Source organism: Diadema antillarum, unplaced genomic scaffold, assembly GCF_040938485.1.
Source record: "Diadema antillarum isolate AM-2024a unplaced genomic scaffold, OU_Dant_1.0 seq00001740_RagTag, whole genome shotgun sequence".
In the NCBI taxonomy this organism is placed as follows: Eukaryota; Metazoa; Echinodermata; class Echinoidea; order Diadematoida; family Diadematidae; genus Diadema; species Diadema antillarum.
In genome coordinates, this window is record NW_027272423.1 from 345740 (window position 1) to 417828 (window position 72089).

Consider the following 72089-nt stretch of genomic DNA (forward strand, 5'->3'; position numbering starts at 1 on the left):
ACAGGGGCAGAACTATTCAAAATATCATACATACGTTTGCCTTTTTGAAACTGCCATCTCTTCTCAAAATCTATCTATTTAAGGCTGTGTTTATCAACTTTTCCCAGTTTAAACGACTTTCGAAAGCCCTTTCTCGATAGCCCTTTCCATAGCCCTTTCCATAGCCCTTTCGAAAGCCCTTTCCATAGCCCTTTCGAAAGCCCTGTCCACTCCCTGTACTATTAATGTGCCGCTTGTTTTCGTCGGCTGCGTTTATCAACTTTCTATAGCCCTTTCCATAGCCCTTTCCATAGCCCTTTCGAGAGCCCTTTCCAAAGCATTGACTGCCTGTACTATTAATATGCCGCTTGTTTGTGTGAGGCAGCTCCAGTTTAGCACATACTTCAAATATTTCCGAGTGGCGGCATGAGACATGGGATCAAAGGGAGTGCGATTGTTGTTACTCTATTTCTCAAACCTTGTTGGTGAGAGAAACACCTCACAAATTTCGGGATTTCGAAAAGGCTTTCCTAAAGGGCTTTCAAAACAGCTTTGCGTTTATCAACTCGTGAAAATTCCTTGAAAGCTGTTTCGATAACCTGTTTCTGCCGAGAAAGGAGAGTTGATAAACGCACCCTTTCGTAAAAGGCTTTCCTAAAGGGCTTTCAAAACAGCTTTGCGTTTATCAACTCGTAAAAATTCCTTGAAAGCTGTTTGGATAACCTGTTTCTGCCGAGAAAAGGAATTGATAAACACAGCCATAGACGCGTGAACATTCCATTTGTTGATGTGCGAGTGTTTGTCTGCGAGACTATTCTTGCTATTTGTTTTTCTTGCTTGATGAGAATATCCTTTACTCCTTGGCTAAAATTTGTCCACACACTTGAACAAAAATCAAAATAAGGTTATATCAGAGCATTCGCTTATAGCTTAGCGCTCTCAACAGTCAAATACTTTCTAACTCTACGGAAGAACGCTAGCCTGGAAGCAATTTTGGCAGATACATTGGCAATATGTTCATTCCATGTAAAGTGTTGATCCAACCAAACACCAAGATATTTTACCTTCTTCACATGTTCTATCAACACATGTTCTATCAACACATTTTCAAGTTGATTATTATAAAACGCATTTTTTTGTTTTGTTTGTTTTGTTTTGTTTGTTTTGTTTTTTTGTTTTGTTTTGTTTTTTTTGGTGATTTCGGTGGTCGAGTCTACAGTATGTTATCTTATCACCGTTGATGTGTTAAAACCCTTACGCGATCATCGCTTTTTGCCCGTGATCGAGAAAGATGCGAATGTGCATATTGATTAAGGGAATGTATGAATCGTGTCTCTTTTTGATCTGTTGTTGATACATGCATACACCATAAGATTCTCTCCAGTGAATTTTTTAATGAAAAAAAAAAGATAATTGAGTGTCAATATTTGTTAACCATTATATTGTTAGACAATCATAGAGGTAAACAAGAAGAAGACATAATTGAAACGTGATGAAAAAAAAATGATGCTGAGATCTCTCAGAAATTGTTAAAATGTTCATTTACGGATTTGAAAAAAAAGAGACTGTTCAGCAGAGACAATAGATATTTGATTATTGTACATCCAATAGGAGAGAGAAAAAAAGGAAAGAAAAATACTTTCGACAAAGAAAAAAATGTTTTGGGGTTTTGTTAAACGAGTTTGTTGGATTGGACAAAAGTTTATTGTTTTTAATGATACAAATCAGTTCCTATGATACTACCTGTATAAGGACATAATTATATAGCGTTTTGTATAGTTGAGTTTTCAAATGTAGTAACTCAAGACGGAGTAATTTTGTGTGTATGTGTGTGTGGTCTGTAACAAGAAACAGCCAAAAGTGGGAAAACACCACCAAACCATTTTATCGTAAAACTTATAGCTAGTTTGTAATCACAAAATTGAAATTAAAGAATATCTTTCAGATTGGTTCAATGTGCAAAATAACTATGTCATGATCACAGAAATGTGCGATCTAAATCGGTTTAGTAAAGTCAGGGTTATCACTATATGCAGTGAAAAGAGTATCTATCTTAAGCGAGGTCATAACATGCGCCACATGTTGGTTAATGTTTGTTGTTGTTGTTTTTTTTCCACAATGCTTATCATTTATGCCTGAGCACTTGTTCTGAATTTTCAAAAGTGCATATAACGAATTCTATACATGTATATGGATAATTCTAATGTACACTTCTTGGAAGTGCTTCTATTGGGTCCAAGATTAGAAATATGGTGGCTGGGTCTAAGTACACCACATCTACTGGGATTCCGTCATCAACGAGCCTGGTTAGGACTTCGAGGTGTTCGAGAAGATTTGTTAGGCAAGATTTTCGTTTCCTGAACCCATGTTGTGACCTGTGGATCAGATTTTGCTGTTCGAGATGTTGTGTGATACGATATTTGATAATGCTTTCCAAGACTTTGCTAATTACAGAGGTAAGACTTATAGGTCTGTAGTTTCCTGGATGTGACCTTGATGCCTTTTTGAAGATGGGTATGATGTGGGCAACCCTCAAGTCTTCAGGAACTACTCCTTCTTCGAGGGACTTGTTGCAGATCCAGGCAATCGGTTCACTCAGTTTGTCTGCTAGAGATTTCAGTATACAAGGGTGAATACCATCTGGTCCCGCAGATTTTGGTGGGTCAAACTCCTGTAATCTTCTCTTTACATCCTCCTCTGTAACCTCCAGGTCTACTAGTTTATCATTATCAGATCCCTTGTATATTTGTTCAGGCTGAGGTGTTTCATCTCTTTCCACAGTAAACACTGATGCAAAGAACTTGTTGAGGGTGTTGGCGGTTTCCTGTCATGGTGGGATAGTGTAGCCTGATTTGTTTTTCAGAGGGCCAATGGAATCTTGTACCTTTTGTTTTGATCTCACATAGGCATAAAAACTTTTGGAGTCCTCTTTTATGTTTTCGGCAAGTTTTCTTTCAAAGTCACGTTTGGCTTTCCTCACTTCATATTTGGCTTCCTTTTGGCACTTCCTGTAGTGTTCTTTGCTCTTAGTAGTTTTAGCCTGTTTGTACTTTCTGCAAGCTCTCTGTTTGCGGCGCACAGCGTTCTGAGCTCTTCTTGTTAGCCAGATCGCTTTTTTCCCTCTTGGTTTCCTGCTTAGTAGGTACGTTCCTCTGTATGAGGAGTTGAATTTCCTCTCTTAAGGATGTCCATGCTTGTTCGGCTGCGCAGTCTCTGAATTCCTCATTCCATTTCTTCTTGGATAGATTGGCTTTGATTTTGTCGAAGTTGGCTTTCTTATAATCTCTCTTTGGCACTGATTCCTCAGGCACAATTAGGTAATTCAGGTCACATCTCAACATACAGTGGTCACTGGATCCCAATTGCGCCTGTACTAACACTTCGTCAATCATGTCGGGGTTAGAGGTGATGACCAGGTCAAGTAGAGAATCTTCTCTCGTGGGTCCTGTCACATGTTGTGTCCACAAGTTGTCCTGTATAACATCGAGAAAGGCATCTGCTCTACCAGACCTGGCTTGTGTGGTTTCCCAATTGATTTCTCTGTAGTTGAGATCACCAATAATCATGACATCCTTTTGCTCATCGCCTAGCTTCAGGAGTATTCTGTTTAGGCAGTCATTTTGATCATCTGTATTGCTGGGGCTTCTGTAGACAATACCTAGTAGGAGGTTGAGTTCAGTTCCTTGACACGAGATGTCACACCATAACGCATCTTCGTATTCAGCCAGTACTGGATCACAATCACGTGGGTGTACCTCTATATTGTCTCTTGTGTACATAATTACACCTCCATGAGCCTTGCTGGTTCTGTCACGGCGAGTAACTTGGTATCCTGGGATGTGTACTTCGGCGTTGCTTACATCACTGTTGAGCCATGTCTCAACTATACCTATTACATCTGGCGCCTCTTCATCAACATAGCACTGTAAATCATCTATTTTGTTGACTAGACTTTGTGCATTGGTAAATGCACATTTGAGTTTATTGCTTTTACTTGAGTGATTATCCTTCCATGACTTAGTTGGCAGTGTTGCTGATTGGTTGTTGCTGTCTCTAAATGCTTTAGAACCGTCATTCTGAGCCCATCTTACTTGTACATCTTCACTGCGGTCCACTGGTTGGTGATTTTTCCATTCCAGTTCCTTGGCCACTGAGACTAAAAAGGTTTCCATCCTGAAACTGTGCAGTAAGGCTACTTGTCCCCTCACGTTCTGTCTGTTGCATAAACACATGTGACTGGTGCATTGGTGCTGTATTTACATCGTGCATTGTGCCAATGGGGGATGTAGTGGTAGTTATTTCTCCATCAAAGGGGGAGGTCTGGTCTTGACTATTTTCCCCCTCACAATTTTCAAGTTTTTTTCCCCTTGCTCTTTGCGATGCCTCAATTCTTGCCTCAGGTCTGCATCTCTCTTTCTCTGTTCATAGGTGAGGTCTGGTTTGAGGTAGACGTCTTTGTACACCGGGTCATCATGTAGGTTCTTGGCGTTGAATAGCGCCTGTTTCTTTGCCGCTTTGGTTTTCATCTGGACTTTCAGAAAATTTCCTTTATCGGTTGAGATTTTATCCGCTCTATCAATGTCGTTTGGATTCACCTTGAGCTTGGCTTGAAACAGGTCCTTCACTGCTTTCAATGTTGTACGTGGGGTGCTGGTGTTCGTGACTTCAGGTAGGTTGCTTATTACAACGTTGAGCTGTGTTTTTTCTTGTTTCAAAACTTCTCTGACTGTTCTGTGCAAGTCTTGTCTTTCGGCGGCAGGGGTAGCATTTCCACTGTTTGTTTCGATAACTTTCAGTCTGTCTTTGATCTGTTTGACTCCAGCTTCGAGGTTATTATGTCGTTTACGCAGATCAACCATTTCTTCAAGTAGTGCTTTGGCATACCTTTTACATGTCATGCAATGCCATGGTATAATAAATTATCATGTGAGCCTTGCATGCCATATTTATTCAGTATTGCAAACAGATCGTCGGAGAGGCCCCCACAGGACAGGTGGTAGTTTGACAAATATATATCACATACAACTGCATCTGGACTACTCTGACCTGGCTTGCAGTCAATAACTTGGTCACACTTGCCACATGTTACAGACTCTTCATCATCATGATCATCCACCTTGTTATCAAATTCTTGGGGAATTACCCCGATACAAGGGAACGATTAAAAAGGTGAGTAAGCGATTTACTCTCAAGAGGTGAAGCCAGTTTAAGAAGGCGGGCACTGATACCGTCTAAGACGGTTGACTTGTCAATCCGAATTGATTGTAACTCCTTCATAACAACATTCTCTTCTACATTCACAAAAGTGAAGGTACCTGGAGTGGCCGAGTGATAATTATCCCAGACGCGACTCTTGTTTCTATACAAAAGAGTTTGGCTACTAATTCACTACCGATTGACACACACACACACAGACACACACACACACACACACACACATGAGTAAATGTATCAGCCAGTTTCAATATATCTGTTTCACAACAACCATTTCGACTTATACTGGACGGTACACTCAATTTTAGCTGCGCGAAGAAAACGGAACGCACGCACTAAAATTGCGCTATTTTAAAACGGAGATTCATAATCAACGAGACGGTCACGACATTCAAAACTGCAGTATTTATGGCATATTTGAGGTAAGAATTAGGCGGATTTGTGTTATATTTTTTAGAATAAACAAGCTACAGATCCTTAGGGTGACGATACGTGGTACCCCAACCCTACATCACACACAGTCTAGTCATCACTTGCACAGTACAGTACAGTCTGAGTGACAGTGCCAACCATGCAGTCACACAGTGACTGAAAATTTTCTGCAGTCCAGGCATGCCTGCAAATCTATCATGAATTGCAGAGGAACCAGAAAATCAAGGTGAGCTGAAAATATGAGTAGAAATTTTGAGTGGAGATGAGCACTAGATCTAGTATACACTAGTTAGTCTAGTAGTAGATCATCTAACGCTAGGTCTACATTCACTTCAATTACCTTAGATGTTACTGTTGTGTTACACAAAATACCATTTAGGCCAAGTAAAAAAAGAAAGTAGTTTCTCGTCCGGGTTTTTTGAGCAAGGCGATGAGGGAGGTCCTTACTATTTGATATCTTACTATTTTTTCGAGGATTGTCAAAATGAAAGTAATATGTGTTTCTCGTCCGGTAATTCTGAGAAAGGTAACGAGAGAGGGCTTTACTATTTTCTATATCCAATTTATGAAATGAAATATCACTCTGGTAGCTGTGCTTTGAGAGACCAGGTCCCAAGTGTATGTCTTGCCTGCACTCTGTGCATTTTCAACCAAATAGATATACATGTATCGTCGCTATGTATACCATACTTGAAATGAAACTTCATGAATGCAGAAATACATTTGCTTTTTCTGTCCACTACAGATGTCAAGGGAAAATGACCATCTTAATACTGGTATTTAGTGTTGTAATGGCATTTCTGATACCAGTGTACTTGCAATTCTGATGTATTGTGCTATTAATTGAAACAGGTATAAAACATTCTATCAACAAATGTACGACTGAAATAAATTCCATGATATTCAAAACACTGCTTTATCATTGTGTTTGTGACTTTTTGTGTCCACACAGCTGGTATATTGTATCTGCATCTCTTCACAGTACAATTGTAGCACATTCAACTGGAAACTGGCTGGTACAATTGCAGATGGATGTCAAAATGATACTGATATGGCATTATAGCATTAAACATTTAAAGATGTTTCTTCATATTCTAAAAAGACATTTGATAATCACTCATCATTTGGATGATGAATTGATTGTATCACACTACAGGTGATACGACTCACGGCCGTGTCCGTGAATTTACATCGTAAAGAAAAGTATCCCGCAGAAATACGAGACAAACCAGAATCCGTGGAAAAGTTATTTATTTTGTAGATACACCCATTTAATAATTCTACATTTGCTGGAAAAGCGCATTCATTTTCTCTTCAAAATAGAACAATACATCGCCGTCAGATGCAACGTTAACAGAGCAGTGTTTGAGCCTCTACACATTCGAATGTGTTCTTGCGTGCGTGCAGACAGCTGATAGACCAGGGGGATGGGGACCCTGGCAGCTAGCTACAGACACGCATATACGCGGCCGGCACGGCCACTGCACTGGCACCGACCTTCCGACACTGCACACACGTGCACATAGTCACAATGACATGAAAATGTAAACTCGATACAATCCTCACAAGCATTTGTACAGTACAATTCATCCCTTTAAAATATGAGAAACGGGGAAAAATACGAACAATGCGCGAAATATAAGTGGAATACTAGTATCAGCGATCATTCGCAAAAGATGTTGCCGCTATCGCGTTCACGACGTACCGAGTGCGCTGTAACAGCCCAGGCCCGCGCCCGCGCGCCCATCCAACTACAGTTCGACTGCTTTGTGGGTCATTCCTTCTTGCCGAGCTCGCAGTGTGAAATGCATGCGTTATTACATACGCACTACTACGGAAGCTACAGCTGTACTCAGCCAAGATAGAGGACGCGTACACATCACGATTGGTAGGTGAATTGTCGATTTTGTGTTTTCGGCGGCCGAAAAAATAGTAAATATCAAAAAAGTCGATGCGGCAACTGAAAATCGATGCGGGCGGAGAGCGGGCTTAGACGAGAATTATGAATTTCTTGGTATTTTCAGCGCCATTTTGAAAATAGTAAATAGTAAAAAAATCGATGCGGCGGCCAAAATCGATGCGCGCGAGGACGAGAAACTGGTTTCTTTTTTTACTTGGCCTTATCCCTAGATAGAGTAGAAGCGACAAGACCGAGTCTAGGTCTAACGTTAGGTCCTAGATCTTATAGATCTAGACTAACCAGAAAGTAGAAGAACTTTATAACCTGGTGGTGGTAACAATTCTCCTCACTATGGTCATGTGACATGTGCAGTTACTGCTTTTTTTTTCCATGGGGAAAACAGCAGACTCCTGGCCGTCTGCAGTTACTGCTTTTTTCCGTGGGGAAACTACCCAGAAACAAGGGTTAGCCACCGCAGTAACTACATTTGCCTAAATAACATTTAAAAAATAACAACAGACTTACAAAAGAGATAAAACGGTCTCAGAATACCACCCCGGGGTATTTAGTGTTAATTCCTTTCGAATAAGAAAACAATGTGGTACTTGTCTGGGTATTGTTTATTGTTTACGTCAGCTTCGCACATAATAGATCACCTCGAACTCACTCGTGAACCCGTCCATGCAAACAGGTTCGAACGGTACCGGAGCAGTTCCTTAGGCTCGAAATTTGTTTGTTTGTTTTTTTAATCAGAAGAATAGAAGAAAGCAAAAATAAACAACAACAACAAAACAAAACAAAACAAAAACAAACCCAAACACCAGAGCAAAACAAAATAAAGATTAAAATGTACAACAAAAATCCCCATAATCCAGCTGCTCAGGCAAACGAAGTTGCCTGCGAGGTGCTGCCGGTAAGGGTCTCCTAATGGTGTTATGGACTTGTGAAAGTGCTCATTTGCATTACACTTGTTTTATCCGTTCTAAGCGTTGACTGTGATGTTGACCTGTCTCTTGTATGTAAGGAGTGGTGGCTAAACTCACAGCCCGCTACTAATAGCAGGTTATAGTTTTGTAGTAAGCCAGTACTGTACTACAGCAACACAACAGCTTGTTTTCATCTATGTTCTTTAACTTCTGGTGACATTGAACCTAATCCAGGCCCACAACAACCCAGTGCTCATCGTTCTGATCTTGTCCACGACCCTACGTTTCATTATACACATACTGATGTTTCTTCAAATCGTATATGCTATAATGTCAATACCCTATATCAGTTAAACAGCCAGCCATACCAGCTGCTGCCGCAGCCTGTGTGGAATAGGATTTGCGAGCTTGGTATCGGCTGTCAGCGTCCAACTCACCGCGGACGTAGGCGTAGGATTCCAAGATTGCAACCCCGGTATCTACCACTGTGCCTCCAACGGGCCTCCAACTCGGCCTGTGGAATGCACGGTCCTTGACCAATAAGATTCATGCAGGTACTGATTTAGTTGTAAACAATAAGCTTGATGTCGTAGTCATAACTGAATCATGGCTCTCTGGGGATAGCAGTAGAGATGCTTACACTTTGGCAGATCTTAGATCATCTTTGCCAAATCATGATTTTACTCCGTGTATCCCCGTGTATCTTCTAGAGGTGGTGGCATTCTTGTACTTTATTAGATCGACAGTACGGTGCACTGTTAATACAAACCACACTTTTTGCTCATTTGAGCTGCTTGATCTAACGCTTAACCTTACTTCATCCTCTACAGTTAGGTTCGGCTTGTGCCGAAATGGTGGGTCGGGTGGTGGCGCGTCGCGTTAATGGGAACACCACCCTTCGTCCAAAGCCCCCCCCCCCCCCCCCCCCCGGTTTTGCCGAAAGGGTGCGTTGGGAGCGTTGGGTCGCGTCGCGTTGACTGGAACTCCACCATTCGTCCAAAGCCCCCCCCCCCCCCCCCTGGTTTTGCCGAAAGGGTGCGTTGGTACTTTTTCTCATGTACTATTAAAAGACGAGTTTTGAATTTATATTTAACCTTTAAACAACCATTTCAAAGAGGCTATCGTCCGGATCTAATTCATGTTCATTTGGTCCAATATCCATTTGGTCTAATATCCGTTTCTGTTTTACATTACAGGACATGGATCATGTGGATAACCAGTGGCGAATCTATATATAGTCCAGCTGCTGGGGGTGCTGGCCTGGCACCATGGGGGAGGGGCGAGGGACCCTAAACTTTACCCTAATCTTATTTCATGTGTATGAACATCTGTTTTCTCCCTCAATGCGGGGTCAGAGGGTAGTCCGTAGTCGTAGAAAAAGCCCCCCCCCCCCCCCCAAAAAAAAAAAGCCCAGTTAGTCATATAGACGAAACGATGATTGGACCAAATGGTACCTGATTAGACCAGTAGGCTGGCTATTGGACCAAATGACAATAAGATCAATGGTTATTAGACTAAACGGGTGTAGACTAAATGATGATAGACAGAGGCTAGACCAACTGGGCAATGGACCAGAATTAATGATGTGTACACCAAATTTATAGTGGACAAATTTGGTTTTATTTTAGACCATTGATGATTAGACGAAATGGAATTAGACCAACTCATAATAGAGCAAATCGATATTTGATGATATAAATTGGTGTTAGACCAAAAATAGACCAATGAGTTTATGGCTATTATTAGACGAATTGACTGTAGACCCAATAGTAATTAAACCAAATAACAATTAGACCAAACAGTAATTGGACGAAATGATGACTAGACCAACTGGTTATTAGACCAACTGATATTAAACAGTCTATTAGAGCAACTGGCTGTAGACCAGCTGGTAATAGAGTGTAAACCAATCCGGATGAAAGCCTCTTTGAAATGGTTGTTTGAAAGTTAAATACAAATTCAAAACTCGTCTTTTAATATTACATGAGAAAAAGTACCAACGCACCCTTTCGGCAAAACCGGGGGGGGGGGGGGGGGGGGCTTTGGACGAAGGGTGGGGTCCAGTCAACGCGACGCGACCCAACGTTCCCAACACACCCTTTCGGCAAAACCTGGGGGGGGGGGGGGGGCTTTGGACGAAGGGTGGTGCTCCCATTAACGCGACGCGCCATCACCCAACCCACCCTTTCGGCACAAGCCGTTAGGTTCTATCGTCCTCCTCCTTCTACAAGTAACAGTTTCTCAAGTTGGACCTTCTTGGAAGAGTTCCTCACTCTTCTTGAAGGCGAAAGTGTTTGTGATTTTTACTTGTACTCTTTTATAGGTGATCTTTATGTGCATGTAGATGATCCCAATGATAATTTTGCAAAGTTTTTCATGGATCGAGCTGATTCTCTGGGGTTCAAGCAGCATGTCCAAGGTGCTACTCATCGCGCCGGTCATACTTTGGACCTACTCTTCACTAGAGACTCAGATTCTGATATCATCCACCGTGTCAGCGTCTTATCTTGGCTACCTTCAGATCATTCTGCAATTGTTGCCTCAGCAAACCTCACAAGGCCGCAGAATCCCAAGAAACAAGTGAGCTACAGAAAATTCCGCAACATCGACATGGACTCTCCACGTAGTGACATTGACTTGTTAGTCAGTTCTTCTCTTGATCTGACTTGTCCTTCTGAATTTGCCGATTATTACAACACCTGTCTCCGTTCTCTGCTAGATAGGCACGCTCCTCTCCAGGTGCGAACTGTAACGATCAGACCTCAAGCACCATGGTTCAATGACGAGATTCCAGAGGCAAAGAGGAGACGACGCCGGGCAGAACGTCGAATGATCAAGTCAGGACTTAGTTTTGATAGGGAACAGTACCGTTACGAGTGTGAATTATACTACGAACGCATCTTCAAGGCTAAGTCAACTTACCTTAAGAATCTCATCGCTGATGCTGACACCAAGAGACTCTTCAGTCTTGTGAAATCACTCTCCTCATCAAATCACTCACTGATTCTTCCTGAACACTCGTCGGACTCTGAACTTGCAAACAAATTTGCAAAGTTTTTTTTTTTTGCTGAGAAGGTATCCAACGTTATATCTGCCTTCCCCGACTCTGTTCCAGTGTCATCAACCGCAGCTTTGATTGGTCCATCTCAGTTTCAACTTTCAGAATTCTGTCCTCTATCTGATCTGGAAGTTAAGGACCTTATCGCATCACCACCACCGAAGCACTGTAAATTGGGCGCAATACTTACCTGGTTGTTGAAGGACACGCTGGATGATATTCTTCCTGTCATTACCAAGTTGTTCAACCTCTCTCTGTCCACTGGTCTCGTCCCAGAACCATTGAAGTCATCTCTACTCCTCCCTCTCCTGAAGAAGTCTTCACTTGACCCAAATGAACTCAATAATTACAGACCCATCGCTAATCTTCCATTTCTGGGTAAGGTCTTGGAGAGGATTGTGTCATCACAACTCAAAGATTACCTCGAAAAATCTTGCATGTTTCCTGTTTTTCAATCCGCATATATCGAAATAATCATTCGACAGAAACTGCCTTGGTTAAGTTTTCCAATGATGTTTTACTGGCCGAAGACAAGGGAAATGAAGCAGCGTTAATACTTCTGGACTACACAGTTGCTTTTGACACTATTGACCACAGTGTGTTACTTCACCGCCTTGAAAAAGACTTCTTGATGTATTATCCGGAACTGTTCTTGACTGGATCCGTTCATATCTTCACAGCCGTACTCAACGAGTCATCATCAATGACATGCTATCTTCACCATTCCCCCGACCTGCAGGGTTCCGCAAGGTTCTGTGGTTGGGCCACTCCTTTTTCTTCTATATACCAGTCCATTGTCCAAAGTCATTGAATCCCACCAAGGCGTTCAGCTTTTGGTGTATGCTGACGACACACAGATTTATGTTACACTCAAACCAATTGAGATGGCTGAAGCAGCTCAAAAAACTTCAGAACTGTCTTGAGGACATCAAAATCTGGTCCTCAAACAATAAGCTTGCCTCAATGAACAAAACTCAGAGATGATTCATATATATTCCAAACATAGAAACACCAATCCATTCCCAGATTTACTTTCTGATAATGTTTCTACCAACTGTAGTGAATGGGTACGCGATCTTGGTTTGATCATTGACAAAAATCTTACCCTTCAACACCACATTAAGCACATTTGTAAGGCAGCATCTTTTGGATTGTTCAAAATTGGGAAGATGAGGAAACTACTTGACCGACCTACAAGTGCCAAATTAATTCATGCATTTGTAACTTGTCATCTAGATTATTGCAATTCCATATTTTCTAACCTCCCTCAGACACATATTATATTCCCTCTTCAACGGGTACAAAATTCTGCCGCAAGACTTGTCTCCCTCTCCAGGAAATCCGAGCCCATAACTCCAATCCTTCGTTCTCTCCACTGGCTTCCCATATATCACCGCATATCTTTTCAAGTTGTTTTGCTTACGTACAAAATTCTGAATGGGCAAGCCCCAAGGTATCTTACAGATCTTGTTTCTTTACGTTCCATTACTTCCTCAAGATCCCTCCGTTCACCCTCTACAATGCAATTGACTCCTGGACCACGTACTTCCACAAAATATGGTGATCGTGCTTTTTCTACAATTGCCCCTTCTCTCTGGAATTCTCTACCCGCCTATATACATCAAGCCACTTCCGTTAATCAGTTTAAGATTTTGCTTAAGACTTATCTTTTTAGTATATAGTCCTTTGGAATAGTCCAGTTGTGGGTCGGTCGATGGAGGTGCACACTGATTTTGATTTTTATTATTTATCGTAATTATATTTTGTATTTGTATATATATATATATATATATATATATATATATTTCTGTATGTTTTGTACTTGTATTTTGGTATTTTCTGTATTATTCTGGTATAGATATTAATTTTTCCGGTAAACTGTGCGCTTAGAAACATCTGTATTAAGCGTATTATAAATGCATTGTATTATTATTATTATTATTTTTATAACAACGGGATAGTAATAATAAAGAATAGAGACCCGAAAATTGGAACTGCATGGACATGTTCCTGGCTTTAAGAGTATGAACACCCGCAGTCTCTCGTTAATAATTGATTATTGTTAACGGGTAACTCATTCTTGAGGTGCCACGAGTTCTTGATATTTATTCTTCCATACTTTCAACATAAATCGGAATATGAAAAAAAAGTTAATATGAGGATTCGTTAATCAAAAATCTAAATACGATATGTTGTTCGAAAGTAAAAGAAACGGTACCAAATTCGGTACGTTTAAAAGAAAAACAAAAGGAAGATGATAAGATATAAAGCAGTGAAGTATGAAACCCAGCACTCTTAACATCGGCACTCCCCGTCATGTATTAAACACACACGATATGCATACTTATTGACGAACAGGAATTTGTGCTTGTGATATTAATTACGAATTTAGTATTCATTCTTCCTCCTTATCCTCATGCATCCCCACCCTCTTCAACATTATAATCAGAGTGAGGCATTCGAAGATTATATAAAGTTTTGAATAACCAACTTTATTTCTTTTTCGAATTAAAGAACCTTATTTTGATTTATCGGAAAGAATGTAAAAGAAACATTTCTTTTTTACTTTCCATATTAATAAACATTATCACATTTCTAAATCAACGAACCTTCTCAAACAAAACCGTACTTTTTTTTTTGCTGATTAACGAATTCTCGTTTTATTTTATTTTAGTTTGGTCATAATGGACCCTCTTCATTTTCCAAATAAACGAATCTGTAAGTGTAGGAAGTATGTTTGTTTTGGAATAATGAAGCTTCAGAATAAAGAACCACCATTTTTAACGTACCTTTGGAATAAAGTAAACCCACATCGTATGAACTACATTCATGTTTTTTACGTTAGCATTTTATGTTAGCATAAAGAGATACGAGTGCAATATGAATAAACTTTTCCTTTGTCTGTTTCACAATCCATTTATGATTCATACTCATTGACAGCTGATTGAAATTGGTATTTCAATCTGTCATTTACAGCAACCATGATCCTCAATAATGAATTATGGTTAACTGTAGTTATTATTGCTGCTTCCTTTGGATATTTTTTTTTTTTTGTAAATGCTACAAAAAGACAAAATATTTTAGAAAGACAATTCTCAAGCATTAGGGGCAAAATGTTGTGAGAGTAAAAAAAAAGCCTTTATGCTCTTACGCACGGCTTTGAAAGGAAATTCAGGAAAGCTTTCAATTTTGTGCAGCAAATGAGACGTTTTCCAACCTTGTCATGATAAGCCAAATATCATGCACTTACAGCTAACCGTCAAAAGAGTGGGGACCTCAAAATCCTCTAAATTCGTCAACACCACCTGACACAGGTAGAGACCCTCATCTGCCACCTCCAAGTCCATGATGACGAGACTAAAATTCTTGTCGATGTCAAACCCTTTCTCCCAGCTCTCAAAGTTCTCATCGATGAATCCAGCTTTTACCGTCAATCGCTGCTGTTGTGAGTCACTCTCCTTGACCCAGATTACAGCTTGAGCCTCACCTTGGAAGTGACATGGCAGCCGAATGTCTTCCCCTTTCCATCCTCGAAAGACGGGGGCAGTGTTTCTCACTGTGTATTTAAACAATAAAAAAATGATATTTTAACCACGATAGCGACTCCCTTGACTTTTGCTTTGACCTTTTTCACTCATTTTTTTAATTTTTTTTAAAGAACTCCCAGACCGAATTTAGAAAAAAAAAACCTGAAAACTGAACGCATCTAATTTTATCATACATCGACTCTGCAATAACGGTAAGCTAAAACCAGGGGGAGTGTGTATTTCCTGGTTAAGAAAAAAAAAACATTTTAGTAAAACTAGACCTTCATTGTGATTGCAGATTATAACAATCCGTCACATAGGCATCGAAGAATAGATATAACAGAGATGATTACCAAAAAAAAAAAAAAACATCAACAACACACACACACACTATTTTCCAACAATGACCATTCTTTTTGTGCCGTTTTAAATCGTTCACATAAGTTTTGCCAGTAGTATCGTATATTCGTCATAATATCAATCTGCAATATTCTAAAAATTATGGGAAAATGGAACGTGATACTTATTCATGTTGGCCTAACTATCCAAAAGTGTACATCATAGGTATTATATGATTATAACATCTTTATCGTAACGAATACAGTAGGTCCCTCTTAGTGGTAAGCTTGAGACATGTCAACTGTGACAAATCGTGGATTTTAACTTGTTACTTTTGTGGCATATAAGAATATATTAGAGATCAAAAAAGAAATAAAAAGGATATTTTTTTCTATCATCGTATGTTTCCTATTGTATCAATACCTCCCTCAATGGATGACCTTGTGAATGTGCAAATGTAGGATGACATGTGACCCTGCACCACAAAACCAACAAAAAGTCGCCACACATGGATTTTTATTTTACAAGGGCAGATTCTTAAAGAGTAGACTCTAAGCTTTAAAATTATGTATAATTCAATTCAATTGAACTCCCCTAACCTACTCAATGACTAGAAAGAAAACGCACTCTCTTTAGAGGCTCTGAAGTGCAGGGTCTATTCAAGCTTAGTCTTTACCAAGACGTGCAAGCTGTGCGATGAAAGGGACAAAATACAGGATGTAAACCGTAAGAGCAATTACAAAGAAGGGATTATTAAATTGAGCTGAAATTGACCATGATCTATTAACGCATTGTGTCTATGATTAATGCCAATTTACACAGCAGTAGCGTTATTCTCTCAAAAGTTATTGGACTTGAAAGTGAAGGGTGTAAGTTTTCAAGAAATGAAAAGAGGCCTCTAATACATACCTTAGCATTCAATACTCTTAATCAAACCTTATCATCCTATGATCGAAAACTAAAAACTAATGACAAAGAAAGAAAATATGAACAACTCAACATTGACAGAGTTGTCCCATTTCACCTGTTTTGAGTCCTCACGTAAAATCAAGGGTTCCGACTTTTGTTTATTTTGAGATGCACTGACACATTCAAAAATAATTTGAGTTCTTCTACCCGTGTGGCAACACTAAAACATTAAATGATAAAAAGGTATATAAAGGCAAGATCATGTACTCTATCCCCCTCCCCCAGCCAACCTTACCTGAAAGGGTTATCATATCTTGGTAAGATTCGTATAGTTACAATTGCATGTTGTGTGCAGCTGAACTATGGGTATTGTTGTCCTGACTTGATGTCCTCAAAATTATTTACTGCGGCGAAGGATAATAAATCTGTCACTCAGTGTTAAAACTTTCTTTTTCGGTTTTTGTGGAGTTGTATGAATATGAAAAATTTGGGATGTGCTGGTACATGCGAGATAACATATCACCAGGCATTGTCTTTAGCATGCATCATTAACGCATTCTGTTGTGAATAATGCCAACTTCCAAAGCAGTAGTATCATCCTTTCTAAAGTTATTTGAGTTGAAGTTGGAGAGTGTGTATGGCTGAAAGTGTGTACAGGGTGTTTTTTTATGGAATGAAAAGGGAACTCTAGAAGACGCACCTAATTATACTATTCTACCAAAACAAAGAAAAAAACGAATTTATTTGTTTTATGATCGAAACAGGGATAATGTAATAAGAAGACTTACTCTTTCATAAAATATGAAAAGAAAAAAATCTCATGATTGTCTACATTGTGTAGGTTGACCCATTTCATCAATGTTTCAGTCTTCACACAAATTAGTGCGTGGACTGTTTTGCTGCATGGTTTCGTTCTGCACAGTCAAATATACGCACTTTTTAGTGACTTACTTGAGTTTGTATCATCTAGCAATGTAAACACAAGTGCAGAAATGCACTTACCTTCTGCAGCTAAGCCGCACATAGAAGCAGCCATTGTCAAGAGCAGAACGAGACTGAATTTTCTATCCATCGCAGGAAGGTAGTCAAGACTTTGAGAGTTGATGGTAATCAAAGCGAGGACACGTCTCAATCCTTATCTCAGGAAAACCTGTGTAATCCTTTTTTTATCATTTCATTCCTGAAAATAGAGGAAGGAAGTCGATCAATCTAATAATGTCCAGTCGATCAATTTGATACCAATGGGGTTCTTTTTAGGAGAATTTTAGTAAAGACGTATTGGTGTGGCGTTCTTTCCTGCGAATCAGCCGTTCTCCTGCTAATGTATCATTCTATCCCTTTTATCGTAGATCATGTCGTGTACACCTGGCAAACCGTTGACGGAGTTATTGTCTTTTCATAGTAGACGTAGTTCAAGGTCCAATGAGGGGTACCGTAAATTTGTATTTACACACGACTGGTGTATGATAATGATCTTGAGTAGTGCAAGCAGCGACATTTGTGATTTGAAACCGTAAAGATTGTATATTACTTTAGTGAGCAAAGGCCAATCTGATAATTATGTCATTGCACGAGTAGTCAAAGGCTAACGTAATAGGTAATTCCATAGACCTACATCCCCTGTTCAGGTGGAGTGCTCACAGCCTGAAGAAGTTATTACATTTTTTTTTTGGTATATAAGATGAGTAAAGCAGTCAATTCGAGTTTATACTCAGAATTATTTTGAAAATCATTTTGCAATATACCGGATTTATACATTACTTCACTCAGCATGAAACGCACGTTAGTACGCACTAATCTCACCATTTCCCACGAATCCGCCTTGATTGCATGCTGTTATAATGATCATAATAGTAATGATGAAATCCAAATTGCCTTACAATGACCAGTTTATATAAGAAAATTGAACTCGAAATTATGATAACATTCTACGCGATTAGATGAGTATGAGATTGTACGGATATTAGGTCAGCTTGAAGTTTTCCATTGTCTAGTCCACTCTTCCAGCTCTGCGAGTTTGTATCATTCAACGCAATTTTTAATAATAATATCATGTAGTCACGCATGTGTCAATGTTCATATGGACGTGTCTGTCTATGTATCCATCCATCTCTGTTCTTGTCTATGAATTTCAGTTTCTGTCTTTTTATTTCTCTCAAGATTGTATTATAGGGGGTTTTCGGCCAATTTCGCACTTTTGTCAGTCCAATTCTTTATTGCTGCATTCAAATTAGCAACATTTAGCGTAGATAACAAGTTCGGTATTTCAATTTTATAATCTCTATTTAGATTGATTTTGGACCATTCGAATTACATTCAACCACATTCTAATTATGTTTTTGTTCAACTGAAATTCGTAGGATAAGCACCATTTCGTTATTCGTTCATTCAGTTCAGAATGATAAAGTCACGTGATCACGTTTATGCTGGGCTCGTTCCTTCGAATTCATCTTCTGCAGTCAAATTAGCACATCTCTTATGCGTTGCTTCTTTCTTTAGTTTCTTTCATCATATTTTTTTTTAACATCATTGAATTTCATACCTTTGTATTAATCTTAGAGATTTTTGCAATATTTTTTTCTTTATCTATGCTTATTGAGTCTCCCCGAAGATGTATGTGGCCTCAACTTATACTGGCCGTTGATCGCTTTGTTCCGGGTGTGTCGGCCAATTCACGGAAGTCAAGTTTATAATCCTCAAATGTTTCTATAACTCTTTCTCTGTTTTCTTCAGATATATGTCTGTATCTTACTTGCCTGTCATGAAGATGAAGTTAATCTGTAGTGCTGGTATATTAAAGCCTATATTGACATGTACATGAAAGAAAGAGGCATTACAGAACAACAGACTAGAGTTATATAGGGTCCCAAAAAAATGTAATTTCATCACTGCTTAGCTGTAGCCTATGTGGATGAAGCAATTCACATAGAAATGCACGTTGAAATAACATGACGTAAATCTAAATGAAAATATTCTGCATTTGACTGACCATTTGCGAAATTGAATGACTCAAAAATCCATTTCGGCGAGTGATGACGAACGTGAATGAACCGGCTAATGTGAATGTAATTTTTACGGATTCGAAAGCCACGTATGCAAATTTCATTGGTCGAATGCTAAACTGAACAAGTTGCAATTTTGAAGGACGGACTGAGCGATAACAAGGGTTTTCGATAAATTCAATTAATCTTCTATCAAATGGACTGAAAGAAGTGCGATTTGCCTTGGGAAACATATATATTTATTTTCTGTCAATTTCATATTTTTGTTATTCCATTTCATTAATATGCTTTCAAATCGCAGAACGCACGCACGTGAAATTATTTGAGCATTCCGATTCAGAATCCGAGCAATCAATTTCATTTATGGGTGTTCTATTTTGTTTTTGTCAAATCGAATTTGTTTTGGGTTTTCAAATTCCAAATGCAAGCATTACATTTCATACTAGTGCATTCCAATTCACGCGACAGTTAAGTGATGGGGTTGCTTGGAGGGCTTAATTTGATTTTTTAGAGCGATCAAGCTTCATACAGTGCGAGTTAAATTTTCATTGTCAACGAACAGATGGACCTCTACTTCGAAATGAATAATATCCATCGTAAATGTGAATATATTCAAAGCCAAATGAAAGGACAAACACACACAGCCTCAAACTTAGTAAATCAGGTTTCCTTTAACTCTTTATGTACCACGGTGGAAACCCCCTGTGTGCCACGTTATTCTGAGACAGGAAAATAGTAATGCTTTGAGAAAGTATTCTGTTATTCCAATTTGTATAACTTCTACAAATTTCTGTTAAGATTGTCATAATAACAGCCAAACTTACTGAGGAATGCCCAAGCTTTGTTTCGATATAAAATGTATGACGAATCTATTTTCAATTTTTTTCTTTTGAATGACCACTAGCTACATAACTGTAAAGGCATGACTTTTGCACACAAAACCGTGACAGTAACTTAGAATGTACGAGCAAATCTAGTTGGGAATACAGCTTGGTAGTCAATGACCGCATGGAATGCAAGCCGTGTATGAGAGGAACAAAAGCATGGGAAACGCTTTCCTCATGCCGCGGGATAAGCAGTGACTAGCGATTTATCGATCGGTTTTGGCGGCTTTGTTTGTTGAGCAGAATAATGTTATGCAAAGTTGGCACGCCGTCGACTGAGTCGGACGTGTGAACGTGGTACATAAAGATTTAAGATTAAATGCAGTTATTTGGAACATGGTTGTATATTTATTTGATTTTCAATTTGATGCTATTTGTGACCGTGCACCTCAAAACGAACATAAAGTCGCACACACTGATTTTGCGTGAGGACTAAAAATAAGTGAAATGGGTCAACCTAGCCGAACTCAACTTTTTCATATTTTCTGAAAGAGCGGGTCTTCTTTTATATTATGCTAAAATTTGGTATCATAAAACGGGCAGGAAAGTGTGTTTTTTTAGCAGTTTATCTGGAACGTTTTTGGTAGAATAGGGTGATTAGGTGTGTCTTTAGAATCCCTTTTTCATTTCTGAAAAACCTTGTCAACACTCTTCACTTTCAACTCTAATAATTTTTGAAAGGATATTGCTACTGATTTGAAAGGTGGGATTAATTATGGACAGAATGTATTAATGAGGCATGCTTAATTTCAGTTTAATCTAATAATTCCTTCATTGTTGTTACTCTGGTGGTTTACTTCCTGCTTTTTGTCCCATTCATCGCACAGCCAGCACGGTTTGGTAAAGATTAAGCGCTTGAATAGACACTGTACTTCAGAGCCTCTTTTCTCAGTTCACACTTTTCCTGAGTTTGTGCTTTCTTTCCAATATTTAGATAGGTTAGGAGAGTCCATTTGATTTGAGTTATACATCATTTTAAAGCTTAAAGTCTGCTCTTTCAGAATATGGTCTTAACCAAAAATTCATATCTGGCGACTTTTTGTTTGTTTTGAGGTGCAGAGTCACATTTGCTAAAATTCGTGTTCCTCTAATGAATTTAAATGCTCCAATAAAGAATTTGAATGACTGGGTTTTGAATTTTATTGCTGAGTTATTGCTAAGAGCATGGAATGTGTGAAATCAAATGCCCTGAATATAGGAACTTGAATGACAAAAGTATTAACCGGGAACACCAATATTTACTCTATTTAAGTATCCAAGCATGTTTTAAATAATGGCGAGGCTTTCTGTTACAGGCCCATTTTTCTTTTTCTTCTTTTTTTTTTTTTGCATTATTAGCAGTAATTGAATTGAATGCCATTAAACTCTGAAATTAGTTTGCATCATTTCAACATAAAGGCAACTTAGATTTTTGTATTTTACTTGACAAACAAAGAACAGTGAGATACGATGTTACTTTTGGGTTTCTTTGATATGTTTCATGAAAAAGTTCGTAGTTGTTAGGGTAGAATCGTTGCTCTTTGTAATATATGAATGATATGAACACATCACCTATCCCCCAAAAAAGGTGCATTGCAGTGTTCCAAAATAAATTTTTCTTACATACAAATACATCGAGACATGGGTTCAGTGACGCCAATCAATGGTGGACGTGAAGCTTTCACTGAGGTTTTGATGGGGAGGGGTTTAAATCCTGTTAAAAACAGACACTTTTAGTTATAAATGATAATTTGGAGTAAAAAAAAAAAATGGAGATGTATGCCGGTAAGTTATGAAACTGGTGTAGGACTTTAAGTTTGATTGGACTTGAACCTTGTACTGTCACGAAACCCGCGCAATTCTAGGGTAAACAAGAAGATCAAAGTCAACATGAGTAGTCAATATTTATGCACGTAACCCAGTGCAGTGCATTATAATTATTAATGTTAACCATAGGCAAGTCGTATTTGAGGAAAAAAAAGAAAATCGTGTAAGAAGTCTCGGCAAGAGGGTGCCAGTTCAGTGGTTTCAGTTGTCATTCCCTTTTAACAAAAGGCAAAAATATAGCTGAAGAAATTGGTTCCTGAAGGGTTCGCTAAACAGATCAATCAAGTTTTGCGTTACGTTTGCAAAAAAAAAAAATATATATATATACATATATATATATATATATATATATATATATATATATATATATACAGTGTTCAATTTTCATTTGGTACACTTAGATAAATGATTCGATATATTCTGTTCCTCAGGAAAACTACGAAGGACGTTATAGAACTAAGGAAAATGGGGGGGATTTAAAATCACTAAGTAGCCCTAAAGGTCAAATAAAAGGTTATTGACATTACAGCCCTATACAGCAATATGTTTTAGTAATGTTTCACCGAATATTTTTGATCCATTATTGTCTTATTGACAATGAAGGAAAAATCTATAATGATGTGTTGGTCGAAAATAGGAAAAGTTGGACTTTTTTTGTCTTTCATCTTTTTTACATTTGACACACCCTGCAAACTCGGTTCGGTGTAAAAATGGCAGAGGTAAAAATGGCAGGGGTAAAAATGGCAGGGGTAAAAATGGCAGAGGTAAAAATGGCAGAGGTAAAAATGGCAGAGGTAAAAATGGCAGAGGTAAAAATGGCAGAGGTAAAAATGGCAGGAGTAAAAATGGCAGGGGTAAAATGACAGGGGTAAAAATGGCAGAGGTAAATGATTATGTCAGTGGTAAAAATGTCAGAGGTAAAGTTGTTAGTGGTCGAAATGTCAGTGGTGAAAATGCTAGAGATAGAAATGCCATTGATAAAAATTTAGTCGTTGAAATGCAAGAGGACGAGGTAAAAGTGACAGATTTTTTTTTCTTCATGTTTCTGACACCTTTCTCGCAATACGCGCTTTTCGTGCCTTCTGAAATAAAGCACGGGGGAGACCGGGGAGAAATGGGACACGGGGAGAAATATGGGACACTCATGTAACTTGAAAAATGCTTGGCCAGTCAACAATCCAATTATATCAGAAAAAAAAAATGAGCCTCGGTACACCTGAAAATGGACATATTAACCGCTATACAGCTCTACAGGTATCTTGTCAGTAAAACATCAAACTTACTATAGATCTGGTAGGTCCTATACTATGTTAATAGGTATTTTAATAAGTGTGCAAACTTCTGAAAATAAAATTGCTTGATAACAGACATGCAGGTATGAAAAATTGGCAGGAATCTTTTACTGTTTCTGTTACCACTGGGAGAAATTTAATAGGGTATAGTGTTACAATTCTCCCCGCGGCACATGCAAACCCTACTTTGGTCATGATGGTTATCCAATTTCTCTCCAGGTTGTCTCATTTCTCCCCACTTGATGTCCCATTCCCCCAAAATTAGGGGTTAAACAAATCATTAATTACACGAAAATGCTTTATATATAAATGGGTATCACTAAATACTCTTAGTGGGGCAGCTTAGCAAACCTATCGTGCATTTTGTGATACAAGCACCAAATTTGGCACAAATGTACATTAACATATTGCAAACATTTTCAGATATTGGGCCACTTGGAATTCTCTCTTTATGTCCGCCATATTTGATTTCGAAATGGTTGCCATTTGAAATCTACAGTTGCAATTATCTCTGGGTCTAATGGTGCTATTGACCTGATTCTGGTGTGTTCCGGGATTTACGCCCATGTTTTGGGGCAACAGCTAAGTTTGAAAGGCATCAAACATTTACATTTTTTCGCCTGCGGATTCGTTCAACAATTAAAGAAATCCCATAGCAAACTATCGGTTTTTTCTCTCACTAGAACATTTTATTGCTAAAGTTCGTCTCCAGTTTTAATAGGCATAAGTTTGTAAAGTGACCACACAGTGTTCATTAAACTTCGAGATATTTGTTTTTGCGCCATGTGATACTTGAACAATGTAATAAAATATTTTGCAAGAGATTACTTATGTCTGCCGATACATCCGCTGTAGTTTGTTTTTTGCGTTTTGTATTTTTACTTCTACATCATGTCGTGATCAGGCCTTGTGAGATAAATAGGCTCCTACGAAACCTGAATGTGAGAAAATAACATAGAACAGGTGAAAAATTAGCGATTTGCTTCGACTATGTCTCCTTCACTTCTTTACACTAAACAGTTCAAAAAATGAAAAATAATGACAATATACTAGCCTGGACGTGAGCGGAATTCGTTTGTGTAAGAGTGTGTATGTGAGAGTATGTATATCTGCGGATATGTTTTATACCAAAAGTGGGTTCGTGCGTGTGTATGTGTGTGTGTGTGATAACTTCATTGGGCGAAACAACGTAGGATTATACTGTTTAAGGGCTTTGCAGCATTGATGGAACCCCCTTATAATGATAGATAATAATAATAATAATAATAATGATAATAATAACAATACTGAATAATGAAAACAATTTCCCATAGGCCTACTAGGCTCTTAGCTGGTTTATCATACCTCTGAACAGACAGATTACGCCACTGCACTTGAATCAAACTCAGAATAATGAGAGTGCTCTAATCTTTTTAAAACATAATTCAATAAACATTCTTCAAATCTGCAGTTTGGATTTGATAATTCGATAAATACAGTTTGCTCTGGCTAGGTTATCATTCAAAACCTCTTCATACGTTTATCTCTGACGAAATCACTCTCATTACTTCTAACATTTTACCTCTGCCATGTTTACCTCTGCCATTTTTACCTCTGCCATTTTTACCTCTGCCATTTTTACCTCTGCCATTTTTACCCCTGCCATTTTTACCTCTGCCATTTTTACCTCTGCCATTTTTACCTCTGCCATTTTTACCCATGCCATTTTTACCTCTGCCATTTTTACCTCTGCCATTTTTACCTCTGCCATTTTTACCCATGCCATTTTTACCTCTGCCATTTTTACCTCTGCCATTTTTACCTCTGCCATTTTTACCTCTGCCATTTTTACCTCTGCCATTTTTACCTCTGCCATTTTTACCTGGCACCGCAAACTCTATGCAGAGGTTTAAATTTAAATTGAATTGAATTTAATTGAATTGAGTAGGTTATAAAAAAAACAGTCTTGTTGAACCTGCTGGAGCAAACATTTGTGACCGGTGACAACGGTTTCAGGCAAAAGTCGGGAATTTTGAAAATTCGTTTTTTCATTGATTCACATTGCCCACTCTCTAAGCTTTGCAATGATATTAAACACTTGTATTCTTCGGCACCTTAAGTGGGCATAGATAGAGAAATATAACGCACTTTTTAAGTTGTTAGCCAAACAAAATTGCGAGAAACCAGGGTTTGAAGATTCACCTCTTTCTCAAAAACAATGTCCGAGTGGCGATGTGAGGGGAGAATCACCCATGATGGTGCCAATCGATGTTAAGCTCCGCCACTAGCAACCACATCGCCTTCTGAATGGCTCACTGAGAGAGTCAAATTTCCCAGGCATCTTCCTCGGAGCTCAGCGTATGGAGCCGAAAAACAATGAGTTTCGCTCGGGTTTGTTTATACAGTACGTCTTTCAAGATGGCGAATACGATCATTGCGCCGTGACCGTGTGCATATAACAGGAGCGGTGGCGAATCCATACAATTACAAATCGCGTTTTCATTGTGGTCAATTTGTCTTTGTTATTGGCGTCTCTTTTGAAGGCAGAAAATTGCTAGTGCTGGCAAGGGTCACGCTTCCTGTTTGTTTTGCTTTTACAAGACATGCATTTATATGTTGTTTTGTGCGGTGGTGCTTATTAAATCAAAACAAACAAACAAACAAACAAACAAACAAACAAACAAACAAACAAACACGAATCATTAGTTTGGTGCGATCTTGACGTGTAGTATTTGAATATAATTAGTCACATGTGACCGCTCCTTTCCTCTCATTCTCTCAGTCTGCTGTCATAATTTTTACTACATATACAAGTAGACAAATTTGAGAATATCTAGTTTTCTTTTCACACGATTATGTCATCCTACATGATTTTTGTTTCACTTCCATTGTCGAACATTGCGGTAGAATAGTTTGGATAGAAAGCCAAACGAAGAGCACGCGCTACAGAGCGAGCGTATATAAACCACTATAGCAAGAACAATGGAGCTTGCAATCGTGCATGCGTGGACAAAGCATTCCCCAAACGCTGTAACTGGTGTCTCCTAAAAGCCGAATTATGTAAATGTTGCAACGCACCAGCCAATCGCATGCGAGACCCTGCGCCGTAGCAACCCTAGAGATAATGGCGCGGCGTTCGAAAGAAGCTCGAAACTGACGAGTGCGATCCAACATGGGGTGCTTACAAGATTCGATTTCTGCAAATAAACGAAATCGACAAAAGTAATAGTCAAAATCTTTGTACCCCGTCCTAGGAGGGAATTTGCTCTTGCGACTTTTGCCTGAAACCGTTGTCGCGGGTCACATTTTATTTTTTTATATTTTATGGCGGAAAATAACAATGCTTTCAGCAAGCTCATTTTTCCCCCTCAAACCAAAGTCAATTGCAAAGGAACATCATCATTTGCAATACTGGCAGGAAAAAACAGAAGCAAAGGAAGATGTGTCTCATCATTTTTAGATTCATTATTACTATTGCTGTTATTACTGTTGTAATCATGATAATTATTTTCGGACTTTCTTTTCTTTCTTTCTTTTCATTATCTTTATACATATTTTTTAGGGGGGTGGGTTGCTATTCAACAATTCTGTTCTCGTGACCTGACCTTCATTTTTTTTCCTGTAATGAAGTTAATGATATCATGCCAATGACAATCTTGATCTCGATTTCCTGTGATGCAATAAAGTCGCAGAATCATGTGATATACTCCACTCTCTTATATTATCCAAATTGTCTCTTCTTATTTTATCATAAAGTATGTCCACCGAACTTCATCAATGTGGATTCATCGTGCTACAGCCTCAGCACCAGTTCGGTGAAAAGAGTTGAACGAAAACAGCCTGCGATGCTTTAGGATCCAACCTCGTGTCCATAACATCAGCGAAGGAACAGGCACTGTTAGCAAGTCATATCAGCACCGTAGGGTCTAGCAGAGAGTTCTGGATCGGGCTGACGCAGATAGACGCCTTTACCTTCACATGGATGGATGGTACCAACCTGACGTTTACTGACTGGGATGGAGCCACGCCCCATGACGAAGGGTCTGACTGTGTAAGGATGAGGGGTGGGGCTGGTTGGAGATGGAATGATCAGGTGTGTACCATGAACTACAATGTCTTCTGTGAGATCGAAGCAGTAGGAGGAGGTAAGAAAAACTTTCATTGTAATCTTTTCTGTTTTAACCGTGAAATTTGAGTTTTTTGCTTTGAAATACTTGCAAACATCGTGTCTAACATCACATGATTTTCCATAGTTTTTGTCCATTTTTAAAGGAAGGTGTTTGCATGGTGTAGTACATAAGATACACTGGGTTTACGGTTCACCATGTGTAGTCCTTAGAATGACTGTTAAATGACAGGAGAAAGATAGAAAGGTCGATAAGAGGTAAGAAATTGAGTAAGAGTATTCTTTCTGGAGTGAGTGTAGTCCTGAAAAGGACTCTTTGCCATAAAGTAAACTCTTCTTTTTCTGTGGTTCACAGTCCTTTTCAGGAATACACTCACTCTAGAAAGAATACTCTTACTCAATATTTCTCACCACTTATCCGACCTTTCTTTCTAACTTTCTCCTGTCATTCCAACAGTCACTCTAAGGACTACACATACATGGTGAACCGCAAACCCAGTGTATCGCACCTATTGCTTATGTTAGCAATCAGCAGTATTTTTACTGTAAGTTGCTCTCGACTAAATACATCAATTAGACAAAGAAGAGTACTGGCACCTTTCGCCTTCAATAAATGAAGCTGGTTAACTCGTTTTGATTTGATATGTTGATGATGGTGTCTTTGATGACGATATCTTTTCATTACTCTCGCAGCATGTCCAGCAGGTTTTACCGATCTTTACGGAGACTCATGTTACATGACCAGCGGGACGGCGACAGACCGTGACTCGGCTCGTGATCATTGTGACGGATTCACAAACAGTCATCTTATCTTTATTGAATCGAGTGGGGAGAGGGACCACGTGATTTCGCTTGCTAACAGTGCTGGTAAGCTGACTCCGTTGTACAACATAATATAACACATAAACAGGTAATCAAAGTGATTCGAACAAGAAAAATTAAAATTATCATATCTCACGGGTCAATCAATATACATGTTTGATGACCATAATAATGTCACGGTTTGGTTTAGTTAGTGACTGTGGCTACCGTTAAGCTCATGATGAGCAAACTTAGAAACTTTCCTCAGCTCATTTTGTAATTCATTATTTTAAACTTTTTTTTTTCCAAGAAAGTTGTCTTTAAAAATTGATTTCAGCTGACTAGGAAAGGCAATTTTACATGTGCCTGTATACTGGACAAGGAACCTACTACACGTTGTATTTCCTGATTCTCGTGAAAAAAAAAGAGTCTCCACGAATAAGATTTAATAATGTTTTCAATGTTGATGTTTTGGGGGTTTCTTTTGCCGCCATGGACCTAAACATTAGTATTACCTCATTTCACGTCGTGCTCAAAGTTATTTTTCCTGATTGTAAGGTGACGGAAAATTGAAATTTCACATGTGGTATTTTTTTTTAATGCTCTGTGTGCCAACTGCAAAGGACTTCCATGACTTACACTTCTTATGCCGTCATAGTTAACAAAATTCTGCCTCAGTAGTCACGTGATGATAATTTGTTTGACAGGATACAGTGACGTGTGGCTTGGACTAACGCAACCAACCCGAGGCCAGTATCAGTGGATGGACGGGCAGACAGTGAATTATACTAACTATGGTTCTATGACCAAGGGTACGGACTGTTTCGTTATCGCGCCCTCTTCCTACCAGTGGGACAGTCTGGTCTGTAAAAGTAGTTCTGTCTACATCTGTGAAACGGAAGGTGAGTTACACATTGGAGTTCCTGTGTATATGATATCATGGCTAGCATTCTTTCTAATACATTCCAGATTCAGTGAACGTGTGTCGTCTCGAAGTGCGATTTCGTTCCAAGCTGGCTTTGATTGACTATGACAAACCCTAAAAACTGATTGAAAGACATATTTCATTAAAAAAAAAAGAAAAAAAAATGGATGATATATCAAAGTTTTACCAAAAAAAAGGATGAAATACAGTCTTATTAACGAAGTCCTATAATTAGTAACCTACCTGAAAACAAAATGAAGTGTCAAAACATTGCTTCTGATGCCTCACATAATAGTGTTCATCGAACACATGGAAATAATTATAAAAGAGCATGCTTTTATCCCGATCTATATATTAAAGACAATGTTAATGTTTCGCCACATTTTCATCGACTAGTCTACAGGAGAGTTGATGATTGAATCATTAGATGTGATTTACATAAATTTTACAATATAGAATTTTCAAAGTATTCTGATTACTTCAAAGCAACTGTGATTCTTCTCTCGAAATAGTGTACCGTTTTCATATGAATAAGAAGCAGCAATCATCTTAACAGCAAATGACTGTGTCTATAAGAATGGTGACAAACCTCAATATGATTTTACGACATTCGTACTAGTCCTTTTTAATGAACCAAATATAAGAGAGAGTTGAGGAAGTGATCTCTTTCATGATGTTTACATAGGATATTCTGATAATTCTCAAGCAATTGTTAATCATCCTCCTCTCAGATTGTTTTCACAACATTGTCAGCTTAGTTGTTGCAACAAGAGCATTTCAATAACCAACCTTAAAGGGATTTATATTTTTGGTTGAGATGAGGCATTAAGATTTTAACTTTTTGCAAAAATTATTAGATATGACTTGGAAAATATACACTGTATAACAATGCATAATTACATTTCCACGAGGAATTCTGGGCAAATTTGTTTGCTGAACATTGTTTTTGAAGACGATGTAAAACAAAGAGGTCCTTATTAAAGACGGTGTCACCTTTTGTTGTGAATTCTTTGGTTTAGGTTATATCATTGATATTCCAAATCCAATAAAAACGCCAACATTATTACCGTTGAATACATGAAAAGTTTCTTATTGCCTCACCCCTACAAAATGAATGAATAAATAAATAAATAAATAAAAAAATAAAAAGTAAAGATGGAAAAAGAGAGAGTAAAAGATAGACCTGAAACTCCATCTCAACCAAAACTATATCATCCCTTCAATCTACATCACGTCATAATACTCCTCAAACATTGTACACTCACCAACCATTTCTTCATAATATTTCTTCATCTGCTTAGCCAGTTCCATTTCGGTCACTCGAATGAATATTCCTCATTTTTTTTTTTTTTGTTCGTATATTAGTTTATTTGCACTTCTTTTCTATCTAGGAGAGACGCCAGTTATCAAGAGACAGCTACAACAATATTTCACCTTGACGAAAATAAACACGGCGCCCTCACCGTCATCTGTCACCACACACTACACCTGTTCTTCTGGGATCCGCTGTGCTCAACGATGTCTCTCTACCGAAAAATGTCGATCATTTTTCTATGAGGCCTCCAGCGGGCGCTGTCTCCTTGTTTCTGCCACTGTGAATCTTGTATCATCTGAGGATATTGATCTGTACATCACTCTATCGTGAGTGATGTCATAATGATTTGATTAAAGACAAGGTAACGTGGCAATATTATAAAATGGATATGTTGGCCTAGCTCGGATATTCGGTGATGCCCGGAAGGAATTGTGTACAGCTCTAATTCAGATATATATGTGAGTAAACACACAGCCAAAGAGTCTCGAGAGCCTTCAACCATCACCGATTTTGACCGTAGGCTTCGATACACTTAATGGTGATGGGACGTTTTATTCTAGCAGCCTGCTTTGTCATGGTTACTGGATTATGGATTGATTGATAAGGAAACATGTATCTTGGCAAAATAAAGATCGTTTTGATCTGGCCAACCGTCGGATAGTGTTTTCAAGATTCAAATATGTTATTGTTCTTCGCGTAGATCCTATGCTATAAAAATGTGTTTTTATCAAATTCAGATATCGTTGGTACACATCGTGGGAAGGTGAAAATGGATTTTCTCCACCAGCATGATCTAGAAGAACGCTTTTAGGAAGTTGCGATATTTATTTCCCTCAATTGTACGTAAATATTACTCGAATAAGCTGCAAGCAGCAGTAGATCAAAGAACTGGCTTGATCTTTTCCTGCCTTTTGCAAGTGAGGTTTTGATTAAAACTTGTACACACTGTACTTGCATATGAAGAGTTTGTTTGCAAAAACCGATAAGTCCATATTTGCCAAATAGAGATATTTGCGATTAAAGGTCAAGAAAAATAAAGAGAATAATAAGAAAAGTTTCGCTTCTTTTGACCATTACTTAAAAAAGAATAAACCTTTATATGTAGTGAACAATGTATCATTAAAAAGGAATTATTTTGTACTTTATGACAGAGATCGTACTTCAAAATCCTCAAAAGTGGACTTATCGGTTTTTGCAAACAAACCCTTCATATTATTTCGAAAGATTATGGAAAAAATTAATGTTCATAACTAACATGCAATACATGGTGTATGATAGCACAAGGCTATTATATATTATATGATATTATTCAAGGAATTTTCAGCGAATTATTATAATTATTTTCAGACCTACTTTTTGCAGTGAATCTTGATCTTAATTAATGCAGGCATATTCCTGTTAAGGAAATCCAGGAAAAAACAAAACGGATATTATTTCCTAAATTGTATTATGCGACACTTCAATGAAGTATGTGTTTGCAAAATTATTTATGTGGACTTCCTTGTATGTGCATAATGTCTTCAATGCAAGTATTTATTTGTTGTATGTTGACGGCCTTATTCTTTTCTTGTTGCTCTGAGCCTCGATATCTGTTTTCTGTTTTATGAGAGCGCTATACTAAATCACGAGTCCTGTTACTTCCTACTAGCTGTTCAATCACTGACACTCATATTCTGTATAATAACTCACAACAGATTGCATTACCACTGCAATCTTGAGCAGATAACTAATCATCATTTTTTTTTTAAAGTTTATATTGAAAAGTATAATATCAGTAGCAGCCTCAAATGTGTATTCTTGTCTCAAGCCATTGGTTGAATTGGTGGAAAACTCTGATTAGAAAAAAAAAAAACACGAAAAATAATGAACTGTCATCAAAACAACGGGTGCTGTTCGATATTCCGAAGGTTTGTTATTCCGAAGGTACGTTATTCCGAAGGTTCGTTAATCTGAAGCATACAAATTCCCTATACTAACAGGTTCGTAAATCCGAAGAAAAAAAAAAAGGTTTCGTCAAACCGAACATTTGTGGCGTTATTCCGAAGTTTCGTTATTCTGAAAATAAAGAAGGGTTCGTTATTCCCAAGGTTCGTTAATTCGAAAATGAAATAATTCGTTATTCCGAAGGTTTGTTGATCCGAAGTGATAAAGGGGCCGTAGCGGACCTTTGGAATAACGAGTTTTGTTTTTTATTTGAATTAATGAACCTGCAAAATAACAAACTTTATTTTATTTTCGGATGAATTAATCTTCGGAATAACAAGCCTCATCACATTTTCGGATTAACGAAACTTCGGAATAACGAATCTTCGGAATAACAAACCTTGGGAATAAGGAGCTATAACCAAGACAACAGCTTCATTGTAGGATTTTTTTTAATTCTTTATTATTATTATTATTATTATTATTATTATTATTATTATTAGTTCTTCCAAGTACAAACTGCATAAGGAATGCAAATCTTACCGACGAAGTGTGTTCTGAAAATGATGCTACCATGAAAGAAGAAAAAGAAGACCTTTCTCTCTATGTAAAGGACAGAGGAATTCTATAGTTTTGGTTGAGACGTGACTTCAGATATCTAACATTTACTGATAAGATAATGAGAAACGTGTTATAACATAGAACGAATAGTTCAATGAGTAATTCAGCATTTATTTGAGATGGTTTTGAAATGGGTCCCACAGCTCTGTTTGTCAACGTTTTTGGATGGCTGAGCTATTCCAAATCAAGAACGATTTTTCATGAAATAAACTTTGAATTCCTCTTAGAATGGCAAGCTTTATACTGTTTCAATATAAATTGGTTTCTTGGCATCTCGCAGAAAGTTATAGAAGTCCAATCCTCATTTCCACCAAGAGTATACCATCCATTTAAGAGAAGAAATGGTGGTATTTCATGAAGCGTATGGTAAAACAGAAATCTAATGAGAGATCTGAATTTTTCAATCGACATCATGTATATTAGAGAACCATTTATGTGCCAATTCATTTGATTGTTAGCATGCCAATTTACAGTTTCACGGTGAGTGCCCTGTATTATAAGATAGTTATCGGGCGAATCTATAATCAGTTTGACAGTAATTTTATGACATCTTTGCGAATTTACAAGTAGACATACCAACAGGAGTGTCAAATTGTGAGTAAAGCACAATCACATTGTTTTGTATGCTAATAGTTCAGTCAGTAAAACTCATGCAACTTTACAAATGGATATTCGCATTATTTCATTCATAACCGGAACAAGTGTTACTGTGAGAAAATTTGACAGCAATTATATACAATGAGACTTGATATAAGCGAAAAAGGGAATGTGTGTAATAATCATAGTCATAAGTGAACATCATAACGGACCTTAGTCTTTGTACATAGAATAAAAGTAGTGTGTGGCACGTGGAGTCTCGAGCAGTGACTAGAGTTTTTATTACTAACCTTTTGAAAACAGACTGTCATTGAATTTTGTTTGAACTAAAAATGCAACATTTAATTTGTTAGATTTTGAAAGAGTGTCCTATACTGATGAACGTAATTGTGATTTTGCGTTTTAGTTAGATAGTTTCAAGTAAACTTTTGAAGAAAAAGGTTATTTCAAAATCCAACATGTAGCCTTATGTGTGTATTTATTCTTAACCGACCACATCTGACAACTTCTTTCTACGCTTTACTTCCAACAAACAAACAAACAAACAAACAAACAAACAAACTAACTAACTAACACTCCCTGGGCGTGATGTTATATCCTTTAAAATCACTGCGTATTGAGTAAAAGTATTCATGAAAACCTTAGCTGTGAATGCTCATAAGGACCCAATTGATTTATTCTTGGGTTCTCGGAAAGATTACACCTGCGGTGGTATAGATGGTAGGGATGAGTGAGGAGTTAATGGACAAACATCACAAGTCAGGTGTAGATATCTCGAGTCACCGTGTTCCGACCGTTTGGAACAAGATTCCAAGGATGATGATGGGCATCCAACAGAAGAAATCAGTTCCGACATTTACAATAAGAAACATCCGAACCGCCATCTTGACGTCACACGCTTGCTTTGCGTGTTAGAGCAATGTCTGCTACCCGGATATCCCCGCAGATGGCCCGCACAATCCATGGCAGGACCTAGCACGTATTGCCCATAGTTGCCCGGATGTGCTCACGCATATCCCTTTTACCCGCATTTGTGTTTAGGCCCTGTCACACCTTCCCGGGCAAGCCATGTGGACTTGTTTCGTGTGGGTATGTTCCAGCATATAAAACAATTTCTGAGGGCGGACAAGAATTCTGACGACTTGACTTTTGGGAATTGATAATTTTCCCAGTGTTTTAGGAAAATGACAAGAGTGAATCAGATTTTTTTTTTTCAACTCTAAAAATGCAAAAGCTTCGCCGTGTGGAAGAAAACTATCCTCTCCAACATAGTCCCCTCCCAGTCAAGTTCCATGCACCTGTACACTGTAATGTCGCACACGAGGATCATGAACTGAGTCATGCAGATGTCTCTGAATATTTCCTTTTCTTACTTTTTTTTTGGTAAGTAGAAATGGTAATGAAGTCACCAAGAGTGTGTACCAGATCTCGGAATTTCATAATTGATAAAGCAAAATCTCTCAATCTTTCGATAAAATCAAAGAAAACTACCGGTCAGGAAAACTTCGTTATGACGGGAAATCCACTGTGTAGGTCCATTCACCAACAAGAAAGCTGTTTGAAAATTTGATGTTCGACGTTCTGGTGAGCATTCTTGTCGGAATATTTACGAAAAACATTAACAAAGACGATAACATATATGGAGATTGGGAATAGCTAAAACATGATATCTGTATTTTTTTTCAGTACGCATCTTCACTGTGATTACGTAATAAGCTTTATAGAGATGGAGGGGGCTGATGACAAAATATCATACACAAAATAGGGTAATAAAATTGTAATTTGGAAATAAATATAAACACACACACATGCATACACACACACACACACACACACACACACAAGGAGTACACAAAATACAAACCAAGTATCTCGATAGCTACATGATGTACCTTTTTACTGAACACAATGCCTCTTTGATATCAAAATTTTGGTATCAAAATCCGCTATACAAAATTAAATAGCGGAAGTGATTAAAAATTGAAACATATATAAAATTCAAAATGCATAACATTACGATTAAATACATAAAAGCAATAATGATTGATGTATATACCTTCTTATCCGCATTCTCTTCCAAAATACATGAACTACTTTCTTTGAAAAATATGCTCGCTTGTAATATTGCGACAAGATATGTTTCGTAATTTCGAAATCAAGTTCTGAATAGTGATTATATATACGTGTATAAAATACTCAGTATACGGTAAGAATAGCTGTATTTATGAATACAAATGCCAGTACGATGTTTTGCCAATGTTATGATAAACACTTTACTGAAAACAAACGTATGCTTTACATGGAATTAGACGTAGGTTTTATTACACATGAACAACATTACATTGTGAATGCGTGGTAAAAGTATTCATTAAGAAAAATAAGAATAGTATGTACGATCAGCTAATACACACATGTACCATCGACTATTTATGTACTATGGTAAGTGAATGTCAGAACATAATACTTCTACACTTTAAAGTGGAGAATAAGGCAGTTACACAATTCATTCTTTAGATTTTAGGAACACGAAACGCTAACATAATATAAGAGTTTTGTCATATCAACTTCATTCACAACTTTAGTAACATTATTCGTTTGATTAACACTGACCAAGGAACTTTCTTAAGTACAAGAATAGAAGACCTTCTATTTTGTTTAACGTTTCGAGCGATTAAACCTATACCACCTTTACTTCACTGCACAGTAAGAAACTCTTTTTCATTTGTCGAAGAAGACTTATGTAGATAAAATATGACTAAGTAATATTTATTAACAGATAAATACATAATATAATGAGATTAGAGTCGAACCTCTCTACTATAATTTAGCTTAATCATTAACTAACAATCAGGGCAATCATCCCATGAGGTTACAACATTTCTCTGCAATTATGTTGATGAAATAGACACAAGGCTGACTGTACACATACTGTAAAATCAAAGTCCGCCAGACACCGTCTATACTCTTCTATTTTCAAAGACTTATTTAACAGATGCATGAGCACAGATTCGAGATACAAAGCGTATCATCGAAGAGTATTTGTGACTTTCGAAAAACACATTCCGACATTTTATCTCACAGAGCTTGATTTCTGTTGATTCAGTTGGTTTCATGCTGAAGGTAAAAAGGAGCTACGCTCTGTACTATCAAATAAGAAACAACAAGTGCGAAGCGATGCATATTGAAAGCGGTATATCTTTATTTTCACCATTTCTCGTAGCTGAAAGCATGACCTAAAAGAGTCATTCTCGCCATATATCATAAACTTTACTTCATTTATACAGCACTGACTGATAGACCACAATATTATCTACCAAACAGAAAATCATATGAGGATCAAAGTCCTTCAAATCTTGTTAAGGCCATTACGTTTGATCGGGGCACGTAAGCCCACACATCACCTAGATTGAACTAGGCAAGGCATTTTCAAAATACGCTTCTCTTGAATTAGAAAAAAGATGATACTCTTTTTAAACGAGAACACGACAAATACAATGCGAAATGACATAGAAAAAATTCTAGTACAAAAGAACATAGACAAGTAATTTGAAAGTGAACTGCACAAAACACAACTTTTATGACGTTAGGGAAACTCCATTGGTCAACATTTTAGAATAGGTACATGTATACAGAAATGAATAGCTCTAACTAAACAGAGAGAAAAAAAAACCTGATGAACATAGTAAGAAAAAGTAAGATCTAAATAACAACAAATGATCCATCTGCAACATACTGCTACGGCAGTCATAAAGAATGAGCTCCCATGACAGTCACTCCAATTGGACACTTAAGTTGTCAAGGCTCAAATAACGCTAAGCCTAATCGTTATTTATAGTTGGCTAACAGATACAAACATGAAATTAATTGATAATTTTAAGATTGTGGAACAAGGAACGTCTTGCAATCAGATGGTCATGTGCCATGTCTCGGAGAAGTTACAAAAGTATACCCTGTATGTACAAATACACAATTCCATATCCGGAAAAAGCTTATAAACTTTTGCCTCCATAACTTCTACCTCACGGCCGGTACGATATAGGCTATTTGATACACAGATATAGAATATTGACATAATGATCATTATGTATTAATTCAGGAATGACATTCTACTCGGGTAGCATTTGTCAAAGTAGATACATGTACATTATATATGATTCAGTGATTTATATCAACAGTTGAATACATATTGAGTCATAACTCTCTACTAGGTTAATCATTAACTACAAGACAATCACAAATGAGCTGCAACATTTCTCTACAATCTCTTGTGATCAATGTACACAAGGCCGACTGTACACAAGATGCTCTAAAAAAAAATAAGTCCGCCAGGGTGTCGGCGGCAACATGTAAATAACATGGACTTTTTTCAACAGATGCATGAGTAGAAAAGATATACGACGGGTATTTTTGACCAGTATTCGTGACTTCAGTAAAACACATTCCTGTATTTCATATCACAGGGCTTGACATTTCTGCAGTTGACTTTATGCCAAAGGTTAGAAGGAGCTATAATCAGAAAAGTAAAAACGAGTGTGAAACAATGCATATAATTAAAAGCTGTACATAATTATATGGAATTTGCACCATTACACAGCGGAAAGCTTGTGCATTGATTCATTCGTGCCATATATTTATGAACATTACTACATTTAAAAAATACTGACTTATAGACTACAGTAGGTCATTTTCGCAATAAGGACCAATATAATTTCCCTAAAATCCCGCTTTGAGACATGTAAGCCTTTACATGACATAGATTTAATGAGATTTTTTTTTTTAATCTCTCTGTCTAAAGTTTCCGTTATGTAACCAAATCACCTAGATTTCACTGGGTAATGTAATTTACATACAGAATTACTACAATTTCACTTGTCATTGTAAAAATATGTGCGTACAGTACAACAGAGCATATGTGACCCGCTACAACAAAAGGATCCTAAAGTCGCTGACGGCTGGGCCGAGAAAATCGAGTTTTAAAATCATCTCATCAAAATTGGTCAAAACAATCAGATTTCTGTTTTTGGAATAATTTTGTAGGCTAATGTTTTGTCTATCATCTGCCGAAATTTTGAAGATAAATGATCATACGAAAGGCAAGAAATTAGCGTTTTTCTGGGCCATGATTTTCCGGCTTTCAACGTAACAGAAACGTGTCCGAAGATATGGAATTAGGGCCACAAGTAGACTCCGCCCCTAGCAACGAGGGAGTGATGTTATTGGTCAGTGCGTAGCATCCTTATTACTGATTATAGTATATATATATATATATATATATATATATATATACTTACGTATATATGTATAATTGTAATATAACTTGAAGCAGAAAAAGGAATAGTGGCTCTATTAAACAGGAAGGTGAGAATACTTTGGATTAATTCTCCCATTAAATAAATGGAGTGTTCTGAAAGTTAGCTTTTAAATAGTTTTACAGAAGACATCAAGGATATGAAACGAAAATGTGTTTTTTGTTGTTGTTTTTTTAAATCTGATTTTGAAAATTAAAAAAAGCTGTATGGACAGTGCAGCCGACAGGGCTGGTAATCTCTGGCGAGGTTTATAAGCCCCGAAAAGCATCTTAAACAAACTTGCTTTTTTACCACTGGCAAATAATCTGTCTTTAAAACACCAGCATTATATCATTATACAGACTAACGAACAGGGAAACAATGTGTGTAGTATCATTCATCTACATTATTTATGTTTTTTTTTTTGACTGAATCTATGCTTTAAGGCAACAATATTAGTTCGTGGTACTATAGCAGAGAGATCATTACCTCATCTAGTTAGCGTCGCATCGTCATTCATGCATCAGAGCAGCGACTTCAAATCCTTCTTTTTTTTAATAAATGCAACAAAGTATTCCCCAACATCACAAGAACATGTAATTACAATCAGATAATACAAGAATATGGCTACACAGTAACGAATGTGACGTTAATTAAAGATTTCACAGTACAGAGGACAAATGATCAATCAGATCTAAATCAGTGTCAACTTTCACACTTGACTGCTGACATTGATAAAATACCTAAACAACAATTGACATCTTCTTTCCAATATAATAACACCGTTTGTTTAGAAAGTTGAATATGTATGTCGAATACGTGTTCTGGACATGATATGCAGGCTACATGTTCTGTCCATGCCAGTAGAGCAAGTAAAGGCTACTCACATATAGAAAGAATTGACACGTGGTATTCCGACAATATGTAACATATTCAAGAAGTATAAAGGAAGTTCTGTGAAAAAAACAATCCACTGATAGCAGCATGTCCAACAAAATGTAACGTGTAGTAATTATCAGTAAATTACATCAAACAGTAAATCACTTCATACGAATCAGTTCCTAACAATAAGCAAAATGTACTCGATATGTGCGCATAAACAAATTTTTTAACCCAAAATGTCGATTAGTAATATTAGAGTCCCTCTCTATATATCCAGGCACACAGGAACACGATGGATATCTGCATGTGATAAGCTGCGCATTTCCATCAGTCACTAAACGTACATAAGGTTGAATACCTTATACACCCACCATACAACCAAAAATTTACAGGACTTTTGCTTCACGAAACAAGGTGAATAAAAATAGTTTACATCTTTAGAAAATAACTTTTATTCTAAAATCTGGCCATGAATGGAAGATTGTCAGATATGTTTCAAAAGAGTTGGTATCGGAATGTTTAATGACTACATATTCAAAAGCCTGTCATGTGATTGGTGTATGTTTTTGAAACGACTGACAATGAATAAGAATCGTTTGTACAGAAGAGTGTCAATGATTACTTAGCCTACCACTCTATTTTCTGAATTTGAATAATCCTTCCAGTTCTCGTTGGAACCTCTACAGTTTTCCTAAGTTGCTCCATCCCAACTCTTCAAGTCGATGCAGCACTCTCGAGTAGCCACTATGAAGTAACTAATAGGTCACTATTAAGATCTCTACAACAAGGTATATGAGACTATCTGTGGTTGAGTCATTCATTTCGGCACCTTTGCTGTTGAGATATTTCACAATGATGAGATCACCTTCTGCAGCAGCAGTGCGTTGGAAACGTCAAGTTCGTGTGTTCTCGTAAATGGTATACTGCAATCCTTTGAAGGAGTCTTGGCATTATAAAATGTTAGCACTGCTGCCAATGGTGAATATTATGAACTCAAAATCTTTCTGGATTACAATATGCAAGGATGTAAGACCACTTTAACCTTTGGTATTGATTTCTGCTTTTCCATCAACAAGATTGGAACGACTTCATGCTGATCGTTAAAGAAGACTGAGAAAAGAGCTGAGTGAACTTACTCTTTACACATTTTTGGCACATCCTTGGTCTAAAAGTTGGAAAACAATATGATGGTCTCTCATAGATCAGTGCTTAAAGAAAATGAATGCTCTATCATTTGCAGCACTACATGTACGTCAGCTCCTTGCTCAACAAGATAGTGTACAACGTCTCGATGACTGTTCAAACACATCACACGTAAAGACGAGATATCATCATTCATTTCAGTATTCACGTCTGGTTTTGTCGACAAGGATTTGAACAACTGAAAGGTGTCCATTTCCATATTAACAACCTCCGTGGTAGCATTGACATCTGCTCCCCTGTCAACAAGGAATTAACTCTGAGATGCCCATTGTGGTACGTAATATGCAACGAATTATCACCCCATGGGTCAACGCATATCAGCTCCACTGATGTCTAATGGGGGTGAAACGACATTCTTGTATCTTTACATAGACGCAAGGATGAGAGCATTGAAATCTTTTTCATTAGATGCATTTATGTCAGCTCCTTGTTCAACAAGATTTTGAGCAACTTTCAGATGCCCTTTCGAACTAGCAAATCTGTAGCGGGGTAAAACACTTTTTCGTGATAGCATTCAGAACTGCAGCTCCCTTGTCAACAAGAATTTTGACAACCGTGAGATGTCCATGCGGACACGCAGTATGCAAAGAACTGGTTTCGTTACTGCATTGACAGCAGTTCCATGTTATATTATGCATGAAGGCTGGGGGGGGGGGGGGGTGATGGACCCTCTTTCGTCAGCAGTATTTAAAACAAGACGTCTTACAATGTCTACGTGTCCATTCTCAAAGGCTCTTTGTAAAGGTGTAACACCATTTTTGCTGGAAGAATTTGCCCGTTTGCTCCCCTGTTTACAAGAATTTTGGCATTAATAAGATGTCCATTTTCACATGCTTTATCCAACGAATTTCCACCGTCTAAGGTTGCTGCATTCACATCAGCTCCATGGGTTGTTACGTATGACACAACACGTGGTGTTCTTTCATTAAAACAAGGAATACGGGGTTGAAGCCTTCTTTAATCAGCAGTGTTTACCTCAGATCCTTTTTCAAGAAGATAGCGTGCAATCTCAAAATGTCCATTGTCACGAGCTCTTTGTAAAGGTGTAACGCCATCTTTATCGGCATAATTCACGTCTGTTCCCCTACCTACGAGGATTTTAGCAATGTTGAGATGTCCATTTTCACATGCATAATACAACGAAGTTTTGCCCTCAATGGTTGCTGCATTTACGTCACCTCTGTGGTGAAGCATGTGAGAAACAAGACTTTTGTATCCTTTCATAGATGCAATGATAAGGGCATTAAAACCCTTTTCATCAGCTTCATTTGGGTCAGCTCCTTGCTCAAGGAGATAGTTTGCCCTTCCAATTTGTCCTTTTATACATGCTTTTTGTAAAGGTGTAGTCCTATCGTTTGTTGCAGAATTCACGCCGGCTCCCGAATTTGCAAGGGTTTCAGCTTCATTGTCTAATATGTGTGAAACAATATCTTCGTTCCGTTCCTGAGATGCTACCATGGCTGGATCAAAACCCTTGTCATTACCCTTATCTTCGTAGGCTCCTTTTTCAACAAGATAACAGGCTATTTCCTTATTTCCATTTCTACGTGCGATCTGTAGAGGAGTATCACCATTTTTCGCTGCAGAATTCACGTCTGCTCCGTTGTCTATAAGTATTTTGATAATTGTGAGATGTCCCTTGTCACATGCGATATGCAGGGAAGTTGAGCCGTTAATGGTTGCAACATTCACATCAGCTCCGTTGTCTAATAGATATGCAACAATACTTTCGTATCCTTTCTCAGATGCACGGATGAGGGCAGTGGATCTCTTTTCATCAGCTGCCTGAACGTCAGTTCCTTTATCAACAAGATAATCAGCAACCTGTAGATGTTCCTTCGAGCTAGCATAAAATAGTGATGTAACGTCATCTTTCGCTTTAGCATTTACATCTGCTTTCTTGTCAACGAGGATTTTGACAACTATTACATGGCCATTCAAACATGCGACATGCAAAGGTCTGTGATCGTCAATGGCTACTGCATCAACATCAGCTCCGTGATTGATTAGGCATGAAACAATAGCTTCGTGCCCTTTAAGACATGCCAAAAATAGGGGTTTGAAACCTTCTTTATCTGTAGTATTCACGTCAGCTCCTTTTTCAACAAGATAATGTGCAACTTCTGCATGTCCATTCTTACATGCGTTTTGTAAAGGTGTAACGCCATCTTCTGTTGACGAATTCACTTCTGCTCCCCTGTCTACAAGGATTTTGGCAATTGCGTCATGCCCACTTTCGCATGCATTATGCAAGGAACTTTCCCCACTAATTGTTAATGAATTCACGTCAGCTCCGTGGTCTACAAGATGAGAAACAAGATTTTGATGTCCTTTGACAGATGCAAGGATGAGGGGACTGAAACCTTCTTCATCAGCTGAATTTACGTCGGCTCCCTTCTCAAGAAGATATTTTGATACTTCACATTGTCCGTTTTTACATGCGTTTTGTAATGGCGTAACACCAGCTTTGGTTGATGAGTTAACGTCTGCTCCCCTGTCGACAAGGATTTTCGAAATTTTGAGATGACCATTGTCACACGCGACATGCAGCGAACTTGTGCCATTAGTGGTTGCAGCATTTACATCAGCTCCGTGGTCTAGTAGGTGTGCAACAATCCTGTCATATCCTTTCCTGGATGCGCGGATGAGGGCATTGGAACCCTTTTCATCAGCTGCCTGAATGTCAGCTCCTTGTTCAACGAGATAGTGAGCAAGTTGTAGATGTCCTTTCGCGCTTGCATAATACAGGGGAGTAACATCGTCTTTGGCTTGAGAATTCACATCTGCTCCCCTGTCAACAAGGATTTTGACAACTGCGAGATGTCCATTCACACAAGCAACATGCAAAGGCCTATGATCGTCTATGGCTACTACATCCACATCAGCTCCATGGTTTGCCAAGTATGCAACAACATCTTGGTAACCTTTCAGACATGCAAGAAACAGAGGATTAAAACCTGTTTCATCAGCAATATTTATATCGGCTCCTTTTTCAACAAGATAGGGTACAATGTCTACGTGTCCTTTCTCGCAGGCTCTTTGTAAAGGTGTAATACCATCTTTATTGGATGAATTCACGTCTGCTCCCCTGTCTACCAGGATTTTGATAGTTGTTAGATGCCCATTTTCACATGCTTTATCCAAGGAACTTTCACAGTCAAAAGTTTTTGCGTTTACATCAGCTCCATGATTTAAAAGATGAGAAACAAGAACATGATATCCTTTCATAGATGCAAGGATGAGGGGATTGAATCCTTCTTCATCAGTGGCATTTACATCGGCTCCTTTTTCCAGAAGATATTGTGCTGTTTCAAGTTTCCCGTTTTTACATGCGTAATGCAAAGGTGTATTACCATCTTTCTTTGCTGAATTCACGTCGGCTCCCCGATCGATAAGGATTTTCACTACCCTGAGATGTCCGTTGTGGCAGGCTAAATGCAAGGGACTATCACCGTCATAGTTTACTGCATGTATATCAGTTCCAAGGTTTATTAAATGCAACACAACATTTTCGTATCCTTCCTTAGATGCAGCCATAAGGAGATTGACATCCTCTTTATCAGCTGCATTCACGTCAGCTCCTTGTTCAACAAGATATTGTGCAACATCCAGATGTCCATTCAAACTAGCAAGCGATAACGGTGTATTGCCGCTTTTCGCTCTAGTATTCACATCTGCTCCCCTGTCAACAAGGACTTTGGCTACTGTGAGATGTCCTTTTTGGCATGCAAAATGTAACGAACTAGCACCCCCATGGTTTACTGCATGTATATCAGCTCCATGGTCTATTAGGTATAAAACAACATTTTCATGTCCTTCCTGAGATGCACAAATGAGGGCGTTGAACCCATCTTCATCAGCTGCATTCATGTCAGCTCCTTGATCAAAAAGATATTGGACAACTTCCAGATGTCCCTTTAAACTAGCATCCCTTAGTGGTGTAACACCGTCTTTCGCTCTAGTATTCACATCTACTCCCCTGTCAGCAAGGATTTTGGCTACTGTGAGATGTCCATTTTTGCATGCAAAATATAACGAACTAGCACCCTTATGGTTTACTGCATGCAAATCAGCTCCATGGTCTATTAGGTATAAAACAACATTTTCATGTCCTTTCTGAGATGCACAAATGAGGGCGTTGGAACCCCTTTCATTAGTTACATTCATGTCAGCTCCTTGATCAAAAAGATATTGGACAACATTCAGATGTCCGCTCAAACAAACATCTATTAGCGGTGTACCACCGTCTTTCGCTCTAGTATTCACATCTACTCCCCTGTCAGCAAGGATTTTGGCTACTGTGAGATGTCCATTTTTGCATGCAAAATGTAACGAACTAGCACCCCCATGGTTTACTGCATGTATATCAGCTCCATGGTCTATTAGGTATGAAACAATATTTTCATGTCCTTCTTGACATGCTAAGATGAGTGGATTGAAACCTTTTTCATCAGCTGCATTTATTTCAGCTCCTTGTTCAAGAAGATATTGGACAACATTCAGATGTCCGCTCAAACAAACATCTATTAGCGGTGTACCATCGTCTTTCGCTCTAGTATTCACATCTGCTCCCCTGTCAACAAGGATTTTGGCTACTTTGAGATGTCCATTTTTGCATGCACAATATAACGAACTAGCACCCTTATGGTTTACTGCATGCAAATCAGCTCCATGGTCTATTAGGTATAAAACAACATTTTCATGTCCTTTCTGAGATGCACAAATGAGGGCGTTGGAACCCCTTTCATTAGTTACATTCATGTCAGCTCCTTGATCAAAAAGATATTGGACAACATTCAGATGTCCGCTCAAACAAACATCTATTAGCGGTGTACCACCGTCTTTCGCTCTAGTATTCACATCTACTCCCCTGTCAGCAAGGATTTTGGCTACTGTGAGATGTCCATTTTTGCATGCAAAATGTAACGAACTAGCACCCTTATGGTTTACTGCATGCAAATCAGCTCCATGGTCTATTAGGTATAAAACAACATTTTCATGTCCTTTCTGAGATGCAAGGATGAGTGGAGTGAAACCCTTTTCATTAGCTGTATTTACGTCAGCTCCTTGTTCAACAAGATATTGGACAACATTCGGATGTCCTTTCAAACTAGCAAGATATAGTGGTGTAACACCGTCTTTCGCTGTAGAATTCACGTCTGCTCCCCTGTCAACAAGGATTTTGGCTACTTTGAGATGTCCATCTTGGCATGCAAAATGTAACGAACTAGCACCCTCATGGTTTACTGCATGTATATCAGCTCCATGGTCTATTAGGTATAAAACAACATTTTCATGTCCTTCCTGAGATGCACAAATGAGGGCGTTGAACCCATCTTCATCAGCTGCATTCATGTCAGCTCCTTGATCAAAAAGATATTGTGCAACATTCAACTGTCCGTTCAAACTAGCATCTCTTAGCGGTGTACCACCGTCTTTCGCTCTAATATTCACATCTGCTCCCCTGTCAACAAGGATTTTGGCTACTGTGAGATGTCCATTTTTGCATGCAAAATGTAACGAACTAGCACCCTCATGGTTTACTGCATGTATATCAGCTCCATGGTCTATTAGATATAAAACAACATTTTCATGTCCTTTCTGAGATGCACATATGAGGGCGTTGAAACCCTTTTCATTAGCTGCATTCACATCAGATCCCTTTTCAACAAGATATTGGACAACATTCAGATGTCCTTTCAAACAAGCATCTTTTAGCGGTGTATTACCGTGTATATCTGTAGTATTCACATCTGCTCCACTTTCAACAAGCATTTTGGCTATTTTGAGATGTCCATTCTTGCATGCAAGATGCAACGAACTGTGACCCTTCGTGGTTACTGCATTCGTATTAGCCCCGTGGTCTATCAGGTCTTTGACAACTGTGAGATGTCCATTTTCACATGCATTGTGTAACGAACTATCACCATCATTGCCAACTGCATTAACGTTAGCTCCATGGTTTAAAAGATAGGAAACAACTCGTTTTTGTCCTGTCGTAGATGCAAGGATGAGGGGAGTAAAACCTTTGTCATCAGCAATATTAACATCAGCTTGGTGTTCAATAAGGCAGCGTACTGTTTGTAGATGTCCATTGATACTTGCATACTGTAATGGTGTAATACTATTATAGTTAACATCTACTGCATTTACATTAGCTCCATGATCTACAAGATTAGAAACAAGTTTATGATGTCCTTTCATAGATGCAAGGATGATGGGATTGAAACCGTTTTCGTCAGCTGCATTTACGTCAGCCCCTCGCTCAAGAAGACAATGCGCAACTTCTTCATGTCCATTTTCACATGTCCTATGTAAAGATGTAACACCATTTTTCGTGGTAGATTTCACATTTGCTCCCCGATCGACAAGGATTTTGGTAACTGCGAGATGTCCATTTCTACATGCAATATACAAGGAACTTTCACCGTCAATAGTTTCTGCGTCCACGTCAGCTCCATGATTTAAGAGGTCGGAAACAAGAGCCTGATGTCCTTCGCTGGATGCAAGGAAGAGGGGGTTGACACCGTTTTTGTCAGCTGCATTTACGTCAGCTCCTTGTTCAACAAGATAACCTGCAACTTCTACATGTCCATTCGTACATGCCCCATGTAAAGGTGTAACACCATCTCTTCTGGCAACATTCGCGTCTGCTCCCTTCTCGACAAGGGATTTGACAACCGAAAGATTTCCATTTTCACATGCACGATACAACGAATTGTTACCGTCAGTAATTACTGTATTTGCATCATCTCCGGGGCCAAAATTTGAAGAATCAGTGGACTGGTGTCCTTTCCTAATTGCCGATCCTCTATTCTCCATCGTGGTGAAGTTCCACCTTTATGAATGTCATAGTCAAGAGCCGTCTTTATTTCGGAAAGTTGCGACAACGTGATATTAGCACAGTAGCAGTCTTGAATCATCAATGTGTTCAGGCTTAACATCCTTTGAAGTCCTATAATGCATAAAATATGGACATTGTAATACATGAACAAGAGGTCAAAGATACAAAGAGTTGAGCATGTACACTTTGTCATTGTTAGGTTTTTCCCGCCGACATTTGAATCAGATTTGCTTTTGAATTAATAAAAAGGCGTTCGAAGCTGTCTTTACCAAGTCCCTGATCCCATTATTCATTTAAATTCTTTGATCATTCGATTCCGTTTCATGTCATTTTTCTAAGGTTCTATTTCATTCAATTTAGAAATAAACTCCTTTCGTTTAACGAAGTTGGCGTTCAATTTCGAGCCAGTTTGATAGACATTCGATTTCGTTCCAATGACTCATTTCAATTCCATTGAATCGCAAACAACTTCAAACTCTAATCGTTCGAATTAAATCAACATAAACAAGCTCTTTTTGATTCATATAGCATTTATGCAAGTCACATTTAAATTTTCGTTGTTATATAACTTGATTACGTAATTCTATTGTAACATAACTAGATTAAGTAATTTCATTGTAACATAAATTGATGATGTAATTTCATAAGAAAAGTAAAGAAAGTAAGAAAGTAAAGATTGACAATCGTGACGAATTTAAGATTTGCATTTGTCGCAAAGTGAAATGTACATAGCGTGATATTCGGCGTTTACCATTCTATGGCACATATCAGTTTCAGGAGAAACCGTTTTAACTGTACCTTCGATGACAATGTATGATAAAGGTTCTACATCTCACTATAGTCTACGGACCAACCTCGTTTACCTCTTTTCCAAGTCTTTAGCGCACCAATATAACACTTCTATTAACAGCAGAGCAAAGCGAAAGTACAGAAGCACAAAACATTGTATTTATTTTTTTTCTAACATAAGATACTTACCGGGAGAGTATGAACTGAAGATTCTTTTAGACCAGTTAGTCTTTTGCCTTCACGCGAATAACCTAGGTGTGACACGTATGACTGTGAGATTCCTCTAATGGGCTAATGATTCAAATGCGAACAAAAAAGGCCTACGTGCCAAATATAACACTGCTACACAGTCGTGTTGATCCGTGACCCGTGTGTCACTGGCCTCCGATCATTTACATGTCTGTATCAGAAACGATGGACTTTGCGTTGTTTGCGTTATGATTTCAGTTTGCTCATTTGACATTCTATTGTGTATGTGTATGTGTATGTGTATGTGTATGTGTATGTGTATGTGTATGTGTGTGTGTGTGTGTGCTGTGTTCCCTTTTCCTTTTACATTTGCCGTCACATTAGTGCCCGAGTGAGTAACTGTACTTCATTTTTGATAAAATTAACCTTTATTTAAATCCGCGTATGTAGGTTAATAGAACAATTGCGTGGTCAATGGATCATGTAAATGATATTAATGAAGATAAACAAACACGTGCAATCGTTTATGTATCAAAAGGATGGTATAGTTTTGATTAAGATGGGATATCCAGAATGTGAATTTTCAGGAGATAATTAGAAAAAAAAATATAAAGTAATAAAGAACACATCATACAATGACGATTTTGAGGTTTTTTTTGATAAGAATTAGTTTTTAACTGGTTGATATAAATAAGAAAAAAAGAGACAGTGGTCCTTATAGGAGGTGGGTCTCAGATATTATCAATATTTTTTTTCTTGATTTATTCTACGGAGTTATCAAACCCAAATGATTTATAAAGTGCTACAGAAAAAACAAATATTATGATGAGTAGGCTGTTTCTACGTAAACCAATATAAGTGATTGCAGGTTCCACTCCACGTAAGTAACGGCATCAATTTACTCACTCATCGCTGTATCACATCACTTATTTAGTTTTTGAAAGTGGTAGTAAAATAAATCAGGCCATAGATATAAACAGTGAAATCATTGCATGTAAATGGACAATTATTCAAGCACTTCTTCTTAACAGCAGTAATAATTCTACGGATACACCACTTTTGAAACTGTTGAGATTCTCGACGTAAAATTGAAATAAAAATGTATTTTTTTAGCATGGCATATCTTATTGATGTAATGTATGAACACAGGTGTTCAGTACAAAGTGCTTACAATTTTACTATTGTTCTGTGGTAGATTCTATATTATTTCCTGTGTACTTGCCCTATGGTATTACTGCAGGTGGAGTATACCACAGGACGTTTTTGTTAGGGCCCGTGTAGGCTAGTACTTATTCGTCGAACTATTAAACTTACTTTATTCCTCCTGGATCTGGAGATACAGATTTGTAAAGATTCATTATAATGGAAGGCTAGATTCATCAACCCTCACCCTCCCGTGGTTTTGTGCCTTCCCAAGTGTTGAATAGGACCCGTTCCTGCCAAGTTTCTTTAAAGTATAGCGATGCGTTTTGGCAATATGTGTATTTTATATATATATATATATATATATATATATATATATATATATGAGATTGGCTGGGATGTCTCTATGGGGGCTGGAGGTGTGAGTTTGCGTCAGTGAAAGACAAGATGAGGTGGGTCTCTGAACCGTTTATCTTCGTGATAGTAAATCGGAGCATGACGTTGGCAATGTAAGTCCATTGAAAAGCTATCAGGGATTCATTTTGTCATGTTTTTATCACTGATTTCATCCTTTCATCTTTGGCTCTTCATGGAGGGAACCAGTCCATGGATGCGTCGTTGCTACGCCTAACGCGCACAGACACTCTGCGCGGTGACCATGCACTGTGGCAGCAACTACCAGACTAGACGTAGTAGCATTCCATCACAGGCAGGTTAGTTTTGAAATCCGTCCGACCAGGAGCAGACGTATACCTTTGTGTGTATGTCTGCTTCAGAAACGGATTTTAATCTAACATCACATCGCATCCTGGTCGCTGATGAAGAATGCGATGACTACCTGTTTGGTGTCTTGTTTTTAAATCATGCGCTTTCCTCGCCAGGATAAAGCGTTTTTAGATCTATTGCCATATAGGTTTTTATCATATATATATATATATATATATATATATATATATATATATATACCGGGTGTCCAAAAAAAAAGCGGAACGGTGGATTTTCAGTACCTTGTGGTCTAAAACTTATATATCTTTTCACAACATTAGAAAGAGCATCTTCCGCAGAAGACTATGATACCAAAGTCATTAAATTTGGTGCAGTACTCTTTATTCTACGCCAATTTCTGAAAATGCAGTCATTGTCAGATTTCGCCTGATTTTTGCGACTTACGAGATAATAATTCGAGTGCGACACGCGATCCATGCGGTGAATATTGTGTAAGCTCGGTGATCCATGTTATGTCAACAAAAGATACAGCTTTCACATTGGGCACGGGCCAGGAAAAAACAGTGCGTGTGTGTGTGTGTGTCTGTGTGTGTGTCTGTGTGTGTGTGTATGTGTGTGTGCGCGCTCCCAATACGAAAGCGTTATCTTTTGTTGACATGGATCAACGAGCTTACACAATTCACCGTATGGAACGCGTGTCGCACCCAAATTATTATGTCATAATTCGCAAAAAAATTGAAAATGACTGCATTTACAGAAATCGGCGAAGAATAAAAAGTACTGAACCAAATTTAATGAATTTGGTATCATGGTCTTCTGCGGAAGATGCTCTATCTAATGATGTCAAAAAATATATAACTTTTAGAACGCAAGGTACTTAAAATCCACCGTTCCGCTTTTTTGGGGACACCCGGTATTGTGACCGTGCACCTCAAAATGAACATAAAGTCGCACACACTGATTTTGCGTGAGGTCTGAAAATAAGTGAAATGGGTCAACCTAGCCGAACTTGACTTTTTCATATTTTCTGAAAGAGCGGGTCTTCTTTTACATTATGCTAAAATTTGATATCATAAAACGGGGCAGGAAAGTGTGTTTTTTAGCAGTTTATCTCGAACATTTTTGGTAGAATAGTGTGATTAGGTGTGTCTTTAGAATCCCTTTTTCATTTCTGAAAAACCTTGTCCACACTCTTCACTTTCAACTCTAATAACTTTTGAAAGGATAGTGTTACTGCCTTGGAAGTTGGCATTAATCATGGGCAGCATGTGTTAATGAGGCCTGCTTAATGTCAGTTCAATCTGATAATCCCTTCATTGTTGTTACTCTGGTGGTTTACTTCCTGTTTTTTGTCCCATTCATCGCACAGCCAGCACGGTTTGGTAAAGATTAAGCGCTTGAATATACACTGTACTTCAGAGGCTCTTTTCTCAGTTCTCACTTTTCCTGAGTTTGTGCTTTCTTTTCAATATTTAGATAGGTTGGGAGAGTCCATTTGATTTGAGTTATACATCATTTTAAAGCTTAAAGTCTGCTCTTTCAGAATATGGTCTTAACTAAAAATTCATGTCTGGCGACCTTTTGTTTGTTTTGAGGTGCAGGGTCACACACACACACACACACAGACACACACACACACACACACACATATATATATATATATATATATATATATATATATATATATATATATAATGGGCACAAATGTGGTCTATAAATTGTAATGCTTTCCCAAAGGGATCCTTTCTGCAAAATTTTGTAAAAATCCGTCATGAATTCTTAAGAAGAAGACAAAAATGTAAAATAATGACGCAGATTGACGAATTACAACAAACAACAACAAATAGATAAACTGATCTTCCTCAGGACAGGGAATATGCAATGAAATTTTCCATATATTTTGTCTCAATATTATGTTTCGGCGAATTTACTTAGAATTATATCTATCTCTGTCATATCAACAACATGTGTGTATCAGTACACACGTTGCATTAATGACATATGAGAAAAATATGATCTGGTCAATTTCGTCACGCGATCAGGAGCAAAATTTTAACCAATCATTTTCTTTGTTTTCCCTTTAAGATCACTTGTTTTTGTTTACGGACCCTCCCCCCCCCCCAATACAACAACAATAAAAACAAAACCCGGGGGAAAACACGAAACTATGTATAGTTTTAAGTTAAGGTTTTTGATAATGCTCTTTGATCCTGGTATTTTGGCTTGCGATACATTTGTAATCATCCCTAACTATATATCAATTCAATTCAATTCAATTCACTTTATTGATAATCATAAAAATGGAAATATATACAGAGTAAAATGTGTCGGGGAGTTCACAAAGAAAGCCAAAGGCTTGAGACAAGTGATCCCCTTTACGAGAGTTGGATACATAAGAATATACATGCAAATGCAGATTCAGAGTTACATTCAGATTACTTAATGACAGTTACAGATAACATAGACAAATAAGATGAAATAAAAGACATTATGCTACTACATTACACAAATAAAACAAACAGACAGAACAAGACTAACAAAGATGGACTGATACAATTCAATAAGCATTTAAAAGATATTGTTTATATCTAGACTTAAAAGCACTTTGAGTGGATACATTCTTAAAAATTGAATCCAAATCATTCCAAAACTTACCACCTTTATTTAAAATAGAATTTTTTTGCTTTATGCTCAAGCGACAAAATGGCAACACAATTTTATCCTTATTTCGAATTTCAATGTTATGTAATGCACAATTCAGTGTAAAAGAACCATCAAAAATGTCAGGTAAAATTGCATTCGAGTATTTATACATAAAAAGACCAAGTTTGACTAAGACACTGTCAGACAGAGTGAGAGTATTCAATTTTTTGAAAAGTGGAGCGGTGTGGTCAAGAGAGTTGGCGTTTGAACAAATTCGAATTGCTTTTTTCTGTAAATAAATAAACGACACAAATTAGTTAAGCTGGTTCCAGACCATACGAGACTACAATAATCAAAATGAGGCAAGATAAAGGCATTATACAACATAAAAATAGTATGTTTCGGCAGTATTGAACAAAGCTTATGCATTATACCAATAGAGATACTTATCTTCCCATGAATATTATTTATATGTTTAGTCCAAGTCAATTTATCATCAATAATAACTCCTAAATAATTAATACTTTCAACTTGATCAATAATTCGATTATCTATCTTAATTTCTGAATACGAAACCAATGAAACATCTTGCCGAAAACTTCTGTTAGAGTGGAATATCATATATTTTGTCTTATCAACATTTATCTGTAGCTTATTAGCTCGGAGCCAGTCACAAACGTACATCATTTCAGTGTTGACAGTACTATACAGAGTATTTACATCTCTATGTGAAAACAATATATTTGTGTCATCTGCATACAGAATGAATTGTAAAAACTTTGATGTATTTATTATATCATTAACGTATATAAAAAAAGAGGGCCCAAAATACTGCCTTGAGGGACCCCACAAGTTAAAGGTACAGTACTAGAGTTTGTGCCATTATGTGAACTGCTTACGATCTGTCAGATAATCCCTGAACCAACTGAGGGGTACACCTCTAACACCATAGTGTTCCAGTTTGTGCAGCAAAATGCTATGGTCGAGCGAATCAAAAGCTTTACTTAAATCAACGTACAGGGCAATTACGGTTTCTTTGTTGTCGAGTGAAGAAAGGATTTGTTCGAGGGTATGTAAAAGAGCTAATTCAGTTGAGTATAAAGGTCGAAATCCAAACTGTTCTTTGGCCAGTATTTTGTTCTGGAGCAAATGATCATACAATCTATTATAGATAATGCGTTCGAGGATTTTCGAAAATGCAGGTAAAAGAGAAATAGGACGGTAATTTTCTTTTGCTTGTTTGTCGCCTTTCTTATAAATTGGAATTACTTTGGCGATCTTAAATGCATCTGGTACAACACCTGTGGTTAACGATAAATTGAATATAATAGAAAGAGGCTTGGCAATAGCAAAAACAGTTTCTTAATAAATACAACACTTATATCATCATGTCCAGCAGACAAAGTATTTTTTAAACGTTGTACGACCTTGATGATTTCATTTTCATCAGTAGGAAAAAAGAAAACTGATTTATTTACTTGATTGCCCAGATAATCTGAAAAATGGTTTGAGGATTTGTTGACATTTTTTGAAATACAAGAACCTATTGATGCAAAATAAGAATTAAATATATTGGCAATCATTTTATCATCTTCTATTAATCTGTGACCCTTCAGAATACGTTGAGGCAATCTAGAAGCATTGCTTTGTCTGCCCAGAATTTCATTAATAACTTTCCAAGTTTTACAAATATCGTTTTTGTTTCGTTCCAGTAAACGTGTGTAATACTCTTGCTTCCGTAATCGAATAAGTCTATTAAGTCTATTTCTAAATTGTTTGTACACAAATTCATTTCTTTTGGAAGGGGAGGTGATATGTTTCCGATATAATCTCTGCTTTTATGCAATTGATGACATAATTCCTTTTGTCATCCATGGTTTTCTAGGAGTGTATTTCTTTCCCCTAAATGCCTCATTGTATTCTACCGTATGTTTTTCACACATGGACTCAAATTCATTTATAAAAGCTTCATATGCAATATTGGGGTCTTTACAGTTTTCGACACATGACCAGTTGTCAGAATACAATTCATGTAAGAGATCATCAGACACATTTTTTTTTTCAAGGTCCGTTTACAATGTCTTTTCGGGCAGTGGGTATCTTGAGCACAATGTGACTTTGTAATATGAAAGATCGGTAGATGGTCTGTTATATCTGAGAAAAGTACCCCAGGTATAATAGGTTTATCCATGACATTTGTAAATGTATTATCAATGCAGGTGTAGGAAGATTGAGTTAAACGAGTTGGCTTAGTAATCAAAGGCCTAAAACAATTTTCATACATTATGCTCAAGAAATCACCAGTGGCGGAATGTGTAAAATATTTCAATATATCATAATTAAAATCACCAACAATGTAACAAAATTTATTTTCTTTAGCTATGTTAGAGATACAATTTTTGTGCAAGTCGTTAAATGCACTAGAATCAGTGTCCGGGGCCTTGTAAACAACTCCCACGATAATGTTTTTATCGCGTTTCTGTTTCACCTCTATGAATATGGTATCAACGAAATCATTTGAGAAAGACAAATCAGTTCTCTCATCATATGTCAATGCGCTGTCAACATATATGCAGACGCCACCACCTCTCCGGTTTTGTCGCGGTTTGTGAATAAAAGAATATCCAGGTATACTATACAAAGACGGAACAAATGGTTTGAACCAGGTTTCAGTAAACGCGTAGATCGAAAACTTGTGATCTAACGTTGAAATGTAATCAGAAATACTTGAAAAATTAGCGGATAAACTTCTGGAATTTAAATGAAATATGGAATAATATTCATCAGTATTCACATTACAAAAATTCTTATTGAAATCGTCACTAAAATGGGGTCTCCATATCATCACCTGAAACATGATAATCATTCATTTGCACTGCTGAGGGCGCTGCAAGGGAGACGGACGTGATTGTATTTGAGCTCCAAAATCTTGCCAGAATTGTCTGTTTTATGCCTGTGGAGTGAACTTTTTTACCCGGATTCGACAATTTTCAGATGATGATTCGTGATTATGATCATCTTTAGTGCAATTCCAGGACTAGTCTGTGGACCTGTTTGTGAAACTCTGACGTTAAACTAGAATGAGGTGAGCCCCGCGCCTACTGATACCCGACACTACAAATACGTGGACGACCTAACGGTGGTCGAATGTCGGAATATCAACAGCCAATCTTCACTGCCAGATAAACTAATGGAACTACAACAATGGGCAACTGATAGTAACATGCGTCTTAACTTGAAGAAGTGTGCAAACATGTATATATATTTTGCAAGGGCGCTTCCACCACCAACCATCATAACGCTTAACGACCAAGTGCTGGAGAACAACAAAGTTGTTAAGCTACTAGGAGTGTTCATCCAATCAAATTTGAAATGGGACACCCAGGTCGGCAGCATGGTCTGCAAGGGCAACAGTCGACTCTTCATTCTGCGCAGACTTAAGTTCCATGGCCTCCCCCCAGCTGACCTCCTAACAGTCTATCTGTCCACCGTTAGACCAATTCTAGAATACGCTGTCCCTGTTTGGGCCGCGGCTCTCACCAAGAAACAGGTTGACTTGATTGAGCGCATACAAAAGCGAGCCTGCAGAATCATCATTGGTCGAAGCTATTCCAGCTATTCAGACGCTAGGGACACTCTGCACCTCCCCACCCTCAGTGACAGGCGGCGAGACCTCTGTGTGTCCTTCGCGAGGACCCTCCTGGATCCATCCTCCAAGTTGCACCACCTGCTTCCGCCACCCCGTAATCACTCACACAATACAAGAAGTAAACAGAAATTCACCACTGTCCGGTACAGAACTGAAAGACATAAGACCAGTGCTATTCCTCATTTAATTCGCTTGTTAAATGAATAGTTATGTTGTGTGTGTGTGAGTGTGTGTGTGTGTGTGTGTGTGCGTGTGTGTGTGTGTGTGGGGGGGGGTGTGGGTGTGCGTGTGCTTGCCTATGGTGTATCTTTTAACAACACATTGTAAATTAGGATCCTTTCTAAATACATGTACGTGTGTAGATACGGTATAGAGTGTGTGCATGTGCTAAAGTAACCGAGTTTAATGTGATACAAGTGTTTGTAGCACCACCTGCACCAACAAATGGAAGGGAGAGAAATCCAATTCTCAAGAACAGATTTTTTTTTTTTTTTAAATGTCCTTTTCTGATATGCAAACATATGGTTTGTTTGTTTGCCAGTTAGGATGTTCTTTCTCTCTCACCTGCCGGCTTTTTTTTTGTTTTTTTTTTATAGTATTAATCTTTTTCTTTTTTGTCTGATTGAAATGCACGCTTGTCTGTCTTTTTTTAATGATTTGAATCATGTGATATGTGAAGTTTTTTTTTTCTGCTTTATGTTTTAACAAGTCTTTTGATATAAATGTAATGTTGTAAGTGATTAAGGTTTTGTTTTTTTCTGATGAATGACATGAATGCAATATATATTTTTGTCATATAGTATTTGAGAAATGTTTATAACAACCTCTGCATCAACAAGTGCAAGTAACCAGTATATGTAAAATAAGCACAGAATATGTTTTTATGTTCATTGTTGATTTCATTTCCAATTTTTCATTTTTCCTCATATGCCATGTGCCATTTTTTAAAGTCTCAGGCAAACTTTTCTGACTCAGCCAGTGCAATACTGCCATACACAATAGTGCAATACCTGCCTTCTTATGTTCTGTGTTATGTGATCTGTGATATATGAAGATTTTTTTTATTTAATGTTTGACCAATTGTTTTAAAATTTGAAATCAATGTTTTAAGTAACAATGATAATATATAGGGGTTTTTTTTTTTGGGGGGGGGGTGGGGGTGAACGTGATATTGATTGTTGTAAGAGTAATACGTTTGTAAACGGTGGTTTTGTTGTAATGATATCAATTGTGTGGTTATGATAATGATAATCAATTTTGGATATTGTTAGTGAAGAAAATGAGGTAGAAGTATAAAAATATGAAAGTTGGATGATGTAAAGCTGAAAAAAAGGAAAAGAGAGAAAAAGAAGAATAAGAAGAACAAAAAGAAGGGAAAAGGGAAAACAGAGGAAGATGAGAAAGAAGATGAATTTACAGATATTTTTAAAGTAATCGTGATTATTTATGGTAATGAGAATAGTGATGTTAGAAATTGTATATGTATAATGGGAATTGTGTTTTTGTTTTGAATGTTGATATTGTGTGACGAATATGATTGATATTCATTTTCCATTCTATGTATTTTATACAATCTTGTACATATTTTATAGTATCGTGCTTATTTCTGTAAAATGTCTGCAATCCAGCCTGCGGGCTGCAATGGACATTACTCAATAAAATACCCTTTCAATTCAATTCAATGACTCTCAGCCCAGACGTATGTCCCCCAGCCCAGATGCATGACTTTGTGTAAAGTGAGTATGACGTGCCGTGATTATATGCAACGATACGAGTGTGAGACCGATGTAATGATCTCGCCCTATTAAAACAAGACTAGTGTTAAGTGTATGCCGTTTGACAAATTCTGCCGTATCACTTTCACCTACATAATAACTGTGTATTTGATATGAAGTCAGAGATGGTAAAACTGAAAACGAACTCCTACCGAGGAACCCCTGGTGGAAAAGAATTCAGATGTAAATTGCCCAAGTATGTGACAACTGAGAGCTTACGAACAGCCATTAGGCATCTGCACTGCTCCTATGAAAAATACGGCGGAAGTGGGAAGGATGGTTACATTAGCTACATGACTGATTTACTAGGGCGTATCTTCCCAAGCCTTGAAAAGGGGATATGCAGTCATTTTGTACATACATTCGACTTTGAGAACATGGGATCTACATTAAAACAAGATGGCGCCAGTGCAGCTGACTGCATTACCAAGCGAGACCCTAACAAAAGTCACACCGCCCTTGACAAAAGTGGGATTTCGAACGAACAAAACGTCATGTCTTGTAAGAGCTGCAGCACAATCGTGGAGTCACTCTCTGCTCTTCGAGAACAAATGAACGCGCTGAACCAGAAAGTAGATGCTTTTGTGTCATGCAACAAAAATCCCGCCCAGAGCCTGTCTCACAATCACTCCAACTCAGCAAACAATACAGCCGGCAAGCAGCCCCTACCTGAGGAGGGAGCTGACCACCTGGACTCGCAACCCTCGCTTTCAACGGATGACAAACTTCAACGACAACTACACGACTACAGAGAAAAGCACCGCGCCCGTTATGTCACAATGAACACCAAATCCCAGGTGTCTGATCAACGCCCGGAAATCGTCGATGTGTTGATAATTGGTGATTCTATGGTCAAAGCAATAAAGCCATCAAAACTGTCCAAAACACGCAGGATCCGGTGTAAAACCATCCCGGGAGCTAAGATCGAGAGCGCCTCAGATGTCGTTCTGTCTAACGCGTGCTCTCTAAGTCCCAAGGAGATGATTCTGCACTTAGGGACGAACAACATCGTGGACGACGGAGCCGACGAGATCATTGCCAAAATCTCGTCCCTCGCAGATGAAGTCATCGAAAATAGCCCCTCGACGAAAATCACTGTGTCAACCATCATTCATCGCAAAAACGAATCACGAGAGATGTCTCAGAAAATCAACGCCGTCAACAATGAGCTCAAAGTTTTAGCCAATCAGCGCAAATGGGATATCATTGCAAACGACAACATCAGCCCCGATCCGCATATCAACAGAGATGGCGTCCATCTGAATGCTGTTGCAACCCGCGTCTTTGCCACAAACATCATCGCGCACCTCCGGAATGAAACGCATCAGTGGAATATCACCAACACAAGGTCGCACCAACAACAGCAACAACAGCAATTCCAGCAGGATAAACAAGGAAATTGGCAACAGCACCTCTCCTACGCCAACGCCGCTAGAGACCAGGCTTCACATTTTCACATGACGGGCCGTCAGTGGACGCGACCAAGAGGACGGGTATTCCCCCGAGATTGGATAGACAGCTTACAAACCACTCACAGGCTGCTGAACCAGAGACCAATATAGAAAACACCAATCGAATCTCTTCTACTGAACAAACAAAAGTAGAATCTGAGTTTTCATGTAAATATTACGAGCTTGAGGAAGGATCCTTCCCTCGTATCCCTGGTCGTGGTCTTAAAATAGGACATATCAATATTAATTCTCTTCCGGCAAAGATTGATGAACTAAGATTCAGTCTAAAAAATAAACCATTTGATATTATTGCCATAAATGAGTCCAAATGTGATAATACAATTGCTGACTCCGAGATTGATATAAATGATTACACGATCATCCGCAAAGATCGTAACAGACATGGCGGAGGTGTAGCCATATATGTTAGCAATACTTTGGTTATTAAAAGTGTTAACAATGTTGAAGGTGATATTGAAGCAATCTGTATACAAACAGTAATAAAAGGTGGTAAGCCATTGGCTGTATGTGTTGTCTATAGACCGCCAAATTCATCTCCAGAGTTTTTCGATTCATTAAGTGATATGGTAGGCAATATTGTAACTCAAATGCACAATGATGTTATTATAGTTGGTGATTTCAACTGTGATATGACCCCATCCAGGAATGATAGTACCTCAATTAATCTGCAGTTGATAATGTCAGGATTTTTATTTTATCAATTGGTCGACATCCCAACTCGCATAACACATTCTTCCAAATCTATTATTGATTTGATATTTTGCATTGATCCAGATAATCACAGTATTTCAGGAGTTTTTACTACGTCATTTAGTAATCATTATTTAGTGTTCACGGTGTATGGGGATGAGAGCCCCAACTCAGTTGAAAATACCATTGTATGGAGAGATTACAAAAACTTAAACAGTGAAGAGTTTTATAAGGCTCTGTCTGAGGAAAACTTCAGCATTATTTACAGTATGTGTGAAACAAATGAAGCATGGAAACTTTGGTACACCCTACTCATGAATACTGTCAATGAGCACATCCCATATAAAAGGAAACGGCTGAGAAATAATCCATGCCCTTGGATTACCGGAGAAATCATTGCCTTAATGAACCGTCGTGATCATTTTCATAAAAAGGCTAGGAAAACATTTTCCCAATCTCACTGGATTGAATACAAATCACTGAAAAAAGCTGTGAAATGTGAACTAAAAAAAGCAAAATTTCATTATATGGAAGCTCTTATAAATAGTGATCAGTCAAACTCTAACGCAATATGGAAAGTGTTAAAGAGTATCACCAATAAACAAGGAAACAAAAATATAACTCTGACGGTAAATGGAAAAGATTTCTCCGAACCCAACGATGTTGCAGAATGTTTTAATAATCATTTTATTGATTCTGTTAACGATCTAGTACAAGAAATTAATGATGATGAAACCTCTCCGTCAGTTGTATCATCACATTACAACAATTATGCAGAGAAAGATATCACGTATGATTTACCCGTTGTTTCACAAGACTTTGTTGTAAAAATGATAAATGAATTTCCATGCAAGAAAGCTACAGGATATGATGATATATCGGTCAAACTCCTTAAACGATTAATCAATGCTCCTAATGTTATAGGTACACTGGTGCATATACTAAATTTATCACTCGCTGAAGGAGTGTTTCCATCAGACTGGAAAATAGCAAGAGTTCAACCAATTCCAAAGTCAGCTGATAAACATTGTGTGGAAAATTATAGACCGATAGCAATTCTTTCCGTGCTCTCAAAAATTATTGAAAAAGCTGTTGCTTCGAACTTCCTTAAATATTTGATAACAAATGATATATTATCACCAAATCAGTTTGGATTTCGTCCAAACCACTCCTGTGAGATTGCTTTACTTTGTATGGTTGACGAATGGTCCCGCCACGTAGACCAAGGGAATATGAACGGAATTGCTTTCATTGATTTACGCCGTGCATTTGACACCGTAGATCACTCTATTTTGTTAGCTAAACTTAAAACATGCGGTTGTACTGCACACAGTGTGAAATGGTTTGCATCGTATCTAAGAAACCGCAAACAGTTTGTTTCAGTTGGTAAAGGAATATCCTCAACAAAGGAAGCTAACATAGGTGTCCCACAGGGCTCCATTCTAGCCCCCACTTTGTTCTCATTATTTATAAATGACCTTCCACATTATGTCACAAGTGCTTCAATTTACATGTATGCTGATGACACAACCGTGTCAGTACCAGGAAAATCTAAAGAAGAAGTAGAGAGTAAACTCACCCAGGCATTAAATGAAACCCAAGTATGGATAAGAAGAAACAGGCTAATTTTGAATTTAAAGAAAACGAAAGTAATGTTACTTGGGTCAAGACAAAGATTGAACTCTATCCCTGATCAATATCTATCAATTGATATGAATGGGCATGTATTGGAATGCCTGAATGAAGTAAAATGTCTTGGTGTAATAATTGATCATTATTTAGATTTTAAGAAACATATTGAGTTTGTAGCAGCAACAATGAAACAAAAATTAGGGCTTATCGGGAGAATTAAATACTGCCTTAATGATTCTCAATTGATGAAATTATACTGGGGTTACATAATACCCCACATATTATATTGCTGCAATGTATGGTCTGGCAGATCAGAATCTAACTATGATATTTTAAACAGGCTGCATAAGAGAGCAGCATACATGATAGCGAATTGTCCATGGGAAACCCGCTCTGAGGAGGTCTTCAGAAAACTGAATTGGCCCCAGTTACATCAAATTTTTCATAGGTCCTCCTGCTGTTTGATGTACAAATGTGTATATAAACTATCTCCTGCTATACTGTATGAGAAATTCTCATTTGTCGACGATGTGACGTCAAGAGTAACCCGTAGTACAGATAAACTCCTTTTAAGACTCCCGAAATGTCGTACAGCCTTTTATCAAAAATCTTTTGTTTATGCAGGCTCAGAAAATTGGAACAGACTCCCCGAACCTGCCCGCTTCACAAATAGCATAGCATCATTTAAATACCACCTTAAACACACATAAAAGGGGTGCTTAATCCCTGTCCCCGATCAATTGTTGAGCACCCATTCTTGGAGCATCTCATCACCTCTATTCTCCCATCTTTTCTATAACGTACATGCGCTTCGGCCACAATATTGAAAGGAAGCAAATATTTTATCCCTGTGAGGAGCAGATGTTGCATGATTGAATGAACTGATTGTAAAGTGTGTTGAGGGCAATTAAAAACCTTGTACTGATAATCAATGGGACCCCTGTTTATAACACACATTACCTCGCGGTAGAACAGCGGGATGAGTTGCAGCCGCCTAATAGGAAATACTGAATCATTTCCTTTCCTTTTTCTAGATGTTATTTTGTGTTATCGTGTTTCCAGGTGTTTGTACATGTGCGTTCACTTCATTTTTATATTTGACTGTATTACGTGTCCCGTGCTGATCTGCCACAATTATCTATTTTTAAACAAATTGTTTTCTTATTGTTGGTGTTGTTACCGTTGTGGATGTTGTTGTTCATGTTTCATGGATTTTTACGAAAACAGAGCCCTGAGGAAGACCGGCAGTTAGTCTATTTTAAATCTGTATGATTGTATGATATTATTTTATTTATATACTTGATGTGTGTGATTACTTTATACTGTTTTGAAATGTAATAGTTTATCCTGTTTATATATCTCATGCTGATCAGGCTACTCTGGATAAAGAATTGCAATAAATAAATAAAAAATAAATAAATCAAACACATAGGAGTTTAGATTTGGGGAAATAGAGTTTCTGTCGCCATGGAAACATGAATACAAAGTGCTCTGAAATTCTTGATCGTCGATGTAATGATTGAAAGGAAGCTCACTCAATATACAAAAATCACATTTCCAATGGATAGAGTGGAAGTCCAGGTTAATGCCAGAACATTTTACATGACACTGCCTACCACATGAACATACTAGTTTGATTTGATTCCATCGTACACAGGAGAGACAGACACAACACTTCATTACAACATATACAACAATATATGCTTACATAACACCGTGACCACAAGCGCGCCTGCGAAATTTGAGGCAGGCAGAATTGAAAAGAACAACAGAGAGAAAAGTTCAAGAGGAGTTCAAAAGTTCACTTGCCTGGGTTCTTAACAGCCTCCTATGTTTACATCGAATAAATTAAAGTTAAATTAGGCCGGAGCAAGGAAACATAGAAATGGTAATACGGGTCGCGTGAGTTACTTCAAAAACCGTTCGCAGTGTTCTTTCCAGTCAGAATGTGTTGCTATCGTGAACAGCCTGTTGGTTGTTTTGACTTTGATTTTTCCGTCTTGGGTCCATACCTTGTGATCATGTTGGTTGTATTTCAGCTTCACCTTTCTCAGGAGACTCTGTCGTTCACCTGTCAGATTCTCGTGAATGTAGATGCCAGTCGACCTCAGTTTGGATCTCGAGGCGTAGACTGACGACCTCGGTCCGTAGCCGCAGAACTTGACGATGATCGGGCGATGAAGTGGCCGTCCTTTTCTGTCATTCCTTCCTCGCTCACCTATCCTATGCGATCGGTCGATGTCCTCCGGTTTGATGTCGACGTCCAGCTTCCCCTTCGCGAGATCGCAGATCAGTTGGTCAGTGCGTTCGCCGGTTGTTTCCTTGACTCCGTGAATGACAAGGCAGTTTCGACTTGCGTATTGCTCAAGTTCCTCGATGCGGGATTCGGCAATGCTGAGATTCTTCTCAAGCTGTTTGATCTGGCTATCTCTCTTTTCAAGCTCTATCATGAAGCAACTGTGTAAGGCTGGGGCAAGAGCGGGGCCCAGGGCAGGTGCTAATCGCTCTTCAATCAGCCGCTGGTCAGTGAAAGCTGAGATGATAGCTTCCACAATAGGTTGAATGTCTGGTCTTCCACCAGTGGTCAGCAATGGCGGACCAGAAGAGGACGTGCTGTTTCTGCTATCGGTGTTCTTCGTGTTTCCCCCAGTGAGTCGGTCCGGATTAGGGTTAGGGTCCGTAGGGGCGGTTGCTCGGGTCCAAACCATCGTGGCAGGATTGGGAAGGGTCCAAAATATACCTCAAAATTCGAGATGGTGGTCCTAAATCAGCTTCAATATATTCCAAGAGGGTTAACGTATATGTCACTAGCCCAATGTCCACAGATTTGACTGGGTTAATGTTGAGTTTCGACAAAAATTTAGCAGGTGTTCAGGAGCATGTGCGGGTGCATGTTCACGCTCTGTTCACGCTCTGTTATTTATATAATATATATATATATATTTATATATGTATATTTTTTTTTTCTGAACAGGCGAACTTTCTGCGGAGAGGGAAGCATGGTTCTAGGTGATCAAATCAAGTTAGTGAAGAACAATACAAGATATTTATATTTGTCTATTTTCAAATCATTTCCGTTTAATGTGTTCATAATAAAAACAGAGTAATTCCATTCTAACCGCAAGACATGTATTCCAAGGAGCCCTGCAGTTCTACATTCATATCTCAATATCATATGATACAAAGCAACCACAAAAAAGCCTTATGTTTCTTTTTTACCTTTCATTGAGGTGGAAAATCTGTGTAGACAAATAAGGGAGAGAGAGACAGAGATAGAGAGAGAGAGAGAGAGTGAGAGAGAGAGTGAGAGGAGAGAAAAAGGAGGACATGAAGAATACATGTATGCAACTTGAAAATAAAGACGAGGAAGAAGAAAATTAAATAAATAACCAACAAGGTTTATATATATATATATATATATATATATATATATATATATATATAGCTCAGTCGGTAAAGCACCGGTCTAGTAATCTGGAAGTCTCTGGTCCAAATCCCGATGGAATCCCATTTTCTTTGCTGAAAGTTTTCACTATTTATCGTTTGTTTCTGGTAAGTTATCCTTTCTTTGTATATATATATATATATATATATATATACAGTTATTGTCTGTTTATAAAAACAGGGAACAGAAGCAAGGGATTGACAAATTGCCCTACATCGACGTAAATAATCACTGAATTCATCGGTGTTTTGGTAGTAGCCATGATAAAAAAAAAATCATGGGCGTACATTGTCATGAATTTAAAAGGAATAGAAGTTTTGAGCGTAAAAAAAAAAAAAAAAAAAAAAAAAAAAAAAAAAAAAAACATATGCGATCCTGAATCCCAACACCAACCCAAAATTCGCCAAACATAGACATTCTAGTTAGGAGCACATTTTGAAAGATCAGATTTTGAGCTTTAAGATGATATATAACTCAATTCAAATGGGCATATCTAACCTACCCTAATTAAAGTAAGCACCCACTACAGAAAATTCGAAGTGAGAAAAAAGGCACCGAAGTGTAGGGCCTATTTAAGTGCTTAGTCATTTTCCAGCTGCGCAATTATTAATGGGACAAAAAAAAGAAAGAAAGATATAAACCATCAGAGCATCATCAATGAAGAGGTTGTATGCATAAGCAGACATTTACTAGTAGCATGCTTTATTAACTCACTCTGTCCATGATTAGTGCCAACTCTCACATCAGTAGCATCGTTCTTCAAAGGTTATGAGATTTGAAAGTGAAAAATATGTACATTGTTTTTCTAAGGAAATGAAAAGGGGCCTCTGTAAAACACATTCTTATTACACCATTCTACCGAAAACTAAAACCGTTCGAGACAAACTGTTAATAATACAGTTTCTCTCTTGTTTTATGATATCAAATTACCTTATAATGTAGAAGACTAAGTATTTCATTAAATATATAAAAAAAATCAAGATTGGCTATAAGGTTGACATAATTATTTCACATATTTCTAGCCCTCATACAAAAGCAGCGTGCGTGTCACTTTGTGTGAGTGTGTGTGGTTTTTTTTTATTTTTTTGGTGTGATATACGGTCACATATGGTGTAATGAAATGATTAAATTGAGCGTAATTTCTGCATACTAGAAGTTAAAGGGACAGTGTAGTACTGATTGAGGTAAGGATTAAGCTTTTGATAGCAGTATACACGATTTAAAAAAAAAAATCAGTTTCCATATATCATAGACAACGATACACACGCATACACAGTACGTTGTGATTCTCTAGTCATAGCTTACCTGAAATGCAACCTTGACCTTTTTTTCACCCTATCATCTCCTGCTGTCTGACCTCTCTGCTGCTGTCACACATTATTCCTCAAGGATGTCATTTAAAACTAATGTATATCTAGCCATTTCACTCACGTCCCATAAACACGCGAATACGCGCATAAAGGGTTGAAAGTTTGGCCTATCTTGTAATCGAGTTGGGTCTGCCTGAACCGCTATGACGTCTCCGTGGCCGAGTGGTTTAAGGCGTTAGCGTTTCATGCCAAAGACCCATGTTCGATCTCCTGCGGAGACCAATTTTTCGACTCTTGCACTTTTCCAAAACAGAATGTCAAAGCTACTCACCGATTTCTCCTTCCTTTCTCATTACGAATCATTGTAGTGATGAACTCCTGAGTAGGCCTGTAGTCCTGAGTGTGTGTTTGCAATAAGTCCTGACCACTAAAAAAAATATATGTTGAGCTCTTACATTTCATACAATTATAATTCATTTCAGTTGGCACAATTTATGCCACAGTCTAGTTTCTAAACTTCTCCAGAATGTTTATATTTACATTGTAATTGTATGTGATCTACTGAGAAACGAACACACTGTGTGAGGGGGTCATCCCACGAGACCGACACCCACGAGTCATACGGTCCACGAGACCGACATATAAAATAGGTCCATGAGTTATACGGCTCACGAGTCATACAGCCCATGAGTTCGACACTACGCACAAAAGGCTCACGAGACCGACACTAAGCAAAGAAAGCCCACGAGGCCGACACTACACAATAAAGGCTTACGAGACCGACAGTACGCAAAAGAGGCTCACGATACCGACACTAGGCAAAGAAGGCTCACGAGACCGACACTTAAGTCTAGGCATAGAAGGCTCACGAGGCCGACACTAGGCAAAGAAAGCCCACGAGACCGACACAATGCAAAGAAGGCTCACGAAACCGACAGGATGAACAGCGCCATCTACATGTCAATTACCTGTACAGGGTGTTCCATGAAGGGGAAAATTACATACTGGCGGGTGCAATTTCGTCACGCTATCGAGCGAGAGATTATAACTAATTAAATAGCACTATCTACATATCAACGATATCAAGTAACTATGTATTTCTACACGTGAGGCTTTTAGAGGGCAGTTCTGTCACACTACGGGGAGCGACATTGTTACCAATTTATCTCTTTTTGTAATAAAAAAATAGTTACAAATTTATCTCTTTTTTAAAAACAAAATTATCCTCCTCATCGGACCCACCCCCCCCCCCCCAAAAAAAAAGATTTTAGATGCCATCGTGCTATTTTTGATAGGCTTTCCCAATATCTAGATAGACGGTGGTCAGAATGTTTTTTTTTCTTCGCCTTTTTCTTTCTCACTTCGCTCCCTTATTAGATATCCTATCCTCCTGCTTATACCCCTCTGCTTAGAGTTTAATTTGTAATTTATTCGGTAACTATAATGCATGAAATTTCAAAGAATGAAAACGTTTTATACCGCAGCGATTCACCCCAACTTTGGCTTGTATTTGTAAAATTATTCCCCTCAAAACGGTACATTTTTCAGGAAAAAGAGTAGCTATTTTCATGGATGCATCTTCTCTTTCCAAGTCCTTAAAGCTAACTTAATAGACGATTACATCATTTTCTGTTAATGTATACTAAACCATCACCTTTGCAGATGACTGCTCCCCTTCCATATCATGTAAAGAAAGTGTGCACTCCCCTTAAAGAAAGTGTGCACTGCAACATTGACCATTTTGTGAAATATTTTCATGTAAACTTCATTTCACACCTGGGTATTATTCTAGTTGGTTGCTCTGAATGTCCACATCATTTGTTTTTAAATTTTCTTTCTAAGCAGGTGTATACTGGTATATGTTTTGCAGAAAGGGAAACGAGGGTGTTTTGGCATTTTCGAAATTAATGTTGAAACACCTCATGCACTATTACTGAAGTTTGTTTATTTTTTCACAACGCGCAAACACAATTAAAAATCTTGAACAGTTCAGGGGGTGAGGGAGGGCAATTGACGGGGTAATCCCCTTGCAACTCTCCTTTTCCATCTCTCATATCTTCCTTATGCCATTATGTGGACACCCTATACAATTGATTGGTCTATAGGTGGCGCTGTTCATCCTGTCGGTCTCGTGAGCCTCTTTTCCCTAGTGTCGGTCTCGTGGGCTTTGTTTGCATAGTGTCGGTCTCGGGATCCTTTTGTGTGTAGTGTCGAACTCATGGGCTGTATAACTCGTGGGCTTATTTTACTTGATGTCGAACTCGTGGGCTTTATTTACTCAGTGTCGAACTCGTGGGCTGTATAACTGGTGGGCTGTATGACTTGTGAGCTGTATGACTCGTGGGCTGTATGACTTGTGAGCTGTATGACTTGTGGGCTGTATGACTCGTGGGTGTCGGTCTCGTGACGTGCACCCCTGTGTGAGTACACTACGTTTGACAAACAGGAAGGGAGGAAACACAGAAACAAAAATCTAGTTTGATCTCATGATATTTCTTTTTTTTTCAAATAAAAAAAATATGTTTAAAAAACGAGTCCCTTAATCGTCTTCTCTGAAGTTTGGCTGATGGAAAATAATTCTTATTTGCTTTTCCTTCATTATGATTATGTTTTTGATAACAGACAAGACAAGATCGGTGGAGTCAGAGTGTACATAAAAAAAAAATGATACATTTAATTCATTGTGTATATAGTATAAACTACATCGTGGAATCTCTCTTCAGTGAATGATCATTCCTAAAAGTAATAATGATAGTACTAATAACGATAAAAATAAAATTTATGACCGCAATAATAATAATAATGACTATGAAAAAAAGAATGTTTTGAATGGTATTAGCTACAGACCGGCAAAGTCGAATGCTCGTGAAATTTTACTCTTTGTGGATATCTTGGTACATCAACCATTATTCATTCTAAGAATACTTTCCTCAGGTAAATTTGTGGGATTTTTCTTTTCAATTTCTGAAATCTTAGTGTGTTTCTTTTTTTTTAACAACAGAGACATTGATCGATGTCATGGCATCAGTCGTCGCCACCCACCACCTGATGGTACTACACCCAAACCGCGTGCGATCATCGTCAAACTGGCATCGTATCGTCATCGACAGGCCCTGCTGAGAAACAGAAAAAATCTAAAGGAACAAAAAAGCGGAATCAGCATATATGAGGATCTTACTGACACGAATCGTGCACTTCTCTGGGATGCCTTCGCTGAAATGAAATGACCAAATACAAAGGTCCTGTCAGCTTGGACCATTGACGGCAGGATCACCATTTCCATGAGGGCATCAAATGGGAAAACAATCACAAAAAGAATCTACAGCAAGATTGACTTGCAAAAGCTCTGAAGATCCACGCAACATAATATGAAGTAATTAATAGATTGCCGATTCTATGTAAACCTGGTTCTGATGATTGATTTTTTATATGTTTGACAATATAAACGATCCGAACTTAAATACTACCACTTATATCTCACAAGTCTAGTGTCTAATGAAATAATTGAATGGTGATTTCTCCAGGTGTTTCTTTGCTCTTGACTACAATCATAATACGATCTAGGTCTATACCATTTTTTTCTTTGTTTTTCCTCAATTTGCCAATAGTGTGATAGTTATTTCAACCATTCTGTAGTTATGTTTGTATTTCTTGTTGTTTCATTGTAATGTCCAGTAAGAATAATTACCGTCATTTTCAGCGCCTTGACAATGTTGATTTAAGTACTCTTAAGGATTATGTAACTCCTTCTGACTCTGAGGAGAATGTCTTCTCGCAGGGATATTTGACAATTGATGACTTTAATAAGTTTTTAGATAGTAATTTTGAATTCAAACAACGTCATGATAAGATATTTTGTGTACATGTAGATACCCGCAGTTTGTGTCATAACTATGATGAGGTTACATTGTTTTTAGACTCTTTATCTGTACAACCCTCTATTGTAGGCATAACTGAAACATGGTTTCATGAGAATATTCCATTGTCTTTGTATAATATTGATCATTACAAATTTGAGGAAAATCATAGAAAAACTAAGCGTGGAGGAGGAGTTGTTGTGTATGTATTAAATGATATAGAATGTAAGAGACGCGTTGATTTAGATGTAAACAATGATTTCATTGCAATTATTTTTGTGGAAATTGAAAATTATAAGAGTTCGTCAATAGTTGGTGTTGTTTACCGACCTCCAAATCAAAGTACTGATGAGTTTCGTTTTTACTTATCTCATATTTTAGACATTGTACATAATGAAAAGAAAATATTATATTTGATTGGTGATTTTAACAGAAATCTATTGAAGGCCGGGAAATTTTATTGAATTGAGATTTAATGAATTTTTAGATATGTTGATGTTGTACTCCCTGTTCTCTTCAGTACAATGCCCCACGCGAATCACAAAACAAACTGCCACTCTTTTAGATAATGTACTTACAAATGACATATGTGTTATTCATTCAGGAGCCCTTTTTACAGACATATCTGATCATTTTGTATTTCTGATAATAGCATCAAGTCCCAAAGCAAGACAATTTATGAAAAGCGGGATATCAATGAGACCACTATCACTCTGTGTGTACGTATGATGGAGAATGTGGAATGGTCACCTGACGCAAATGATGGTAATAGTATGTATAATGATTTTTTGATTAAGTTTTCAAATGTTTACAATTTTTGTTTTCCTAAAAGGGTGTGTTACAAAAAAGAACTTAAGAAAGGTAAACCATGGGTAACATATGAAATTCGTAAGTTGTGTAAAAGAAAGTGTCGTTTGTATAGATTATTTGTAAAGAATGCGAGTGAACATCATGAGACTGTGTATAAGAGATGTCGAAACAAAGTTACAAATATGAT

General features: G+C 37.9%; 2 protein-coding genes across 2 annotated transcripts; one reads left to right on the forward strand and one right to left on the reverse strand.

The window, feature by feature from the left end:
* Nucleotides 1-10827: 10827 nt before the first annotated feature.
* LOC139711965 (uncharacterized) lies at nt 10828-13073 on the forward strand. Its single transcript, XM_071623811.1, has 3 exons — nt 10828-11887; nt 12249-12259; nt 13008-13073. Exons 1-3 carry the CDS (start codon nt 10828-10830, stop codon nt 13071-13073), a joined length of 1137 nt encoding a protein of 378 aa, XP_071479912.1.
* Nucleotides 13074-27145: 14072 nt separating this feature from the next.
* Nucleotides 27146-44798, reverse strand: LOC139711966 (uncharacterized). The gene is made up of 3 exons (XM_071623812.1): nt 44759-44798; nt 42413-44020; nt 27146-27366 (listed from the first exon to the last, which is right to left on the reverse strand). Exons 1-3 carry the CDS (start codon nt 44796-44798, stop codon nt 27146-27148), a joined length of 1869 nt encoding a protein of 622 aa, XP_071479913.1.
* Nucleotides 44799-72089: the final 27291 nt, after the last annotated feature.

Bases quoted from the DNA above. Each gene is read 5' to 3' on its own strand.
- LOC139711965 (XM_071623811.1), top strand. From the start codon at position 10,828: ATGGATCGAGCTGATTCTCTGGGGTTCAAGCAGCATGTCCAAGGTGCT.
- LOC139711966 (XM_071623812.1), bottom strand. From the start codon at position 44,798: ATGAATGCAGCTGATGAAGATGGGTTCAACGCCCTCATTT. The intron at 44,021-44,758 runs GTGCATCTCAGG...AAATCCTGGTAG, and splicing joins TGGGTTCAACGCCCTCATTT to ACAGGGGAGCAGACGTGAAT. The intron at 27,367-42,412 runs GTAATGACAAGG...TCGATCTCACAG, and splicing joins AGGAGCCTACGAAGATAAGG to AAGACATTGTAGTTCATGGT.